Here is a 72,089-nt window from a genome sequence, read left to right as displayed (position 1 = left end):
GATGTGATCTTCTATTTTGCAAAGCATTTGAAGCATTTTGTTTCACATGAATAAAATGCAGATTTTTGTCAATAAAAAACAAGCATTTTCCCCCCTTGGAAAACACAGAAAATGAGTCCAATGCATGTGATGCAAGAAAAAACATGGGGGAAAAAATGTAATTGATGCCAATGCATTTGGCAAAATTTGGTGAAATGTCAGTATTTTGCACATTTTGTGGTAAAGTAAATAGGGGCAGTTAGGTCATCAGTATTTTCTGTTTTTTCTGATGATACTAAATTGTACCAAAATATAAGTTACATAGTAAGTTAGGTTGAAAAAAAGACACCTTTTTTTCAACCTTTTTACTTTTTTTATCCTGCCTATCTGCCAGTTGATCCAGAGGAAGGCAAAAAAACACCATCTGAAGCCTCCACATGGAATATTGCATGAGTCTATGTTGATAAGTGCAAGGCTATGCATTTCAGTAGAAATAACATAAATACTAGTTATAAACGGGGCCGGGCCAAGCCGACAGGGCGCCCTAGGAACCCAGTTGGCTACCCCGTCCTTCACCCATGCACAACTTAGCATGTGCCATAAGAAAACAAGGGTAGAGAGGGAGGGGAGGGTAATGAAGGAGAAGGGCAGGGAAGGGAGGGAGTGACAGAGGGAGGGGAGAGTGATATAGGGGAGGAGATAGGAGGGAGGAGAGCAAACCATCTGGACTAGGGGTAGGTAGAAAACTTTAGAACAGGTACCCAGTGCCCCCACATCTTTGCGCCCTAGGCAGGTGCCTCTTCTGCCTACCCCTAGTTCTGGCCCTGGTTATACACATTGACATAATTATTCTTAGTTCTAAGAATTCCCCTTTATCCAGTTGCACTCTTACCAACTGTGGGTAAGGAGCCAGAAGGCATCGGTCACAATCACTAAGGCAGAAGGGCCGGGCAGGGGCTGCTGTGCACCCAGGACCCTCCAAAGATTTTTTTGCCAGTTGTACGCCACTTGTTATACACTAAATTAGAGGTCCCCAACCTTTTTTTCCGCGAGCTACATTCAAATGTAAAGAGAGTTGGAGAGCAACACAAGCATGAAAGTAGTTCCAGGGAGTGCCAAAAAGGGATGTCATTGGCTATTTGGTAGTGGTAGTTCATCAGTTCATCAGTGGTAATTTGTCAGGTTTTGTGCAACCAAAACTTGCTTCCAAGCCAGGAATTCAAAAATTAGCACCAGTTTTCAAGCCTCTGGGTGCAATATCCAAGGAGTTGGTGAGCAACATGTTGCTCATGAGCGACTGGTTGGGAAACACTACACTTAATGGTAGTATGTTGGGGACTACTTTACAAAGAAGGATTTTTGTGGATACATGTGCCGTCCATTTCTTTACTGCTACACGGATTTCAGCAGTGGGGATGCTGCTGACAGAGCACCCTACAGGAACAGCAATAGGGAGGGTGAACTTTGAGCGGTCCTTTGTCATTGAGCGAAGTTTTTGTGGATACAAACTGTTTAATTCTAGGCAGTCAGCAGTTACTAAAGCGAATAAAATACTGTCTCAAAGGATGAAAACCTAATTTTTCCTCTTTGTATGTTGCTTGACTATACAATGCAGTTTTTGGCCACAGTCCTTAAGAGGGATTTTAATGTGCTAGAAAGAGTGCAGCAGTATGAAACTAAATTGGTAAAAGGGATGGAACAAGTAAACTATGAAGGTAGACTGTAAAGTGTGGATTTGTTTTCTCTGAAGAAAAGCTGCTTAAGGTTCTAAGTTTATTTTTCTGTGACTTACTTTAATGAGACACACTTAATGCCTTTTAGTACCATGAAACCTAGACTCTGTGGGTCCAAATTAAAAGTGCCTGCACTGTAGATTATACACATCCAGACATTACTTTGATCTGTGCTATGCATTTGTTTATGTGGGTACTGCATAGAGGAACAGTGACACCAAAAAGAGTTAGTAATGAGATTTTATGATTATATATGGATTTTAAATGAGGACAACTTTGATATATGGTATCTGTTGGATATATCACCGATCAATTTAATTTTCAACATTCAAACTGTTTATTAAGAGAGGCTATGAGAATATATTGTGTACGTAAACTGGCATTATTGGATGCTCAATTACAATCACTCCCCTAGAGTAATGATAATCCATGTCCAAATCAAGTAGAACTGATACGCAGAGATCCTAGAGAGATTTCAAGCCTTTGTCAATAATAAAAAGTATAGAAAGTAATTGTAACATATGCACATCATATGTCCTCCAGTTCATAGCATTTTATTCTTTTGCTGCTATAAGCATACTGTACTTCTAGTCTCTGGGGCAGTAAAATGTCCTACAAAGCAAAACTGACAAATCTGTCTCTATCTGCATTTTCTGAACTGCAACTTCCAACAGCCACAAAGAAACAGATTGGACAACTCTGCACTAAGAAATAATTCCAAATCCTATGTTATGATGTTAGTCAAGCTAATTAAACTTCAATTATTTTAATCTTGTTTCTTTGAGTATTATAATTCACAAAAACATCAAGCAGGCAGCAGCCATTTTTCAAACACTGTTATTAAGGAGAGCTTTGCATTATCCCAAAATCATATTTATGTGCCAGAATGGCGGTCCTGATGCCCATGCCCATGCACTGGCTACAAAATTAGTTGGTATAAAAGGAGGGGGAATGTGGAGAGTTAAGTGACATCTAGGGAGTGCAGAACGGAAAGTGAAAGTAATTCCCAGCCCTGCTTCTATGCCTAAAGCAGAGAGGAGGGGCAAGCAATATATGATTGACAGCTGAGATTTTTAAATGGGTTTATAACAGGTAAGGATGTTTAATGAAAAAAAATAATTTGGGTTTCATGTTCAATTTGAAAATGACTTTTATTATACAGCTTTTTATATCTGGATGACCGGTCCACTTTAAATCATGGGTTACTTATGTCTATGTTTGTAAATCTGTATTTACATTTCTATTGATTTTTCACTCTTCCTTAGCAACCCTGCCACACTATTAAACTGGGCTAGAAGCCAGGAAGTGTGTAGCGGTAACTGCCAACCTCCAAAGTACATCAGATATTCATGCTGATTAGTTACATGATATGAGGAGAGAAGCAAGAAGGAATTTTTTAAAAATGTTAAAATCAACCAAAAACAAGGAACATTTGGTATTATTACACATACACAGTAATGTATACGCTATCTTGCTAGTCGACCACAATTTGCGGTAAGCCTTCTCCCTCTGCCCTGTACAAAGCCAAAAGTTTGGACAGTGCCCCATTACAATTTGTTTGTGGAACATTAATTTATAATTTCCTATTTGTCTAAATCCTAACAAGATTGCAGCACTAAGCAAGTGCAATAGTTGTATATCTTCTCTTAGTATTAGCTGATAAATTCTGTTCATTGAGATGTGTTTGTGGGCACTGATGATGATGATGGATATAATTATAATAATCTTGGGGTTTACATTTAAAAATTACATTCATCTTCAATTTAAATGTAATGCAATGTCATTTTAGAAATAGTTTACAATTAATGTAATTTAATATATATAATTACTTTTAATTAGTTAAAACACATTTAATAATTACATTTCAATGTAATTATTCCACAAATTCACTATTATATCATCCTCATCCTTTTCGCCTTTTGTGCTCTGGAGATGTAATGTTAAGTACAAAATGTTGTGAATATCATTAAATAAACAAAGCAAAACTTTTTACAGTTTTAGGAAAAGTGTATGCTTCCTTAACTGCTTTTGGATGGCATATATTTTATTGCCTACTGCAGCCTCCCTGTACAGTAGCTTATACAGATTAAATACAATTGGTTTGGGACTTCAGTGTCCCTCTAATGTCAGCTGCATACCAAAAAAGCACAAGACACATAAAAACAGACTACTACATATTAAAACACAGAGCTTTAGTAAACATCTTAAAATGGTATAGCAGTGATGAACCAACCATCAAATGCACAGTTTAATTAACTTAATTCCAAATACAGTAATATGCACACATTTAACTCATCTTATTTTATCTAAAAACCATTCTTTCAGATGAATCAAAGCATTGCACAAAGACAACATTATATGCAGGGTTTGAAAATCTTTTATTTTTTAAATGTAATTACTCAAAATTAAGTTTAGGATAAACTATGTGAAGACTAACATTAGTTTCAGCTTTAATTAGCCACTTCGGGGCAGATTTGTCAAAGTGTGAGATTAGAGCTCACCACAGTAAAAGTAAATAAAAGCTTTCTAGAGGCATATTAATCAACTGGTGAACTCTTCTTTCACTTGTGATAAACACACCTCTAAAATGAATTGAAGATGGTGAATATTACTGGGGTGAGTGCTCATCACACTCTATAAACTTTCCCTTAGATAATAAGTATTTAAATATTTCTTTAAATGCTGATTTAGCACAGCTGAAAAGTAGCATAAATCATCTACCTTGAGTTTTTTACTCTTTAGTGATTTAAGTTTTAATTCCAGAATGAATAATTTTAATTGCTGTTGCGGTATTGCTTTGCAGGAACATAATATTCTCATAATTAAACATCTAAAGCTAAAAACATATACTTTACTGCAGTACAAAAAACTAGTATTATACCCATCAAATCTAAATGTATGAGTTGTCTTCATGTGTAATAAATGCTTGTTTTTGCAAATAAAAAGCATCATTATAGCGTCAGAAAACATTATATTCATTCATATTGGAGAAATGGTGTGTTTAACACTTGAAAACGATAAATATAGATACCACTCCATTAAGTCAAAGGACTTGCAGAATTCACCTACAGCAATGTACTATACATTTGCTAAGCTACTGTAAGCTAGATCAATGGCAGGTAGTTTGAAGTAGGTTGAGTCAACATGTTGTAGATCAGCTTGCAAAAATTTCAAAAAGAAAGAAAAACTTTCCAGATATGAAAATGTAGAGCTCATGTAACGTACCGTACTAGTTAAACAGGAACCTGGCAGCTGGCATTGATCTAACTCTTTCTGTACTGCAGGAGAGTCCAGCTAGTCCTGGTTTTGGTGTGCTGCTGTGGTTCTAACTGGGAACCTACCAAATTCAGAGTTCAGAGGTTCTAGGCGGGACCCGGAGTGCAATTGCCTGTCAGCACGAACAGAGGTAGGAGAGCACACCTGACCGACAATATGCTTTACAGCTCATTTATAATCACTGGGCATGTTTGCACCTGGATTGTTACACATAGCAACCAATCAGTGCGGTACAGCAATAAAAACAAACATCTTATTGGTTGCGATAGGTTACTTCCCAGGCGCAATTTGCACAGTATTTATAAATAACTCCCAGCTTATACATACAAAGCACAAAGCCTGTGTTTTATATGTTGTAAAAACCCCTAACAATATGAAGAGCCCAGAAAAATAAAAAAGTAGTTTTTGTGGTTACGTGATATCATTTATTTGGCTAACTGATATATTTAAGGATTCTAGCTTTTGAGGAAAAATATACATCTCTTCATCAGGTATAATGTTACCACTTCTGAAACAGTAACTCTTGTCGAGTGTTAGAGTTTTTCTACCTTGAATGAACTCAAAACCACAACCCAAAAACTTGAATTGATTGAGTTTTTCGGCAAAAACAACCTTGAATAACTTAAATCATTCGAGTTTTCAGGCAAAAACCCCTGGAAAAAAACTTGAACACCAAGCAGGCAGTTAACCTCTTCCAATGGTTGAAGGGACCTCTGCCATTGACTTCTGCATGACCTCGATTGATATTCCTCAGATGTTTCCCTAACCTAAGCCATAGGTGCCTGACCTACATACAAGGCACCACATTAAAACTGTATGGCATACATTACAGCTTTTGTGAAATAGGTTATTTCTTTTCTTATCTCGAACTCCTGACTTTTAGCTTTGATCCAAAACATAACTACCTTTTTACTATTATTATTTTTCTACACTACACAGCACATACATGGGAAAAATCCTCTTAAGGTTCCCAGCCAAGTAATTCTTTTTTGTTCCTTATGTAATCTATTTGGGGCAATTTTACTTGCTATTGATTTATTTAGCTTTCATACTGGTCACCATTTGAGTTAGCTTTAAAGCTCGTATAGCTGGGTCTACATTTAGTATGCTGCATTTTTTTTTTAAAAATACTTTCTTAACTGCTCCATATTGCATACCTTATTCTAAAATGCATCTCACTTCTTCACCTCCCTTTCTGCAATTTTTCTTTTTTACCATATCATCTTTTCTATAATAATTTTTACCTTTTCAGTTCTCTACTTTTTCCATTGCTTTTACTAGATGACATATTTTGTAGCCCCTAGAACTTAATCTTTCACACTCTTCTTGGGCCTGTTAATAGAAAACTTTCTTATGATATATTCTCACTAACTGGGCAAAGGGGATTGGACTGTATGGCAGGATGAAAAGAGTCCTTCCTTAAAATGGTGTTGCCAGCTTTTTCTTTCCTATATAATTTAGACATCATCATATTATCCTGTATATAAAAAGTCAGATCAAGAAAATCAATATGTTCAACATGGTACTGCATAGAAAATTTGATGTCATAAGCATTGTCATTGACATCATTAAGAAAACCTGTTAGATCGTCCTTAGAGCCATACCATACCATCATGACATTGTCAATGTAGCGAAACCACTTGATATCATCACAGTAGGAATTAGCTGCCACATAGATGTATTCTTCTTACCACATTGCCATATACAGGCCGGCATATGAGGGCACAGATTTCGTCCCCATAGCTGTGCCTGTAATCTGATGGTAAATTTGGCCATTGAAAGACATAATATTATGGGATAATATAAACAATTGATTCTAGAAAATAATCAATTTGTATTTTAGATGGTAAGAACCTTTGTAAATATTTTTTCACCGCTTTTAAACCATCTACATTATTAGCAATATATCGTTCTCATTTATGATTCTCATTTATCAAGGTCATAATATACAGTATCTAGTTGAATTCAATCAAAGGTAACTGAAGTTTCGTACTTAAGGCAGAAACTTAACTGGCAGGCAGGATTTTATGGGTAGCCTAGCATTACTCACCACCTGATACGGGGTTTGGGTTGCCACATCATAACCTCATTTGTCTCCTGCCCCTCTATCCTCACTGTGCTGCTGGCTCCATACTGTTCACCTCTCTAGCTTGCGGTAAATCTGGTACTCCAAATGCGGCACAATAGGGTTAAAAGGTGTTCAGATAAAGTTAATTGGATCCACCCGAGGTGCACACACAAATCAATCTTTCTTTGTTTCAGAGCTTTTCCAGAGTTTTTGACACTGGCTTTTGTGCGACAACATAAAAAAGTCACAGTCATTGTGAGACAACTTGAAAAATCATGGTTTTCGTGAATTTTCTGCCACTTTCATTTGTACTTTTTGTATTCAGATTTTTTAAAATAATTTTCATGACATTCATGGTTTTAGAGATAGCGAGTTTAGTCTTGGTTTCAAAAATCTCTAAAACCACTCAAATAATAACATTGATAAACAGGCCTCTATACGTCGCCAGCCAAATTCAAGACGTTGTTGGCCAGCTTAACTATATTGCAATATATGGACAAACAATCCCTGCTTTGCTAAAAGGGTAAGGCATTTTTCAGTAGCAGTATGCACAAAATGTCTCTGTCTTAAATATATTTATAATAGGTTGAGTGCTGAGGACTCTTGTATTTGTCTATATGTATTTTGTGGTCACAGCCTCATTGCACCCCCGCCTAATGGTTTTATATATTTATATATATATATATATATATATATATATATATATATATATATATATATATATATATATATATATATATATATATATATCATACAGTAAACAGACTGCATGCGGAAGTAATGGGACACCTTTAACTGTCCATGAACAAAATAAAATATCAGTCTTTTAAAACGTTGTGGAATATGAATTTATAGCTAAAGTTTATCTTTGCTTTATGTCATTGACAAAGAACGGAATAACAAGGGATTGTTTGCCCCTCAGGGAATAAAGGGGTTAATATATGTCATGGCTTATGTTTTAAGAGCTTGTCAGCGTCCATCGGCTCTATATCGTTTTCTGTCTCTTTTGATTTAATATTTTTCAGTAAAACTCATGCAGAATACAGTCATTTCTCCCTACATCTCAGAGTATAAATGAATATTTAATATCTCTGCTCAAGAGCATATCAATTTCAAGACACCCAAAAAAACATATTTATGCCTGAAAGGTAAAATATTTGCATTGATGTTCATCAAAATCAGTTATTAATTCCTCACCAGGCACACTTCTCCTTGGAAACCTGTGAAGTAAGATTCCTCTGTGACATTATGCTAAACCTTTTTTGAATTTGGTAAAAAATGAAGTCTATATGCTAAATCAGCTATGAACTGGAAATTGCAAAGTGTATGAAATCATAACAAATGGAAGTGTGATAGGTTTATGACAAGGGCTGCATATGACTGCTTCTTTTTTTCCCAGAAGAGTCTGCAAAGAGATCAAAGCCTTTAAATCAAGGCAAGTGTTCCTAGTGTGAAGCCACCACATCATCTCCAAGAGAGTAAGAAACCGTAATTCCCACCGGTTTATCCATCTCATCAGCACTGCTCTGAAATCTAACGTCCTGGATTAAGACTTTGAAAGTTTCTATTACCAAGGGAGTCTGATCTTTCTTGCGTAGCGTTTGTGTTTGTCAGAAGCATCAGTTTCTGTGGAAAGGTGACAACTGCTTGTCATGAATGGTGTGTGTCACAGGTTTTGTTATACATCTGGGAATACATTTTTGACTTGGCTAACCTGTAGGCATCTTCCTCATAGTCATTAGTTTGTCTCAAACACTTTCAATGAGGTATCTTTACTTGTAGCTTTTAACTCTGCTTCTGTGCCAATTGCTGAAACCAGTCATGATACAAAAAAGATTTGTGCAGGACCAATAACAGAAAATGGTCTCAGATGTAACAGACAATAACAATGCCATTTTGAGTATATTGTCATTGAATCACTGTATTTTCAGGAAGTATGGCTTTTACTTTCTTTCATGGATGCATTTCGACCAATTAGAATTTAGAATTGCCATTAAAACCCCCAGTATTCTTTCACAGAATAGAGCATACATATTTGGCATTTAAACAAACCCATCCCACTTTCCTGTCTCTCACCATTTAGATTCAATATGTAATCACAAATCTTATCCTTACTAGAGTAGAGTGATATCTATGATATTGTACTGCTACTCTTCCACAGTTAACTTTACATTACTAAGGCAAATTGCATTTTATAATTTTACCTTTTTTATGCTTTGATGCATTCCATGAGGTGCCTAGGAAAACAACTGCTACTTTTTGGATTGTAAGGCAGAATCCACCACACCAAGATGCATTGATAAACATCACCAGCCTATTTCATACAGTTTCATTGCTCTGCAAAGAATGTAAATGTGACAGTCACACAGATTACCCAGGTTGCAAAGGTCACTTATTTTCCTATTCTCTGTACAGTTTGTTATCACTGCCAGGGCTGGAAACAGGAGTAGGCTGAAGCGCCTAGGCGCAATAGGCACGCATCTCTTCTGTCTGCCTACCCTTAGTCCAGACCCATTGTCCTCCCCCTCTTATCTTCCCCCCCATTTCACACTTCCCCATGCCAGTCATTGTGCACACTGGGGGTCGGGGCGGGCAGGGAATGGGTGGATATAGAATGCATTGGCCAGCCGGTTTGCCTAGGGTCCTGTCCACCTTGGCCTGGCACTGATGGCTATATGTAATATTGAAATATTGTTGCATTAGTCATCCCCCCATCAGCCTACACAATGGACAAATATTTGTAAACAACTTTAGATTCATTAAAAATTACTTATAATTATATGTTGCATTGTAAAGTTGTTTTATTAATTAATTTATGCTTTATTTGAGCTACAATTATATACTGTAACTCCTGTTAACTGTGGATTAAATTAATAACACATTTTTAAAATTAAACAAATATGAATTCTCACAATAATTGCACATTTTAACAAGTAAAGGTATGGGATATATTATCCGGAAACCCATTATCCAGAAAGCTCTGAATTATGGAAAGGCTGTCTCCCATAGACTCCATTATAATAAAATAATCCAAGATTTTATAAATGATTTCCTTTTTCACTGTAATAATAAAACAATGCGTTGTACTTGATTCAAACTAAGATATGATTAGAATTTGTATTGCTGGTAAAACAATCCTATCGGGTTTTATCAATGTTTAAATTATGTTGTTAGGGATGCACCGAATCCACTACTTTGGATTCGGCCGAACCCCCGAATCCTTCACGAAAGATTCGGCCAAATACTGAACCGAATCCGGATCCTAATTTGCATATGTAAATTAGGGGTGGGAAGGGGAAAACATTTTTTACTTCCTTGTTTTGCGACAAAAAGTCACGTGATTTTCCTCCTCGCCCCTCATTTGCATGCATGCAAATTAGGATTCGGCTTCGGTTCGGCCGGGCAGAAGGATTCGGCTGAATCCGAATCCTGCTGAAAAAGGCCGAATCCTGGCCTGGATATGGTGCATCCCTAGATGTTGTAGTAGATTTCAAGTATGGAGAGCTAAATTAAAGAATGATCCATTATCTGGAAAACCCCAAGCTTTCTGGATAAAAGGCCCCATACCTGTAGTTGTATATAATAAACTTAAGAGTCTACATAAATTATAAAATAAAGGGGAAAAAACTGTTTAAGTTACCAGCTAATACCAGTGCACACCTGCAATCATTAGGACACGCCTTTGTGTTTTCACCCCCTAAATATTATGTCCACCAAATTTGGCAGGTTAGAGAATGTTTGAACACATTTCTGGGGGTTTTAGGGCAATGTTTCATGTGTTATTAGTGTGGTAATGAAGGTGTTGAGTATTCTGGGCTGTCTGCCAAAAGCCTCCTTATCTGATTAAATTGGAGAACATTGTATCTTTTTTCTGGCTTTCAGTGCCATTTTAAGAAGAATCTGGAACAGAGGGCTGAGCTGTCAAAATCTGGACAGTTGGGAGGTATTTCATTTTCATATTCATATAATTTGCAAACATGCTGAGTATGATATACCATCGTATCACAATTTTGTTTCTGCAGGCCATCAAATCGAGGACTGCATGTTGCTGTGTGGTCCCTTGACATTGGGTTTTCTGGTTGGCCACATCATGAGCAAAGTCATTTTATGTGAGATCAGTAATTATTTAACATCCGTAGTACTGTATAAAACAACAGGGTACATATTGTATTTGTATGTTTCAGGCCATTGTAACCAAGACGTTCATGGGTCAATATAATTATATTATATTATAATATATGTGTAATATAATTTCTCACATCTTTTAGATATCTGAAAACATTGTTTTGAATGAAGCCTATAAATATATGCTTGCAAACACAAAATATGGCATCTGATTTGGATTTTTTACACATATAATAAAAATTTAATTTTTCTTCACTGTTGAAGCTTTAAAACTTTGTTCTTTTCAGCTTGGCTACAGACTTGGGGTTGGTGCGGACAAGCCTGTTCTTCAGACTGGTGACTTTAAGGTTCCCTTTATACTGATTAAGCCAATTGCTGCTTCTCATACACTAGTCTTTGGAATTTTGGACTGTCAGTATTTACATTTGTTTGCACTAGCTCCATGACAGTGGGGAGGCAGTCGCTTGTGAGCTAACATTTAAATAAAACACAAGACTCAGTTTTCCCTTTTCGTGGGTGGAGGTCAGCTACAGCTTTTATTAAAACCATATTTGCCAAAAACCGATAACCCAGCCATACCCAAATGGCAAGGGCCAAAAACAATTACCCGCCAACAGCTGTGACAATAATAATATTAGATATATAACACATTCTTAACAATATGGAAACCAATTAATTGAAACTTAATTAACAAATAAATGTAACAATGCAACAGGTGGGGGGTGGGATAATCGGCCACCTTTAGGGGAGACCAGACACGTTGCCAGCTTGCACATCGCTCCAGGTGCCTGTGACATCACAAGAGGAAGCAGCTTTCCCTTTTTTTTCCCCTTAGTGCCATCAACCAATCCTTCCACTCAATGTAGCAAGTTCCAGGGTTCCCTCTGCTCCCAGTACATTGCCACAGTCCCAGGCACCCTTAGTTACCCACTTTTGTGCCTTGCAGCCTGGGATCTTTACATACTTTTTTTTAGGGGAACACTGAGTTTCAATGTGTTTGTTCAATGTGCTTCACTGAAGAATATATGTAAGTTCCAAATATAGAACACAACCATGATTGAAACATCAACCTATAATAAAACTGCTAAAATATTGTTGTCAAATCCTATGTGTGCAGTTTGTTTGTGCTCAAGACCCTATTCTTTTTAGCATGCACCTGGGCAATAACTAAGAAATTGAAGTGTTTATATTCACAAGATATTAACGGCTGGTTAAAACAATTGTACGGCACAAATCTTTTCATTTCAGTGAGATGTTGTTTTGTGAGAAACGTTTCAAATTTCAGAATCACGATATAGGAGTAAAATCTTTTATGCATGTAGTTTACAAACACCAAAACCTCATGGCACACTGCTGGGTGCATAAACACTAGGCTCGGAGATGTAAATCAGCTTATGAAGCCTTCAAGTAGATTTCCTCCCATGCTTCCAAGATTTATGCTTTGATGAAAATCAAGTTCAGAAATTCACAGTATGAATATTTTAATATCACGTTGAGAATAGAACCATTCCATAATACTTTTTTTATTCGTATTTAGAATGTTGAAATGCATTTTGTTGTGAATAGAAAATATAGTATCTTAAAAATACCCAAAAAGATATTCTCCTGTGGCTGAGGATAAATCGATTCCGTTTTTTTGTTTGTATTAATTAATCTGTATCCAAGAGTATGACTCTGTATTCAAAAGAAAAGGAGTCAGGATAAAGGATTTTTCATCTTTCCAAATTCTATTAAATTTTGTGTTTTGCCACCAACTGAGGAAATGTTCCTTGTAATTTGCAATAGGTGCAGCAAAATCATTTTCAGCTGCTCAAAGCTGGAGACCACTTTCTGGAGAAACAAAATCTATTGTGGAAATAGGGAAATGCCTTCATAAATGAAGCAGACTGATATTTTTTTTTTTTTTAGTAAAACATCCCTTCTGGGAAATTCCTACGGTTTAATAAAATATTTTAAAAATTTTGTTGATCAGGGAAAATTACATATTTCCTGCCAATTTTGTTTTTTAACTGGTGATAAAATTTGATGATTTCCTAACCTAAATATATTTTTAAACAATTACATTTAGGCCTCCTAAATGTAAACTTTACGTTAAATATATGGTGGGTGTCACCACAGCAATCAGATAAATGTTTAATCTACTTTGTTCTATTGTGGCCTGCACCTGCACAACCTAATTTGCAAATCTGAACGATGTGCTAGTTAGGGAATGGTTAGGTGGTGGTGGGGCCACTGCCAACACACCACCGCCTTTCTTCCCCTGATGAATACAAAGCTGCTGTATGGGGGCAGCACAGTGTTCGCTTGGTGAATACAGATCTCTGCATACCATGTTTGAGTACAAAGACCAGTGCCAATGTGTCATTGTGCAGGGCAGGGCATAAAGCACAAAAAACAAGGTGGATTGTTCCTGTTTTTGGACTTTGCATTCACTAAGGTCATGTGTCCTTGATCTACACAATGTTCTATAAGTCTTCAGAAAACTTGAATAGCATTACAAAATCTTATGATCTTCTGGTACTATTTTGTGATGCTTTTTTGACACCGCTCATATAAACTCTAATGTTTGCAGATAACCAACATCTGTACTATGAATTAACAAAATAGCTCAAGGTTTGCAAAGTCAGAGCTAGGAGCAGGCAGAAGAGACACGTGCCTTTGGTGCACCAGTGGCTCTAAGCACATAGCTCATCCACACACCTTTTATCATTTCAGCCACTTTGCCAGCTGAGGGAGTAGTCCCTACTAGGTTGGGAGAGGATTGAGGGCAGGGCTTGCTTTTGGTGTCCCTGATAGGAGGCCCGGCACTGACCTTATAAATAAACAGTTTGTGTACATGATTTGTATGGATATACTAATATCATGCTCGCGGTATGGTCTCTGGCACTGTCTAGCCACACTGGCAGCCTTAACTGCAGAATTTCTCACCTTTTGCTTAATTGCTTTCTACTCTCTAATGCCAAAATGAGGATTTTAGGGACTAGTAATGTAGATATTAGGTAGGGACAATAGTAAGTGCTAACTAGGGATGGTAGTAAGTGCTCACTTTTTAGAAAATTGAAGGTAAAGCAATGATTTTTGTTTAACAGTTGTTTAATTTTTTTTTGCAATAGGTAGAAAACAAGTTTGAAAAATGTGTCCTTCCCCTTTAAGTGAACATATCTAGTGGTGGTTTATTTAGGCATTATGGTCATTCAGAGCATTTGGGGAAACTCTTATCTTAGGTGCATTGAGTAAGTGACATTGTTTATGATAAATACAGTATTCCTCCACACTGTGCACATTTCACTAGCAATATCAATTGCAAAATCAATTATTTCTGTGAACATATCATAATAAAGATCACATTGCATCCTTGCCACACACACGTGCTCAAACATTTCCAAGTTTTGCACAGTGCATTTCTGTGTTTGTGGATGTGTCAAGGTAGAAAGTAAACTATATCACTCACTATACGTAAACACTCTTACAGTATGTGGTTTAACAGAGAAGGTAAAAGAGTAGGGGTGAGTGAATTAATTCACCTGAAACAGATTGACTGCAAAATTTGCAACTTAAGAAAATGTTTATGAATATGCATTAGTACTTCACCATGCATTTTTTTTACATGTTTGTTGAAAAAAAAATAGCTGTTACTGTACCAAATCAAAGCTACAATGTTTTCTCAGTTCCCCATTTTTCTGGTCTGCTTAGTCAGAATTCTAGTGTAGGGTTGCCACCTAGGATGAACAAACTTGTTTACCTTATACAGTTTCCAGTAGATTTCATTAATCCACCCCTAGAAAGACACCTGCATTTACTACTGTGCATAATTAATAGAAGACTGTAAAACAAGTTAAAACATGTTTCTAATATAGTTAATTAGGCAAAAATGTAATGTATAAAGGCTGGAGTGACTGGATGTCTAACAGAACAGAACACTACTTCCTGCTTTTCAGCTCTCTAACTCTGAGTTAGTCATTAGCGAATTGAAGGGGGACCACATGGGACACAACTGTTCAGTGAGTTTCAATTGATCCTTAGCATGCAGCTCAGATTCAAAAGCAAGCAGTTATGACTCATGTGCCCCCCCTCAAGCCACTAATTGGTTACTCCCTGGTATCCAATCAGTGGAAACCATGAGAGCTGAAAAGCAGGAAGTAGTGTTCTGGCTAGTGTGTTACATTTTTGGCTAACTAACTATATTAGAAACATTTTTTTGCTTTGCATAGTCTATTTATTTAACCAGTTTTTATTTTTACACTGAACAATTCCTTTAATAACATTTATATCAGTGCCAACGGCTTTTATTAAGTCAGCTTTACCAGGATTGTAAGTGTCATTATATACATTCACCCATTCACTGTAGTAAAAGGGTTTCCTCATCTAGATTTTACATTCTTCATAACCATAAGCATACCAACCTGAAAATTATCATGTGGCCAACAAAATAATCAGAAACATTACCCAGACCCTGTATGTCAGGAGAATAATTTAATCGTCTTGCTGTGTACTCCCGTTTCCTCCCTGTATTCACATGCATGCATTAGCGCTAGAAAATAAGAGGAAAATGGATCCAGAGAAACAGAAGTAAACACAATTATGTTCTTTGATTACCGGTATGGAAGAAAGTACATGTCTAATATAATGAAAATTGAAATAGCTTTGAATACACATTGTTTTTACTGCATATTTATCCTATTGAACTTTGTATTAAAGTCAAATAAACCAGTGTTTCAAAGATAAGCCAAGCTGTTTCCATTATGGCCCAAGGGCAGGGTTTCATTTTAAAATAACATTTTCCTAAAGCACTGTAAGCAACCATAGGTTATAATATTTTGCATCATGTGCAAGTTACTGGCATATCAGATTTACAAGTATAATAAATATAGGAAGGTGAACTGTGTGTATAGAGAAAAATATTTCATTTATTCTCTTGGTAGAACACAACAGTGAAATGATAATACACATTTACAGATAAATTATAATTGAATTGTTTTAAGTTATGCTTATGAGCCAGTAGTTCCCATCTTTACCTGCGCTTATATTCTTAATGAATTCCAGAATTGCTAGGCAAAGGTCCTGTGCTGTCATTAAGCCATGACATCCTTTGAAGTGAAAAAAGAGAAGAAGCAAATACTGGCTAAAAAGCCCAAGAGTCCTGTCTGGTTGGCCAAAATTTTATTTGATTGCAAGAAACCCACTGGAGAGTCGTTCTTGTATATAATTAAGCAACTTTAGCTAGAAATGTGCTGTACTGCATGTTTTCTTTCATCAAGATCTTTCCTCAAGTGCACATAAGGATCATGATGATGTGAAATGTGGTGCAGTATGTCTATGAATATATATATCAGTTTAATAATACACCAGAATGACTCTCTGGTGAATACTTTTTGTATTAAATAAGATAAGAGAACAGAACTGATGGATCCCAGACATGGTTAGTGGGGCTTACACTAGTTGCTTTTAGCTGGCTCCTAAGGATATATATTTTATGCAGTATTCTTTCTGGACCTTCTGACAGGAAGAACACGATGTACAATGTAAAATTGCATAAATGTATGTTTCTGTGGGATTATCCTACAGTATCTCACTCCTTCAGCAGTAGGTAAAGTGCATAAAAGAATTTAAGGGAGAACTAAAGTTTACCAAATAATTAGGCTAGAAAAAGCTGTAAATTATGTTTTGAGACTCTGTACCAGCCAAATGTGATCCCAGCCCTTTAGTAGGAAAGATATGTGTCTAGGAAGATGCCACCAGTAGCTCCCTATCTTCTTTTTTGCTGATTCACAGCACATGGTCTATACTTCTTAGTTACTGACACTCATAAAAAAATTCAAGATAGTAACTTCCCCCATGCTCAACTTTATCGACCTGAGTCATAACTGTTATAGAGATTCTGTAAACTGATTCTGAAGCCCAGTGCAGTAAGTTCAGTATATAAAATGACATTTCTACCCATACAGTATTTGTTTTTAGGGTTTATTTATCCTTTAAAGATGCAATATACCTTTTGTTTATGTGCTCAATGAATGAGGCTTACTCATACTTTTTGCTATTTGTTTTAAATAGGAAAAATCTATTCTTGTTTTCCTATAGTGCTAAACAGGACAAACAGGAAAATTAAAACTACTTCATGTTTGGTCCTTGCGAGACAGATATTTAGATAACCAATGCATAGATAATCCCAATTGCATCATGGGCTCCTGCTTACACAACACTCACAACAAAGGGTGAAGGGTAAGGCTTGAATTCTGGTAATATATTTAATAATATAATTATCTACCCAGTTTCCCTGGTTGCCCTATATAGCTCAAGAAATGACAAAAAACTTTATTAGCAATATTATTATTATAATTATTAATAAAACAGTAAGCAAACAGTACTGTATGTTCAACAAAAACTCTATTCATTGAAGTCAAATCGAACAAAAGTTTATACAACTCTTTTAAACCAATGAAGCAAAAACTCATTTAAATCCATTTATTTCATGTGTGTACAAGTATACAGTTTGGACTCTTAAGCATTCTAGGAAAATGTTGCCTAGAAGTTTGGGAACTAGCTAAAATGGTTGGGTTTTGGATAAGTGAGGGATGTGTCATGGTATAACTGGGTATGGGTAGAGCAAATCAGGGACATGGGCTAAATGTTTTTTTTTTTTCTTACTGAAAGGTTTGGTGGAATGAAGAACAGTATGGTATTGTAAAGAAAAAGAAAATACTGTACACTGGATATATTAAATAGTTTTCCTCTTCATTAATTTAATCGAGTCAATACATGTAATTATAAAATATGTTATTTAACTTTAGTATTCAGACCAAAATATTCTACAACAACAACTGTAGTAAACAGATATGATGAACAAACATCACACAACTGATGGAAAATATTCAGGATTCTCAGAAATTATTCAATGAGACCAGAACATTATTAATCACATTGTTCAGGCATATTGATTAAACTACTTTTCTTGTTGCAATTTACCAAATAAAATATGCATCCTGTGATTAATATGGCCATTTATCCTACTAATTTATTCTGGAAAATTCACAATATGAAGACTAGACCCTTTAGTAAAATCAATATCATGCTCTCCATTAATAATTATATGCAGTTAATAATCTAAAATATCCTGGGAGAGAAGGAGGTGGAATCATTACTTCATTCATTTTATTTATTGTATTTATCTTTAATGCAAACCTTCTATAAATATGACTTCTACATGTTCATATTCTATCCAATAGGACATACTGTTATGTACTGCATTTAAGCAAATTAAAGTGATACAGTGTAAAGCATATAGTGTTCTCCAATGTTCCACTCCTGATATTTATAGTATTTCACTGAAGTATTTTCTGAGGTTTAAATACCTCAGATAATCTTCCTAAGGTCTAACACTGGCAGTAGTAGGGTGACTGCATGTAGGTGGATTGGATAGAATCTGCAGAATATAAACAATCCAGATGGAAAACATGATAAGTTTGTTGATAGAGTGTAGACAACTACTGTATATTATAACCCTTCATTCTCTCATTTATTTAGTAGAAAATATGAATAAGACTACATAAAGAATTAACTGTGCCTGTTTATCCCTTATTTTTAAATAATTATTTGCCTTGATATAGTTGATCGATTTGGTGCTGTAAGGCATCCTCGGCGCATCCAAGATGGCGGCGCCCAGAAGAAGCCATGCGGCCGTCAGACGCCAGCGTGATGCTGGCGTTTTCGCGCAGCGTATTTACGCTTGTGCATACTTTAGACGCTGGCGTCCAAAAACGTGCAGACGCTGGCGCATATTCTGGCGCACGTCCTGTGACGTCATCTAGCGCGTTTTGGCGCGAAAATCCACCTATTTAAAGTCGCTAGAAGGTTCTCTCTGTGCCCGAGTATAGGTTCTTCTATCCTGAAGACTGGACCGACCTCTGCCTGGAATATCGACCACGTTATCTTGCTGCCTGGACCGACCTCTGCCTGAACTGACGATTCTTCTGCCTAAACCCTTTGTACCGCGAACTGTGTTTGCCTAGTTGCTTCCTCCTTGGTCCGCACTCCAAACTGCGCCTTCGGGCTTAACAAAATGTGCAAGCACTGGATCTATCATAAGCAAGGTGATCCCCCTTAAGGGGGTTATTTATCAACTTTCATATTTTTTCATATTTTTTATCCCACTGTTTTGAGCTAAAAATCATGAATAATTCTTAAAAAAAAAAAGCAAAAACTCTTATGTAAAACTTCAGCATCTGAAAGCTTGCGTGGTCATGTAGAAGTCAGTCGGACCTTCCTCAACAACTATTCAATTACCGTTCTTTTTCAATTGTTTTAGATTGTTGACTCATTAAAAACAATGAAGAATAAAATACAAATTTGAGGTATTCATATTTTATACCGGTTTTATTCAATGGTGTTTTTTGTATTCACATTTTTTTATAAACATTTGAATTTAGTTTATTCAAAGTAGAGAAAACCTTAAATTTTGATAAAAAGGCCTCCCTCAAGTTTTAACATTTTTTTAACTTTAAATTAACCGAAAATGATTGTCTTGCCACTGGTCACTTCTAATATGCACCATGTTTGTACCAGTTTCAAAACCCCATTGGAAAGCCACAGCTCTTGAACTCCATTGCCCAAGATGGCACTGATTTTCCATGGAGACCTACTGAAGCCTTTACTTTTGTTTCTGCATTTTCTGCAGGTTTCTGTCTTGACCTGAATAAAATTAAACTTTGCCCCTTTATTGATCATCTGCTTCTATTGTCCCAGTTAAATGCAAATACTGTATATGCTGCAATAGCATTACATAAAAAATCCTTTGGATATGATTACCCAAGCTCTTATATGTGTCATATGCTACAATCAACCTTCATTGGTATGTATCTGCATTCAATACAGTTTGTTAGTATTTCGTTAGACAAAACTTATTGCGTTGAAGTCAGTTAAAATAAATGTGATCTAAAATTGGAAAGTTGTTTTTTAAAAATTTAAAATTAATTTGTGCACAAAATACATAATTTATTACGCACACTGCCAGTACCTATACCCAGGCCTGGATATGTGGTGAGGCCCCAAAGGCCCGGGCTGCAAAATATTAGGGGCGCATGCCGCTCAGTCACTTTCTGGGGAGCATGCGTGCTCGGGGAGGGGGTAGTGCCAGGAAATCCGTCCCTGCCTACACCTTTCCACAGATCTCTCTGTCTAATGCTTGTATTGTAACTTCTTTGTTAAAATGCTTGGAGCACATGTAAGTGACCCATTTTTAAGTTACATAGTTACATAGTTACATAGTTAAATTGGGTTGAAAAAAGACAAAGTCCATCAAGTTCAACCCCTCCAAATGAAAACCCAGCATCCATACACACACCCCTAACTACTTTTAATTAAAATTCTATGTACCCATACCTATACTAACTATAGAGTTTAGTATCACAATAGCCTTTGATATTATGTCTGTCCAAAAAATCATCCAAGCCATTCTTAAAGGCATTAATTGAATCAGCCATCACAACATCACCCGGCAGTGCATTCCACAACCTCACTGTCCTGACTGTGAAGAAACCTCTACGTTGCTTCAAATGAAAGTTCTTTTCTTCTAGTCTAAAGGGGTGGCCTCTGGTACGGTGATCCACTTTATGGGTAAAAAGGTCCCCTGCCATTTGTCTATAATGTCCTCTAATGTACTTGTAAAGTGTAATCATGTCCCCTCGCAAGCGCCTTTTTTCCAGAGAAAACAACCCCAACCTTGACAGTCTACCCTCATAATTTAAGTCTTCCGTCCCTCTAACCAATTTAGTTGCACGTCTCTGCACTCTCTCCAGCTCATTTATATCCCTCTTAAGGACTGGAGTCCAAAACTGAACTGCATACTCCAGATGAGGCCTTACCAGGGACCTATAAAGAGGCATAATTATGTTTTCATCCCTTGAGTTAATGCCCTTTTTTATGCAAGACAGAACTTTATTTGCTTTAGTAGTCACAGAATGACACTGTGTAACGTAATAAACAGTGTTAAGTAGGGATGGGCGAATTTGACCCATTTCATTCGCCAAAAATGTTGCAGATGCCCATTAAAGTCTTTGGGCATCAAAAAAAATTTTTGACACACACCACCATACATGTCTATGGGCATCATTTTTTTGGCGAAACAAGGCGAAAAAATGTGCCCATCCCTAGTGCTAAGATTGCTTCTTACCTAGTAGTAGCAACCAATCAGGAGGTAGCATTTACTGGCTAGCTGTTTGTTGAACACAAATATCTGGTTATCTTTTATTGGTTTCTAGATATGGGCAAAATTAAAGGAACAGTTCAGTGTACAAATAAAAACTGGGTAAGTAGATAGGCTGTGCAAAATAAAAAGTGTTTCTAATATAGTTAGTTAGCCAAAATTGTAATGTATAAAGGCTGGAGTGACTGGATGTCTAACAAAATAGCCAGAACACTACTTCCTGCTTTTCAGCTCTCTTGGTTTCCATTGATTGGTTACCAGGCAGTAAACAATCAGTGACTTGAGGGGGGGGGGCATATGGGTCATAACTGTTGCTTTTGAATCTGAGCTGAATGTTGAGGATCAATTGCAAACTCACTGAACAGATACAGTAAGTCCCACGTGACCTCCCTTAAAGTCGATGACTAACTCAGACTTAGAGAGCTGAAAAGCAGGAAGTAGTGTTCTGGCTATTATGTTAGCCATCCAGTCACTCCAGCCTTTATACAATACTAACTATATTAGAAAAATATTTTATTTTGCACAGCCTATTTATGTACCCAGTTTTTATTTTTACACTGAACTGTACTACACTGAATTTTACTACATTTTAGACAGAAGCAGAATTCCATTAGCAATACATTTGGCTGCATCTGTATAAACATATAAGAAGTGAACTACTGACTCTCACTGAGCATTTTGTGCATTTTTGCATTGAGCATTTTTGCAGATTGTGTTAATTAGTGAGCACAATAAGCCATGTCACTTTTTCAGATGCAAATGCCTATGTTTTGTGTCTGTATTAAAATTAAGATCTAATTTCCCTTAACATGACTGTTTATTAATATTCACACCTTTTCTACTCATCATTGGCTCTCCAAAACTTGACTTCCTTACTCTGAAATGAATGTCTTGCATAAATAATAAGGCGGCTTTATCTTTACTCTGCAGCACCTGCACAGTAATTTGATGATATAATGCTGATGTTGCCTGTCTGCTTGTGTTACTTGACATACTCAAAGGAAGACATTTGGATGCAGAACACATGGACAAACCTTCAAGTTTTGAAATTAATTACAGGCAGGAAAGTGTTTTAAGCTTTCTGAACATGACAGGCTTTTTTTTCTCAAGCAACTTGAAGCAAAAAAGACTGGACTGCTGAATGTTTCTGAAGCTGGAAGGCAAATAATGTGATTCATGCTTCTTCTTCTTCTTCAGTAACCACTTGGTTGTAACAATCTACACTGGGGATGGGGCAACAGCAATCCAAGCATGAACATTACTAAATATTACTGTACATAGTTAATATGGGTTGCAAAAGACAAAAAAGTCCAACAAGTTCAACCGCACCAGATACAGCACATACAGTAGATATAGGTATGGTATTTATTATCCAGAACGTTCTGAATTACAGGAAGGTCATCTCTAGTGATGAGATTGAAATGTTTGCCTAATTTTTCCAAAAAAATACGCCCATAGACTCCAATGGGTGAAAAAAATATTTGCGCAAAAAAAACATTTGTCGACCATATACTTCAATGCATTTTGCCGAATTTTCGCTGTTTCGCAAATTTTCAGTGAAACAGGTCAGATTCACCCATTACTAGCTCCCATATATTCCATTTGAATCAAATATTTACATTTTTAAAAAATGTATTATTTTTCTTTGTAATATTAAAACAGTACTTGATCCAAACTAAGATATAATTAATCCTTATTTGAGGCAAAACAAGCCTAGTGTGTTTAATTAATGTTATGATGATCCATGGACTACTTATCCAGAAAACTCTGTATATATATACAAATAGACTCCCGTATTATTATTATGGATTCATAAAGCACCACCATGTTCTGCAACACATAACGATAAATGGGTTTGTACATTGAACATACAGAATAACATACAAAGCAACCAGACAAAAAGCTTACATTCTAAAAAAATATATTTATACATATACTTATAGTTAATTATAGTAAATTAACTTTAGGAGGCCTGTTTATTAAACCTTGATTTTTTTTTTCTGGTAAAGCTTTTAAAAAAATCGATTTTTTGGAGATTTATTGTGCTCCAAAGCTGCTAAAAATCAGAATCTCAATTTACTCCCGTTATAATCTGTCTAAATAATGTAAAAGTCAATGGTGAGGTGCCTTTTACTATTTGGTTTCTGGAAAATCTGGTGACAATTCAAAAATCACATGATTTCATTTAATGAGAATCTGAATTAACTACTAATTCACTTTGTATTGTAACTTGTATATTATGTACAGTATACAGTTTGTTGTATGGCAGTCCCTAAATTCAGATAATTGACAGCAGCACAGAGCATGTGTAGTGAATTAACAGAAAGGGAGATGGGGAACCACTGGGGACATCTTTGCAGGGTACATATCTTCACTGCTAAATTGCTTTGGTTGCTGTTACAAAACCCTGAAACAGAATGTGTAGCTCTTCTACTCTACTTTTAGTTAATCCTTAGTTCCTTTCTAAGAACTACCAAAAAACAGCATTCAAATATATAACCAGCACTTTGTATTTAATTTAGTCACAGACTGAATTGTACAGTCAGTGACAATTAAAGGCAAAGTGGCAAGTTATAAATGAGTGCTGTTCCTATTGTCTTTCCATCCTGCAAATACTGCATTATATATAAATAATACAACAATAATACACAGTGAGACCTGAATCTCTTTATTGTTCAGAACAGTAATAATGTGCATTAAATCAATGAGGTACAAAAAAAATTAGGAGTGCTATCCATTAAGCATGTCCACAGAAATAAGTCAAAATAAGCAATATGATTCAGATTTTTACATATTTTCCACATAGTTCCCTAATACTGTACATACTAATACATACTACAGGTACTAATATATATATTGAAACTTTGGGGGTTATTTACTAAAACTCACATTTTTCTCATAATTTCAATAAAACAAACTCGACCAAACTCCTATCCACAATTTTACCTTATTTATTAATAAAATAACTAAAAAATTTGGTTTGGGAACAGTCTCGATAAAATCGGGAAAAAACTCGATTCGTATAAATTTTTCGGATTTGACTCCTGAATCACTTCATTTTTTCGAGTAATCGGCCAAAACCTCAAAAATTTTTAAGATTATCATACAAAACATAGAGCAGACGACAAAATCTTCAAATTGGAAAAGGGATATCTGCCATTCACTTTTAAAGGACCACAACAGGTTTGAGGAGTATTTTTGTATACTGACATTTAGCAGCTTCAGGGTATAAGAATTCTTAAAAATTTGAGTTTTTTCCTCGAAAAATTGTAGTTTTCCCCTTTAAAAGCCTGAACAGAAAATTGGAACTTTGATAAATAGCCCTCTTTATGTTACAATGAAGATGTTTGGAGTCAGCAAGGCTTGCAGAGTTGTCATGTTTAGTCATAGAATGGTATGGGCATAATTGTCAAAGTGTTTTGAAAAAAATGCCTTGTTCATGATCCAAACTAAGTGTAACGTAGGGTATCCCAAACCCAGAACTGACTCCAAGTTTCTGATCGCAGCTCACTTTTATGCCTATAGCAGCCACCTTACGCTTTGGGTGGAGCCCTCCACTACCCAGATGCCAGCAGGTCTTATTGTGGAATAACAAGGAAGCAAGTTCTTGGCGAGCACGGGAACCAAATGTGTATGGAAGGGACGGGGGTGCAGGCTGCGTAGACAAGAACAAGCTGGGACAGACCAATGGACAAGCAGTAACAGGCAGTATACAGGAGCGTCAAGGCCAAGGTCAAGCTGACAGACAATGCAGTACCAAACAGAATGCAGAAGCATAGTTGAGGTCACAGGCCAGGGTCAAACACCAAACGGTAGCGCAGCACAAAATCAGGATCTGAAGAATAGTTAGTAACAGGCAGTGGTCAGTACAGGCAGCAGATAACAAGGTCAGGGACAGGCAAGGGTCAAGAATCAAGATGTCAAGACCCAGCAGGTCAGGTTCGGGTTAAGCCGAAGTCTTCTCGCACTCTGGCCGACGTCCCCACGACAGCGCCTGTTGTTAGCACGGGCGCACGTTCTGCGCAGGCGCGCATCCTGACGCAAACGTGCATTCTGGGGTTAAAAGGTCGCTCAGGCCTAGGCTCAATGCGAGGTGATCGTCTCTACTGACACTAAGCGTATTTAACTACTGATGATTATTCTGATTATGACTATGGCTTGTTCCTGACTATTCTTCTTATTATCCTTGGATTCCTGTGATTGTTACTCCTGATCTCGACCTTGGCTTCCCTGACTACTCTGCTGGATTTTCCCCAATTGGCACCTGCTTCCTGATCGTTCTCTGTGTATGACCTGGCCTGTCCCTGACTTCGTCTCTTCGATTGCAGATAAGTGCTGAGTCCTTAATTACGAACTGTTATTCTGCGGGCTCACTTAGCACTCCTGCTATTCCTTATCTGGGACCGTCCTGTACCAACTTTCAGGACACAGCTCAGTGGGAAGCATGGGGGAGGCTCATACCTTCAGACTCGCATTGATACCTGACACAAGATCACACTACTAGAACCCACCCAGAAACTACGGAAGGAACCTTTACGTTGGGCAATGTGAAACAGGAAGATGTACCTTTAAATATTTGCATTTTGGTGCCAACCGCGATGATGTCACATGGTACATCGAAAAAACAGAGAAGACCCGAACGCCTGCTAAAACTCGGAAGCTGCACATCAAAGAAGATGGCTGGAGTCATCACCGGCCCACAGGTACCCTTACACTAAGGTATAATTAATCCTCATTGGAAACAGAACCAGTTTATTGGTTTTATTTAATGTTTAAACAATTTTCTAGCAGACTTAAGATACAGTATGAAGATCCAAATTATGGAATTATCCATTATACGGAGAACCCCAGGTCCTTTACATTCTAGATGACAGGTACCATACCTGTAGCAGAATTTATGCATGAGTCAGGTTTATTGCCCTAGAGCAAAAATGGAATGCTGATCTCTATAAATCTGAAAAAAAAATAAGGGAACGTGTGAGACAATCATAGTTAAAAGGGACAGACACAATGTTTACACAGCATAAATCACATCCATAACAGAGTTATAAGCAGGTAACGTTTAATGTTTTCAGATGTCTCATTATTTCCAAATTAGATTTTAAGAAAAGTTTTTCTGTTGACTATATTTCTTTTTTTCACCTTCAAAGCCCATAGCTTTGTCTGTCTGTTACCATAGTCATTAGCAATGACAACTTGTGTTAATGTGTTATGAATTAGATAGTGTGCCAGCCCTGAATTTCAATCAGCCAACAGCTTTGTGTCAAGGTAAAACACTTCAGCAGAACAGCAAGGGACAAGGAACAGAGGTGACACATTTCATCATTTAAGGTCACACCTCCCAACCTGACTAGAAATAATTTCCCCCTGAGGCCAAATATTTCTGGTTTCAAATGTGACCTTAGTCTGTGTCAAACAAAAGGCTGCTGAAAAGTATTCGGAAACACAGTTGTGATTTGTTGCCGGCTTGTGATCTGGCAGAGGTACAAGGTATAATACATAATTTCAGGTGATTCATGTCAAGGTTTCCTATTTGTAATCGAAGTAGGTTCAATATTTTCTTTTCAAATGTGCTAGTAAATGATTCACTCTTTAAAAGCTAATAACAGTACAGATAATTACCAGAAGAAAGGAAGCACGGAACTGAAGTGCCTTTAATGCACTCAAATCTGACTATCATTCACAAAACTGTATTCAATAGACTACAATTAAAACCACTACCTGCTCTTGACTTACTGTAGATTGACATTTGCAGTAATGTGAACCAGAGTTGCTTATTTGTATTACTTCAAAAAGCAATGAACAGAAAGAATGATTGAAGATTATGCACCAGTTGCTTTGCTTCAATATGCTATGGTATTGGAGATAGCTAGTGATGGGCGAATTTATTCGCCAGGCGCGAATTTGCGGCAATTTGTGCGAATTCGAGAAACGCCCGCGAAAATTAGTCCGAAAAAATTAGCACGAAAAAATTTGTCAGCGTCAAAAAAAAATTTCGCCGGCGCCGTTTCGCGTATTTTTCGCCATTTCGCAAATTTCGCAGGAAATTCACAAATTTTCCGATAAAACGGCGCAAATTCGAACATCACTAGAGATAGCCAACATGATTTTATCATTTTTTTATGAAATATGTAGTTACTTCAAGGTTTCTTCCTCTTAGCTAGGGTGACAATATATCTGCAATCTAGTTCTGTTACAGATTTCTATACCTAACTTAGATACAAGTTAATGCAAAAGTACATACTGTAATAACTTAGGAATTGCAATTGTGAGCAAATATTTTCTTGGTGTCCTTCGTAATATGTTTCTTTATGCTTTGTATTGCGGTTAGAGATACATAAATGGTAAACATGTCAAAAATGTAACCCCCAGTATACAGTATGTTTTCTTATTCCACAATGAATATACTTGATGACAAGTGCCTATGGACAATATTAGCTTGTCTGAATGAGTGTTATAATTTAAAACCACTGCAGAGGTGAGGCACTAACATATGCCCCCCCCCGATGTCCCTTTGTATCCTAGTTGTGCTCAGAGTCCTATAAATTTGCTGCTACCGTAGGGCACAAGTAAACCATTTGGATGACACTCGCACATCCTGCAGTTTAAATAAGAAGCTCTAGAATCTCTTCAATAGGAACATTTAACTGCCTTTCTGAACAATGTTAGCCTTTTAAGGACCTCTTGCTATATCGATCACTCAATGAATCACACAAAGGAAAGTAAGTCACTTATGGCAAGAAAAAGCACATTTCTGTCATATCACTCATACCTTTAGGCTATCGTGTGTTTTATTGGTCTCATGAGGCTATGCAAATCTTATCTTTTAATAGAACGAGGTGCAAAGACCAGTATTTGAGAATAGTCACAGAGCATGCATGAATACGTATAGAAAATTAACTACTTTTTGGAGATAAGCACATTAAGCCTATCGGCCAAAAATTATTTTTTTAATATAATCTTACCAATAAGCAATATAATGAATAAATGTAATAAAGAAGGAGAAACAAAGATAAAGGTTTTAATTATCTAGACAATACAAAATTTGATTCTATTTAGGAACAATATATAAAAGTACTAATTCAGGATAAACTATTCCTGTTGCATACTTGCATAGTAATTTAGGTTGGAAAGTAAAGCCTCAAATTCACCACTTTCAACCTACTTAATTACTAGCTAATCCAGACTAAGTCATAAAACATGCCATCTGAGGCCTCTCCATTTTACTTTTGAGGGGAACAAATTCCTATCTGACTTCCAAAGTGCAATCACACTAGTCCCTCAATCAAAGTCTACTAAAAATTAATTTCTGTATCCCTGGACTTTCTAATATATATACAGTGGGTTGCACACCTACATATATCCTTATAGTTGAACGCTATTCCCAGTTATCACCTGGTGGCGGTGCCAATGGGTAGGACTAATTAAAGCACAGCAAAAAAGGAAAGGCAGAAAAAAGACCCATTTAAAGGCACACCACCAACTATTTTTATTTATACACACCCTTGTCCCTTAGAACCTTTAAAACCTTATGTAGAGTTATTTAACACAAAACATTTATTTTAACACAAATAATTTAAAACATACAAAATTGCTCTAAAAACACAATATAGCTGGGCTAAACATGCAGTGATCACATATCTATAGGGGCATGCAAATGATGTCAAAATTATGTTTTACATTAATTACGCAGCTCACAAGTCCTCCATCCCTTGTGCTTTATCAGTTGTTTATATTCGGGGACCCACCCATAAAGTTTATTGATGAGTCTTTGAGCATATAAATATCAATCCCAGTTCTGCACTTCTCCAGTAAATAGATAATAAGGAACTGTAGGACAAAAGCAGGATTACTGCCAAAAATGCAACTTTATAGCAAGCCACACAACATGTTCTGGGCATCACAGGCACTTTTTCAAGAGTATTTTGGTGTCAAAGATGGAGTAACAGTGGGCTGTTTTCTGGACACACCATTCCTTATCTTTAGTGAATACCTTTATTGTGAAGGAAAAAGTTCTGTACTGTAATGTGAAACCTTATGCAGTTTTGCCCACAACATAAATTCCACTCACTCGGCATAAAGTAACGGTGTATTCATGGAAACAGTGTTAAAGTTATTGTTCATCGGGCAGTGCGACCCAAAGGAATAGAGGTATTTTTATAGCAATTACCACAGGATTCGTTTTCCTGTCCTGTTATTACATGAACACACCATCCTATTGTCACATGGTTTCTTCTCCTCTGCCAGCGTGATATAATTTCAGCACTTCGCCGATTTACTAATGGTAGCTGGCGTAAATTCGCTGGCGTAATAGATAGACTCTGGCGAAACTTCGCACTCTAACGGCAGGCAAATTTTCAGTCTGGCGAAAGTGCATTACTATGCAAATTCACTACGTTTTTTATTTTACTGACTGTTACCTCTATCGCCAGACTTGCCTTCGCCACCAGGCAAAGTGCAATAGATAAAATGTCCAAGGAATCAAAATAAATACAAAAGAGATCCTCTATTATCCTAGACATGAGCCCACCCTAAAACAAATGTCGAATGAGCTTCAAATGGTTAGAAAAATTGCTAAAAAATATATTCAACCATTACAACTTTTAAACATAATCCCACATAAAAATAAGACAAAACATCATCTTTTTGTCTTTTTTTATGACTTTTCGGCATACAGGATATGATGTCACTGATTGTTGAGGATGTAGCTTCATCCTCCTATTAATTGTATAATATTATAAGCTGGAGAAAAGGGTAACGTATGGAAAAGTTCACACTTTGATGAATTTACGGAGTAACGGTCACTCTCCTGATTGAAAATATACCTTGTTAAAGGGCATGAAACTCCGCTAGCACTGAGCTCTTTCAATACCCAATTGTCCTCTATGCCTTTTAGTAAATTGGTGATGCCCCTTTAAATTGTCGTTTTGGCAAATTTTAGCTCAAAAACAGCCACTTCCTCCTTTAGTAAATATGCCCCTCTGAGTGGTTAAAAACCTGTCCGTTGCTGGCACATGTGGATTATAGCCTGCCGTTCCGCCTCTATACAGACGCCAGCCTGCAAGGGCTAGGAGCTGTGTCAGCCCAAGTCCAAGAAGGGTTGGAGCATGTGATAGTTTACACCAGTCGAAGCCTACAATCCAGTGGGAGCTGAGAAATAGAGAAAGAGAACCAAAAGAGGGAAAAGGTAGTGCCAGCCTGGCCAGATGAGGGTCTGGATGGCTCCGGTGGCTAGGGTGCTGCTGCAGCATTGGGACAGGCTGCAAGAGCACCATGGCCTGCTATACCACCACAGTGAATGGGAGAAGGTGCAGCAGAAGGCCTGGTGGTCCCAGCTGTCCAGCTATGAGAGGTTTGACACATTATGCATGAGACTGGGGGCCAGTTCATGGTGGAAGAGACTGAGCAGCTAGTCTGCCAGTACTTATTTGCTCTGGGGTTGGGTGCAGTTAGTGCCTACTGCCCACAATGTGCTTTCTATAAGGTGCAGCCTATTAATTCCACCCCTCTACAGATCCATACCAGGGAGCCTTTTGAGCTAGTGGCCATGGGGTTTGTTACGATAGCGGGGGCACTGGGAGGGTTACTCCCTTGTGTTTATTGACCATTTCTCCAAGTTTGCTGTGGTAGTGCCAACAAAGGACCAAAACAATCCCAGACAACAGCTAGGTTTTTGTGGACTCATGTTATAAAGCCATACTGTTGCCCCAGATGCAGAATTTCACAGCAAATCCATGGCTGGTGCAAAAAAATCATCACTATTTGTGAGTGTTTTAATCAGGCATTGCTGAATCAGTTGCTAACTCTGGAGAAGGAGTACTGTAGTATGACAGGTGACCAGAGTTGCTGCAGTTGGGTATAAACAGCGTGCACGCCACAACTGTATATACCCTCTTTTTCTTACTGTTTGTTAGACAGGCTATGCTGCCACTAGACTTAATTTAATAATGTGTTGGTTATATTGCAAATGTTTAAGGTAACAAGGTTGCGCTAGAGGTGCTTGGAGTATGTTTAGTTAGAATGAGTATGGATGATGGTATAACTGAAAGGTACCAGGTACAAAGTATTGCAGAAAAATGAAAAATGTTTGTTTATAGCTAGTGCAAGGTTATAGTGTTAGGATGTTATAACAAGATGTTCTTTTGCAGCAGCCATTGTGCCATGGCAAGTCTCGGGAGAGATTGCTGAAGATTTTGTGAACCATGCTGATATGTAAGTGATAGTGATTGGCGGACACAAGGATGTATCTAATTTAAATTAAACCCAGTACAGAACCCTATGGCACCACAGTAAGAATTCTAAGAGTAGAGAATAGTTGGTTTTCTAAATCAGCATCACAAGACCAACAGAAAATTGGAAAGCCTTTCAAACTCAGTCACTACCTGTACCTTACACACTTTTTTTTCTTCCCAGCCTTTTTATTTATTTAAATCAGTTGATAACTAAGTTGTATAAAAGAGCATGGGAGGCAAGACTATTGTGCAGGAATTTTTTATTTAGTGCCTTGATATTTAAAGCCCAATTAAAGAACAATTCTAAAATCGGAATTCAGAATCCTGAATTACCCATAATAGGGTCTTTAGCAGGAACATGAAACAGTCCAATTTAACATTAACTGGAACTCTTCAAATACTTTACTTTTTAAAATGTACCTTGTCAGTTTATGGAAAATGAACACTATGACATGCACACGATATTATGAAATTTAGCAAAATTAAGGATAAAGGCATTATTTTGCTAATTAAAAATAAATGTACTTTAATTTTCTATTGAGCCATGGCCCATGTTGTAATTCTTTTGCATCTGATATTTAGATAATTTTAAATTAATTAAATTTATACACAAGATAAGAGATTTGTTTTGTTGTATGGTTACTAGAAAATATTACTGGCATGTGGGATCAAAAAGCATTTTTTTATGTTATAGGACCTTTAAGTTTGGATACCCATTGTAGTTTATTTTGATGCAGAAGCTACCTCAAGCCTTTTCTGGAGAAGATCACAAATCATGCATTCATAGTAACATAGTAACATAGTAAGTAAGGTTGAAAAAAAGACACATGTCCATCGAGTTCAACCTTTTTTTTATTTTTTTTATTTTTTTTTATTAACTACCTATCTGCCAGTTGATCCAGAGGAAGGCAAAAAACCCATCTGAAGCCTCTCCAATTTGCCTTAGAGGGGGAAAAAAATTCCTTCCTGACTCCAAAATGGCAATCGGACTAGTCCCTGGATCAACTTGGACTATGAGCTATTTCCCATAACCCTGTATTCCCTCACTTGCTAAAAAGCCATCCAACACCTTCTTAAAGCTATCTAATGTATCAGCCTGTACAACTGATTCAGGGAGAGAATTCGACATCTTCACAGCTCTCACTGTAAAAAACCCCTTCCGAATATTTAGGCGGAACCTCTTTTCTTCTAATCGGAATGGGTGACCTCGTGTCAGCTGGAAAGAACTACTGGTAAATAAAGCATTAGAGAGATTATTATATGATCCCCTTATATATTTATACATAGTCATCATATCACCCCTTAAGCGCCTCTTCTCCAGCGTGAACATCTCCAATTTGGCCAGTCTTTCCTCATAGCTAAAATTTTCAATACCTTTTACCAGCTTAGTTGCCCTTCTCTGGACCCTCTCTAATACAATAATGTCCTGTTTGAGTGATGGAGACCAAAACTGTACGGCATATTCTAGATGGGGCCTTACAAGTGCTCTATACAATGGAAGAATGACCCCCTCCTCCCTTGACTCTATGCCCCTTTTAATACAACTCAAGACCTTATTTGCCCTTGATGCTGCTGACTGGCATTGCTTGCTACAGCCAAGTTTATCATCTACAAGGACTCCAAGGTCCTTTTCCATAATGGATTTGCCTAGTGCAGTCCCATTAAGGGTATAAGTGGCTTGGATATTTTTACATCCCAGGTGCATGACTTTACATTTATTCAAAAAAAAAAAAAGCAATGAATTATTGGAAGGAAGACAGTATCTGTTCAAAGAGATCGTAAATAGTGATGGGCGAATTTTGCGCCGTTTCACTTTGCGCGAAATTCGCGAAATGGCGAAAAATTCACGAAACGGCGCCGGCATCTCGTTTTTGACGCTGGCGCCCGTTTTTTTGACGGCGAATTTTTGCTGTGAATTTTCGTGGGTGTTTCGCGAATTTATTCGCTGGCGGCGAATCGCGGAAATTCGCCGCGAATTCGCCCCTGGCGAATAAGTTCGCCCATCACTAATCGTAAAAATTCATTTGTGTGACTCTACATTCTTCTGTTAAAAAATAGGAAACTTGTAGGTATAAAGGAATTATCTCAAAGTTATTCAAGTTTACAACTTTACAAAATGTTTTATTATTGATCATTTCATGATTATTTTAGAGTAACAATGTGTATTGACCTCCTCACCATGAAGTTTTGCATTCATGTGCCGGTTCCTGTGCCTTGAGCCTTTCTTTTTTGTTTTTTGAGACCATACCTATGTTTGAAGAGTATGAATAATTCTGATAATTGTGCTTAAAATTATAGCACAAAAGCAAATATATGAATAATGCACACCGATAAATAATAATAACATAAAATAGATATTGCAAGTGGCTATTAGCCATATTTAGTAAAACTATAATGGTATTTGATGATTGAAAATATCTCATAACCTGTTAAATTGTAGAATAAGTAGTAATTAATATTCTTTGCAAGACACGTCTCTCATTTCTTTAAAGATTAACAGCAGTGTTGAGCAATGAAAGATCTAATGAGATCATTATGAAGGTCTGTAATTAAAATGCAAACCTTAAATAAAAAATAAAATAAAATTCAGCTTTTCAGCTTATTCAGTTTTCTTTAGAAAAGCTTCACATTGACCTTTTAGCTTAAACATTCAGAGGTGAAATATTAGGCAAAATTAAAATTGTTACATAGACAGACATGCTCCATGAACTTTAATGACATTCATCAGAAGTTATAGCACTGGTTATTGTTAGGGCAGAAATATTAATAGCAAGAGGCCGGAGATACTATATTTTATTATTGCTAAGTGCCATCATGGATGATTGAAAAGTTATGGGTCCTTCAAAAGAGCCTGGGGTACCTGCTCAGCTAAGTTAAGCACAAAATATAGTTATTTAATGTGGATAACTGGTTGCAGCAGTCTCGCAGAATTCTCCCATCATTCTCTGTACTACCTGTAAATAAATCTATTTAAGTGCATTGGCTCAAAAAAAGACTTGAGAAAAAAAACACCCATTGACTCCAATGCATTAGGCGGAAAGAAAAAGCTCATTGACTTCAGTGAATAAGGCACAAGAAAACAACATAGCTAAAAAGACACCATTTAACTTAAATGCATTTGGCAAAATGCATGTGAAATGTCACAAATTTTTCTGTAGACAGTTTCATGACCTGGAGGTAGCCATTGAAAGTAGTGTTTCTATTTTTGCAGATGATACTAAATTGTGCAGAACTATAGGTTCCATGCAGGATGCTGCCACTTTGCAGAGTAATTTGTCTAAGTTGGGAAGCTGGGCAGAAAACTGGAAAAGGAGGTTCAATGTTGAAAAAAAGGTTATGCACTTTGGCAAAAATAATATAAATGCAAGTTATACACTAAATGGCAGTGTGTTGGGAGTTTCCTTAAATGAGAAGGATCTAGGGGTTGAAAAGGGATGAAAACAAAATTATGCCTCTTCTATATGTCCCTGGTAAGGCCTCACCTGGAGTATGCAGTGCATTTTTGGATTCCAGTCCTTAAGAGGGATATAAATGAGCTGGAGAAAGTGCAGAGACATGCAACTAAACTGGTTAGGGGGATGGAAGACTAAATTATGAGGGTAGATATCAAGGTTGGGGTTGTTTTCTCTGGACAAAAAAGGCACTTGCGAGGGGACATGATTACACTTTACAAGTACATTAGAGGACATTACAGACAAATAACAGGGGACCTTTTTACCCATTAAGAGGATCACCGTACCAGAGGCCACCTCTTCAGACTAGAAGAAAAGAACTTTAATTTGAAGCAACATAGGGGGTTCTTCACAGTCAGGACAGTGAGATTGTGGAATGCACTGCCAGGTGATGATGTGATGGCTGATTCAGTTAATGCCTTTAAGAATGGCTTCGATGATTTCTTGGACAGACATAATATCAAAGGCTATTGTGATACTAAACTCTATAGTTAGTATAGATATGGGTATATAGAATTTATGTGAAAGTATGGATGGGTGCTGGATTTTCATTTGGAGGGGTTGAACTTGATGGACTTTGTCTTTTTTCAACCTGATTTAACTATGTAACTATGAAAGAGACTGTCGCTGGCGTTCGTTTGCACTCTATCGTAAGGCGACTTTTTCACTCAGACGAGTGCAAATTCACTAAAGTGCGGATTTTACTAAACATTACCTCTTTCGCCAGAGTTGACTTCACCACCTCAGACCAGGTGATCTGATAAAATAAAGCTAGATCTTCCTCGATCTTACATCAGTTACATCATATCCTGTCTGTCGAAAATGCATTAAAGTTGAAAAAAATGCTGGCAACTTTTTATTTTTTAAGTCTGCAAAAGTCCTAACACTTTTTTGGGTTAACATTTTTCCCCAGACATTTGAGTGCTCTGGAACATTCATTTTACAGTGGGCTCATGTCTAGAGCATTATAGACATGAGCCCACTTCAAGCATTTGTACCAACATCTCTAATAAGAACATCTATACAACTTTAATGTACCTGCCCTATTCAAATTGACCTAAGCGTAACATTACAAGAGACTTTTTGCTAGGCATAAACGAACGCTAGCGAATGTTCGCTATGAAATGCTTGTACTGAAAAAGTATCGCTAGGGAAAAGTGCCCAGCGTTCCGCGCCCAGGACACAACTTCACATTTTAGTGAATTAGCATAGTGGTAATGAATTGCTGCCCGGCAAAGTGGTGTGAAGTGTGTGAAGCGGTCATTTGAGTGGCCTAGAGCTCCAACTATATATACTCGTTTACCATTTTTTACTCCAAAGGCAAATGTTTTCAGGGCACAGTGTAATGTTTGTGCTGTTGCAGTTTCTATTTAACATGGTTTTATGAGTTACTTCTAGGAAGAAGGAATATGTTTTCTCATTAGGGTTATAATATCTAAAGATTATTTATTTTGCTATAAATGCCTTGAGTGCTCCCCTACCAACATCTGTGTCCCTCATTTTCAACTCAAGGTATCGTAATACATGCCCTACAATCTGAGATGGCAAGGTTCCTCAATCAAGCTATTATTATCTCTGTAGTTTTGACCCTTTGACAGATGTTTGCATGTTAGTATGTATGTGTGCTCTTGGCAGTTATTCTATTTGGGTTTATCCAATGACACATACTTCTAGAAAAGTACATTTGTAAAAAAAAAAATGATTTTTTTTTAGACAAAGCAGTGTTTTCTCAGCTTGATCTAATATATATTTATAGATACTGGCAGTGTTCAGGGTTATAGGTCCCCTTTAATACATCATTTTATATGTTGCCATATCATGTCACTTCTTTTCATATATTTGTGCCGTCTGATCATTCTCGAAGCAGTCCAGTCACATATATTATATAGATTTGTACTTTTTATGCTGTTGTAACTTCTCTCCATTTCAAGATGACACATCAATGCATACACGACATTTAATATTCATCCCTAGGGAAACACAAAGACAGAGAATAACATTTTTAGTTGTGGTTGTAATAAAATTGTATAGCAATCTGTCTACAGAGTAAATTGGTACAAAAGCTAGGCAGTGAGAAAAACATAAGGGAAACTGAGCTCTTATTTATATTTGCTCAGTGACATACCATCCAGCCTATTCTGTCCACTAGTATCAGTCAAATCTTGTTACATTTCATAATGGAATGTGACAGATGTAGCTGTGATGACACATTACTGCAATAAAACACCCAACCAGAAATATCAAGGTTTAATACAGCTGCACTGAAAACAATTTAACTGCTTCTCTGCTGACCTTCCACCGTGAGAGTTTTAGTATGACTTTATGAGGAGCCCAGAATCCTAGAATGTGATGAAAATGACTTGGCTTTACACCTTGACCTCAAATGATTGTTAGAATAAGTCAATGTCACCGCTATAATTTTAACCATCCTAGGCTATTGGCCTTTAAACTCTATTTTAGAAGGATTTTCCTGAATCAGACCCAATCAACACAAATAATAGCCAATGATGAGTAAGAACATTAAAAAACAACATGGATTTACCTATAGTAAATTGTTCTTCATACTGTAGTATAAATCTGATTTTTTAGACTATATAATGAAAATTTATATAAGGAATACTTGGAACAAATAAGATCACAGATCTTTCTTTTTTAAACAAAAAAAAATGATTTGTTTGGGTATGCTAAAAAAAAAAAACACACCATAGTTTATCCTTCAATTTAAAGAATCCCCTGATATGTATGAACATTTAGCTCTATCTTTTCTATTTGTTGGTGTAGCAATATGCCTGAAATAACTTTTAGCATTAAGAGGCCAAATTATCTATTTAAAATACATACCACCGTAACATACAGAGTAGTTTGCCACAAAATGTGCAACTACAAGTCTAGAGGTCCACACTGTCTTGCAGATTAAGACAGGAACATTTGTATTAGTACTCATCAGTATAGCTTCTAACTTATTCACTTATTTGTATTTACTTCCATTTGCAACAGTCTTAATTAAACCAAGAAAAATAAGTCCCCATAGCAAATGTTTAAGGCACAAATGCTAGTGCACTAAGGAGCACATAGATATGTCGGCTGGGGTCATGCTATTGGTGTTATGAACACTCTAGGGGCCACTTATAAAGTTCACGCAGCGCATATGTTTTCGCAAATGGTTGTATTGCCAATGTTTTTTTTCCTGAACGCTAATATAGTATTGCACTGCATTGCCTGCCTGTTTTTTCTCACTGTGAATACATTTTCGCAAATGGCTCGCAAATGAGACGGGTGTTTGCGTGAGGGCGCCCACTGTGCGATGTTGATGTGCAAGAAAATAGAGTTGACAGGAACTTAAATTCGCAATTTGCAAAACTGCTATGTGAATATTTTCTCCGCCACCAAAGTTGTAGCGTAATTCAAATGCAGAGTGTGCAAATAATATTTGCAATTTGTCATTTTTGTCATATTTTAAAAGCTTTTATAGGCATTCACAGTGTGGGAAAAAAATTGTAATCCTGATCCTCTCGTTTTTATTAGTCTTATTCAGCTTTATAAATGTAACCGTGTGCATGGCAAATATATTCACTGTGCAAACCAATCTGCCCTGCGTGAAGTTTATAAATAAGCCCCTCTTTGAATGGTGTGTGTATGGTGTAGTACATATCTTTGCTGTGCAGCAGTTGTCTCGTGGTCCAGCCCAAGGGGTAAGAGGGTCTGGTTAGGTGATGAGTTAAAATGGCAGTGCTGTGTTAGCTATTTCCTTCCATATGTGAGAAGTTGACAAGTTTTATGGTGTTAAATACCTTCTTTCAGAGAGACACACCAATCAGAAGTCACTAGGTTACTCTGACCATATGGTCTTAAAATGCTCAGTTTCAACAAATTGGGTCACAAAGAATCATTTATTTATAAACTTTGTAGGTTATTTTTGTAAATTAGATTCAAGTTCCTCACAATTCAGGACTTCCTTGATTTTGGCAAGCCAGTCCCTGATACTTTGGGTATTCACTGATTTCCGTTGAAGTGGTATATGTGCCGTTGCTGTATCTAACATAATTGATATTAGGGATTTCTTATAAGTTCCTATTGAACAAAGGTTGTCATGCAGCAGTATGGCTAGCAGAGTGTTGGGGGTGTCTTTGTTACGGACTGTTTTGATTGTGTCACAGACTGTAATCCAGTAAGGGCAAGTGGTGTCTTGTTTTTTTTTCATTTTATTCCTTCATCTAAAAACTGTTCTTTCTCTTCTCCTCTCTTGTATATTTCGTTCCTCCTTTCAACTACTTTCTTTATTAACTTTCAACTTCTATTTATTCTACTCTCTATTTCCTCTTTTCTACTGTCTGCACTCTTATTTCTCATCTGATCCTCTTTCATTCTCCTCTTCTCCACAGTTCATGGAATAGCAAGAGAGGCTCATAATAAATGAAATATAAAAAAAAACTGAAGACATTGCAAAACCATCCAAATTAAACCAGTGAAAGATGAATAAGTTTTGCCCTTGCCATATGAGCTGGAAATTTCATCTGACATTTCAGTTTCACAATTAAAGGAGAAGGAAAGGTTAAAACTAAGTAAGCCTTATCAGAAAGGTCCATCTAAATATACCAGTAAACCATCAAAGTAATGTTGCTCTGAGTCCCCTGTCAAAAGAAACACCACATTTCTTTCCTTCTATTGTGTACTCATGGGCTTCTGTATCAGACTTCCTGCCTTCAGCTTAAACCTCATTGCCCTGGGCAAGAGCATGCTCAGTTTGCTCCTCTCCCCCCACCCCTCCCTTCTCTACTGTAATCTGAGCCCAGAGCAGGGAGAGACTAAGGCAGGAAGTGATGTCACACCACATTAATACTGCAGCTCCTATTCTAAACAAACAGAGAGCTTCTAGAGCGTTTTACTCAGGTATGGTAAAATATTCTACAGAATAACTATAGCATTCTAACTTGGACTATTGCAGCTAATCTATTGGCAATAAAATGCCTCCGTAGCTTTCCTTCTCCTTTAAGCCCCTTTGCACTAAAGCTTTGTACTTGATACTGCTCCTCAGATCTCTCTCTCTCTCTCTCTCTCTCTCTCTCTCTCTCTCTCTCTCTCTCTCTCTCTCTCTCTCTCTCTCTCTTTCTCTCTCTCTCTCTCTCTCTCTCTCTCTCTCTCTCTCTCTCTCTCTATCTATATATATCTATATATATATATATATTCTTCCAGAAAGATCAAAGCAATTTTGCATGTTCATGATAGATTCTACAATACCTGTGCTTCATTGCATGGTCCCTCCTGAACAGCATTCAAGTTGAATTACGAAGTGCCTTTATATTGCTTCCTTAAGAATACTGTATTTTAACTTTTAGAATATATATTGGCACGCCATAAACAAACATTTCTTCGCACTGCCAATTGCCATGTCTTGGTTTATTATAAACAGATCTGACACACAGTTCACTTTTAAATTGATTAAACTTTACCTTGTTACATGGAACACAGCAGGAGCCTGTGAGTCTCAAACAGTGAACATCTGTTACTTGACTGCATATGGAAAATGAGAGACTGCTAATTGGTCTAAGAGACTTGGTAAACAGGTTTTGGCTTCACTTCAATGAACAGATATTAACAGGTGTCTTCAGAAATCATTAAATATACCACTGTTATGATAACTTGGTGAAAAACTAATAACAATAATAATAATAAACGTGTTTCTCCTTGGACTATTCTAGATATTCTGATTGCAGCTAAACACTATAACAGATAGATGAGAGTCCTGAGAGTCAACTGATATCTGTGATACTTTGTACCAGGCAGTGTTGTAGCAAAAAGGTTAAAAAAAAAAACCTAATATGGCAATGCATTGAGTTAACACTGCTCATTTACGCACTGTAAATGAGCAGTGGCAACTCAATGCATTGCCCTATTGTGCAACATTGTGGCCAAAACTGCATGCATCCATTAATTTGGGGGCAGATTTATCAAAATGTGAGTTTAGAACTTAATAAATAAAAACTCACGCTCATTCCATTAATTCCTGTGGGGGGTTTATAAGTGTATTTTGCAATGGGTGAATGTTAGAACTCACCATTTGATAAATACGATTCTAAAAAATCCAATAGGAATGAATAGAACGTGGGTGAGTTTTGATTTATTAAGAGCTAAACTTGCATTTTCATAAATCAGCCCCTTAGTGTCAAACAGGTCACAAATCTTTATTGCTCCACACTACAGCCAAACATAGTATAGGTTAAGATAACTGTATGTGTAGAAAAGTGCATATGTGCAAAAAGTGCATATTTAAACCATAAATGTGTGAACCATAATTCATACCCACAAAAAAATTATATATATACACACACACTCACACACAGACACAGTTATATACACACACGTATGTGAATTTACTGTATATATATACATATATGTACACTATGGGGCCGATTCATGAAGCTCGAGTGAAGGATTCGAATTAAAAAAACTTCGAATTTCGAAGTATTTTTTGGGTACTTCGACCATCGAATTGGTTAAATTCGATCGAATTCGATCGAATTCGAACGATTCGAACGATTCGAAGTAAAAATCGTTCGACTATTCGACCATTCGATAATCGAAGTACTGTCTCTTTAAAAAATACTTCGACCACCTACTTCGGTAGATAAAACCTACCGAAGTCAATGTTAGCCTATGGGGAAGGTCCCCATAGGCTTGCCTGTGATTTTTTGATCGAAGGATTTTCCTTCGATCGTTGGATTAAAATCCTTCGAATCGTTCGATTCGAAGGATTTAATCGTTCGATCGAACGAAAAATCCTTCGATCGATCGATCGCAGGATTTGCGCAAAATCGTTCGACTTCGATATTCGAAGTCGAACGATTTTAGTTCCCAGTCGAATATCGAGGGTTAATTAACCCTCGATATTCGACTCTTGATGAATCGGCCCCTATGTATGTGTATATATGCAATCTTCAGAAGGTCATAGAAGCAACCACATTACTATAACTCTATGATGTTTATTATGCTCACTTAAATAAAATATCTTTTTGGGATGTTATTTTGGATAATAATGCCATACATATGCAAAGCTCCAATATACAAACACATAAATATAGACACATAAAATATATATTTTAGATATATCTATAGCTAAAGAAGTTTATACGATTTTCTTTTTTGGAAGCAAGCATTTTATTTTCCAATTTGAGTTTCAGCAAGCGGAGTTCATTAGTGAAATAAATTATTCTCAAGGCTAGTATATTGTATAAACATTGGAGCAGAAAAAAATACTTTTTTTTGTGGTTCAAACTTGATTCAATTAGTCATGGAATGCAATCATGGATTAAAGGGATCAAGAAAATCAATTCCTTGTTCACCTATTCAGAATAATTGTTTTCTTTGATTCTACGCCCTCAAATGAAGATATGTCTGGCATTCTGCTTAGAATTCACACAGCAGACGCTCTCAATATCAGAAGACTTAATGGTATTACCCTACATTAGAGAGAGACTCATGTGATGAAACTCATGCCAGAGAAATTCTTTAAACTAATGAACCCAATTATGCATCTTCCACAAACACTTAGATGTGTCTATCTCCTTTGCACTGACCTTAACCCCATTGATTATTAGATGTTAGATGTTCTAAGGCTATACTGAGAAGTCCTAGATGTTAAGTAAGAAGGAAAAAAACACATATTTCACTAAAAAGCTCTAAGTATATAGAGATTTAAGTTGAAGTTATTTTTTTCATGCTCTTCCTAAATTAACCCTGACACCATCACACTAAAAAAACTGGGGTTTTTATAAATAAGGGACCATTACCTAATGTGGAGCACCAAGCCAAAATACTGTCTTATTATTACAGCAAAAAACCAAATAAGTCCAAGAGGAAATGTTTGTTCAACAAAGCATTTTGGGAAATAGCACTGAAGTATTTCAGCAGATTGTGGATAATGATTTTCCAGCTAATAGATGTCATACACTAGAGACTGCTAGTAGAACAAGAACTGCTGACATAGTAAACTGACGTCTAAAGTGCGTCCTTAAACACATAAGAATTGCGGGATTATACTTCACCTTGCCTAATAGTGAAATGCTTTAATTTCTAAACAGTTGAACGGTGCTTACTAAAGAATCCTTACTAAAAGACGCACAACATAGTAACATAGTAAGTGTTTATCAGGGTGGGGGGTGTTGGGGGGAAGAGACTGCCCTTATTTGGGAAATGATCATACAAAATGAAAATAAATGGGTAAGAGGCAATTTGACAATTTGGTGCCCATCCTATTTTCTCAAACTCTGAATGGTTTAGCATCATTGCAATACATATTACATAGGTCTTTAAAGGTAGCAAAGACTTCCTCAGACTTCCAGCATTACTGTGTATAGTGGTAAGTCAGTGGCTTGTATGTCAAGGTCACAAGGCCACCAGGACCATAAAATAGAGATGACAGACAGGCCACCTCCCAATATCTATCTTGCTGCTTCTCAAGATCCTCCACAAACAGTCCAAGGTGAATTTGTTGCACCGTGAAGGTCTGCACACCCTGGGGCAGATTTAGTAAAGAACGAAGTGGCTAAAGACAAAAACTTTTCACCAGCGTTGCCACCCACAGGGACATTGGCAATTCGCTAACAGGCGCAGGTGCCTATTCGCTAGTGAACGGGACCACCGATACCAGCCATTCCCACTTTTCGCTCTGGCGAAAGGAATTTACTTCGCAAATTCACTAAAATGTGAATTTTACTGAACGTTAGCTCTTTCGCCAGGGGAAGTGTTATAAAGCAGCTAGATCTTCCTCAATTTTCTGTCACTTACATCATATTCTGTGTGCTGAAAATTCATTAAAGTTCAAAAACTTCAAAAAACGCTAACAACTTTTCCTTTTTTTAAGCGGGATTGGCTGCAAAAGTCCTAAATTACTTTTTTAGGTAAGCAGTTTTTTCCATACATTTTATTACATATGGAACATTAATTTTACAGTGGGCTCATGTGTAGGACATTATATTAACTCTCTTGTTTTTATTAAGGTTCCCTGGACATGTGTTATATAACAAATAAAGACGTCCATACAACTTGAAATTTCCTGCCCTATGCAAATGGCCCTAAGCACAAGATCACTAGGGAAGTTTCACTAGGCATAAATGAATGCTAGTGCATCTTAACTATATAAATGCTGGCACAGCCGAAATAAAGCTAGAGAAAAATGTCGCCAGTGTTCGACGCCTGAGACAAAACTTCTCATCCTAGTGAATTAGCGCCTGGTGAAGTGAAGCTGATGCTGGTGAAAATTTGCCCGTTAGTGAATCTGCCCCTTATGTTTGGCATATTCTCCCCAATTCTGCATTAAGCTTTGTTTCACTTTGCATGGCAATGGTGTTTATTGACTCGAGAACTGCCACCATGTCCAGCCTGATTGAAATTCCAGGGTTTGCTAACTTCACTTTGAAATACTTTGTCTGCTACAAGGAATACAATCTGTACCACATAAGTGATATTGCACAAAGCAGGGGAATGGTGGTTAGCAATTTTCTGCTATTAAATAAATAGGCCCTTTATCATGTGTTAATTATTTGCTTTTTGTCTTGCCCTGCAGAATAGACTTATTTAAAAGGAAGAAGAAAAATGTGTATCACTTTTATTGTTGCATTTGAAAGAAAACACGTCTAAATGCAAGTTTTCACAAAAGTGTATTTTATGGAGAAAATGCTTTCATTTTCCACATTAAACTCCTGTAATTTGAAGCAAGAAGCAGATTGAAAAAGCTTTTACTTCCAGCCATAACCTACACTGCGCAATACTTGATATAGATTAAGCAACTGTGAAAAACAATATAATTTTCTGTATATTTAATAGTGCCAAATTCATCAGCTGCCACACTACCTGTCACTACCTATCACAACATGTGGCTATTTTTATGAGCATCACAGTTTTACAGTAGGAATCTACTACTTCATCAAATCAAATGCAAAACAGTGGCAGTTCATGTTTATAGTCTTCAGAAATACAGCCTAAAACAATGTTATCCCTCTTGTATTGGAAAAGAACTGTAATTCTGAATAGACTTTTACAACTGAAATAACACTTCTTAAACTGAGAAAGGCAAAATATAAATATTCTGCCTCCTTCAGATTTGGTTCCTATGAAGGGAGAAATTTGATTGCAATAATTTTTAAAGAGGCTGCTTGTTGCTCTCGTCACCCACTAGATCAGCATCGATATAGACCAATACTTTTTTGCTGAAATTATTTTAATGTCTAATATGAATTATTATTCAGTGATTCAGTTTTCCTAAAAATGTACTTTGGAAGCTCAGATTACAAGTTTGGAATCTGTTATCCAGAAACCCATTATCCAGGAAGCTCAAAATTACTAGATATCTACCGATATCAGATAATGCTAGAAGTCAAACATATATAAGTTTTGAGGGCCCGTTAGGTGCGCATTTGTATGTGGAAATAAGGGAAAAAAAATTGGAAAAATGAGTATGTGGACATTTTTACACTACTGCCGCTGGAGAGATTTAACTTAGACAAATGGTCAAAAGGAAAAGAGGCAAGAAAACTGGAGGATGAGGATAGAAGGCGGTTTAGGCTAATACCGAGTACCTTAAGCAACTGGCTACAGGCGTTTGCCATTTTAGCAAGCACAACAGGATAGCGGAAACCAGAAAAATGCTCAGCATTATTTTGCTATATGGACATGATATTTCAGAAGCTTTCAGAGTTCATGGCAGTACAGCATGGCTTAGATACGACGAGCAATTCAGGCAAAGGCTAGTTGTTCGGCCATCACTTGAATGGGATCAGAAAGACATTAGTCTTTGGATAAAATTAATGAACGCAGTGGTTTTTCAGCTGACCCCTTTCGGTCTGGGACCGGCGTGTCAGGAACCGGGAACTCGTCGCTCAATAACAAAGCAAGCTATTGTTGGTCTTTCAACAAAGGAAATTGTAAATGGGGAACAGCGTATGAGTGCTCATACTGCATTTTGGAAATTTGGTGACTCCAATTCAAAAGGGAAAGATGCCGGTGAACATAGGAGAGATGGGGCCATGGTTAAGGGTTTATCCTAGAAAACAGGATGCCATTACGCTGGAAGAAGGTTTTAGGTTTGGTTTTGTTATCTCGGCAAATATGATAAATAAGGTGTCAAATAATTTAAAATTGGAGTATGAATTCATGGAAGTGATGGAGGAGAAGTTGGTAAAAGAGTTAAAACTTGGGAGAATGGCTAGTCCATTTACAGAGCCTCCTTTCGAGAATTTATGTATATCTCCTTTAGGAGTTGTCCCTAAAAAGGAAAAAGGGAAATATAGATTAATACATCACTTATCCTATTCAAGGGGAGCCTCTATGAATAAGAGCATCAATGACAATTTGTGTAAGGATACCTATTCATCATTCAATAAAGTCATTCAGATAGTAAGAGAGGTTGAAATTGGAGCACTTTTGGGAAAGACAGATATCGAGTCAGCATTTCGACTATTACTGGTTCATCCGGAAAGTATACATCTACTGGGTTGCCAGTTTAAGGGTAAATACTACGTGGACAGGTGCCTCCCCATGGGGTGTTCGATTTTGTGTGCCTACATTGAGTGTTTTAGTTCTTTTCTGGAGTGGGTGATAAAACAAGAGTCAGGAATTACCTCTTTGCTCCATTATTTAGATGATTTTTTATTTATTGGGCCTAGAGGCTCAAACATATGTGCAGCATTGCTTTTACAAATGGAGGAAATAGCAATTAAGTTTGGAGTACCATTGGCCAAGGATAAAACAGAAGGGCCTACAACATGCTTGAAATTTTTGGGGATAGAGATAGATTCCATAAAGATGCAAAGCCGCTTGCCTGAAGATAAGCTGGCAGAGTTATGTGAAGCAGTTAATGCTGCCATCAGCGCAAAGAAAATCACTTTAAGAAACTTGCAATCATTATTGGGTAGACTAAATTTTGCTTGCAAGATAATACCAGCAGGAAGAATTTTTTCCAGACGATTATCTTTAGCAACTGCCGGCATTAAAAAAAACACACCATTTTGTAAGGCGTAACAAAGAACACAAAAAATATTTATGTGTATGGCAAACTTTTTTACAGGAATACAATGGTATTCAGTTTGGCAAGACAAGGAATTGTCTAACATTGAAATGGAACTGTTCACAGACGCAGCTGGCGCAAGGGGCATGGGGGGCTATTTCAGTGGTAAGTGGTTCTCGGGAACCTTGGCCATGCAGCTGGTCTCATACGGATTTTGTTAAGAACTTGGTCTTCCTTGAACTTTTTCTAATACTAACAGCACTTATAATATGGGCAAAGTCTTAAGAAATAAGAGAGTAACTTTCTTTTGCGACAATTTGGGAGTGTTGCAGGTCTTAAACAAGATGAGTGCATCTTCACTGCCAGTGGTAAGAATTATGAGGGAACTAGTGCTGATAAGAATGCAGAAAAATGTTTGATTAAAGGCAAAACATGCACCAGGAAATGACAATAACATTGCAGATGCTCTCTCTTGATTCCAGTTGGATCGTTTTTGGATGTTGGCACCATTGGCGGATTGGGTGCAAACCAGAATACCACAACAGCTGTGGAAAATTGGGTTTGAGGATTAAGGGACGCAATTAGGAATTCTTTGGCGCCTTCAACATGGAAGGTTTACAGAGACATTTGGATAGAGTGGATTAGGAATGGAGGAAAAAATGGAGGCAGGGTGGATGAACAAGAAAATCTGGATAGATTATTATTGTATTTGGCACAGCAAAAGAAGAAAGGAAGTTCCTATAACATGATTGATTAAAGAATGTCTGCGCTTAGTTTTTTATTCAAGTTGTTAAATTTAAAGGATGTTACCAAGACGTTCATTGTGAGGCAAATTTTAAGAAGTTATAGAAAGGCGCAAGCTAGAAGGCATAGGAGGAGGCCTATTTCATTGCCATTACTAAACAAATTATTTGACCAGTTAATAGGGGTTTGTTTTTCAGAATATGAGGAAAATCTTTTTAAATTAGCGTTTTCCTTGGCATTCCATGGGGCATATAGAATTAGTGAATTTATTTCTAAGGATAGAAAAGGAATAGCGGGTTTTTTGTTTGAGGATATTCAGTGTTCAGATAACCATTTATCGATTTATCTTAGATTATCTAAGACAGATGTTTTTGGAAAAAGGCAAGATGATCACTTTAAACAGGATAAAAGAAAGCCTAACTTGCTCTGTGAGTTGTTTAGAGAATTTTCTAAGAACAAGACCAAGAAAGGGTTTAACTCTTTTAATTCATGAGGATGGTCGGGCTCTTTCAGCATATCAATTTTTAGCAGTTTTAAGGAAATGCCTAAAGAATTTAGGTTTGAATGAGAAAGAATATGCATCACACTCATTTAGCGAAAATGTGGGGCCTTGATCCGTGAGCCATAAAAAAGGTTGGGCGGTGGGACTCAGAGAGATACAAATTGTATGTCAGACCACAATTGTTACAGGAATAGTATATATTTAAATAAAAAAAAATCGCTATTGTATGAAAATAACATTGTCTGTTTATCCATTTTAGGAACATCATGCTGCAGAGCATGGATTATTGGACATTCTTTTATAGTCTGGGCGGCCAGGAGAGTGGATGTCAGAAAAGATGGGCGACAACTAGGTTTTTCAAGAAAATAGTTGAAATAAGCTGGCTTGAAAAAAAGTGGAATGTGTTGGGATGAAGTGTTACCTAACATATGGGATATGATCAATGTGGGGCATTTCCCACAAATCCTACTGATTCATGCAGAGGGCAATGATTTGGGAGCGTATCCAATGAAGAACCTCATAAAGGACATGAAAATAGACAATTGGGAGTTATTATCGTTCAAACAAGGGCTTATTTTGCTATGGTCGGATATAATTCCTAGGAAAGTTTGGAGATATGCTAGATCTCATGAGGCTCTGGATAGGATGAGAATTACTATTAACAGGGAGATGTCTTGTTATGTGAGGGGAAAAGGAGGAATAGTGGTGAGACATAAAAACTTAGAATTCCAGGATGACTTGTTAAGAGAGAATGGGGTACATTTAAACAAGATTGGCCTGGAGCTCTTTAATCTTGGAATTCAAGAAGGTTTAGAAAAGGCCCTGTAAGTATGGAAGAAGATGTCTAAGGTGTCATGCATTCACCTTGTGGCGGAAAAAACATACAATGTTGCGAGTTAAATTAAATACAAGGGCATAATTAGAAGATATAAAAAGGGCTTACAGGCACTTGGAATTACCGTAAATGTAAATGTGCTGAAAAAGTCTACCTCGGCTTATATGCGAGTCTCAGTACCGAGTCTCTCCCCTGCTGCTGCGTGCTCGTTCCCAGTGCCTAGTATCAGACAAGCCGCTGCCTACTCCAGCCTCTCCTTCTGGTGACGTCACGAGCGCCATTATTGCGCGGCGGCTTCTGGGATCTCAGTTTGCTTAGGTGTTTCCGTCGTTGCTCAGCATGGTCACCGGAGGCAGGGGACTGGACCTCGTTCCCTCCTGTGGGTTTCCCTCACTGTGACGGAGGAAGCGATTACGGATGGGGCTGAGAGCGAGGAGCAACAGGAGGCAGCCGGCGTGTGTGTGACACCCTCCTCTTCCGGCAATGGACGTCGACCAGCTCCAGGAGGCTCTGAAAGGTCAGACAGTTTCATGGCTATTGGGGCGAATGTGACGCAAACTAGGCATCTAGTCTAGTGGGGCTTTTAACCTCTGGCTGATTAGGGATCATGGGAGATGTAGTTCAGTGTAGGCTTAATTCCTTTCTATGCGCTGAGCACTGACACATGCGCAAATGTCACATAAGCAGCCTAATTCACCTGAAACAGCACCTTCTATACTCGCGTGTGTCAGTGCTCAGTGCATAGAAGAGAATGTTCGGCAAGGAGCAAATACACGGTCAGTCTCCCTTTATTTCCCGTGCCTGTCTGTGTGGGAGGCGGTGTTACAGAGGGAAAGGAATGTATGAAGAAACGTGCACGGGAGACCTGAAACTACAGAGGCTGCTTGCAGGGGGGGAGCTTTCTTCAGAGCTTTATTTCCACTTGCTTGTCTGGGAGGGAGGGGGGAGCAGCTTTTAGTAAAATGTAGCTGTGCCGGGAAAGGAAAATGTGACCATGCAGGCAAAAGTGTAGTATAGGCTTATACACGAGTCAATACAGGTTCCCAGTTTTCCTAGGTAAAATTAGGTACCTCTGCTTATACGCGGGTCGGCTTATACACGAGTATATACGGTAAATGGAGAAGACGTGATTATTACTTATCTGATGTTTACCTGATGGAATTCCTGGTTTGGAGGGCTGTAGTCCCTATGGTGATTTATGGTTACAGATTTGCTTTTAATTTATGAAGAAGTTATGGCGTGCCCACCGAGTCGGTTTGGTTTGTGGCTGGTGCAGTGTACTGGTCCTGGGAAAACAATGAGTTGGAATTGGTTCAAGATGTTATTCAAATGCAAAGAGATTGTATTCATTATAAAATATATGTGTTAACAAGTTAAGATAAAAAGAAAAGATTATATTAATAAACATGCTGTGGCCAGCTTTAATGCCATGCCTTGTGTCTAGTGTTTTTATTTACATATCTGCAATGAGTCAGGCATTCATTAGTCATGTATCATAATGTAATGCAATCTATAGCTTGGATATCGCAAGTTTACCATTATAGCGTTTTCCATCCATGCCCCACATTTGATAAATTGTGACTTAGTCACTGAATTTGCAAATGTTACATTTTGAAAGCATTAACCTGTTTAACAAAAGAACCCAATGCAACCAAGTCAACTATTAATAATATAATGAGTTAAACGGACTCCTGAAATAAATTTAACACCGATTTGTCATGGATTAAAGTCTTCAAAAGACAGTTTTGTGATTAATTGGCTGTTGAACAGCCCACAGCACAGCAAGAACCTGACTTGTTCCTAATCACAAGTGTGGGTCTGCTGGCAAGATAGGGGGAAAAAAGTTGTTATTCTGTGTAATTTTCTACACATCATTAGCGTTTGCACCGCTTCATTGGGAAGTAATGAATCACACAGCTGTACTTGTTAAAATTTACCTTACCTAATAAGTGAAGTGGAATTTTCCCTATTTTTCATTGACTGTGATCCACAGAGTCATGCAGAATTCTTAATTATGTTGCTGACGTTTTCCAGTGGAGATTATGTGAATGTTTTGCAGTCATGTCGCAGAGCAGATGAGCTCTGCTCAGTTTGCCGCATTATTGCCATCATATTTGCTGCTTGCGGATTGGACATTTATTCTAGTTACTTACTGACTACTTACAATGGGATATACCATATTAAGCATTAAATTAACCTGTGTTCTACTCTGTATAAAAAAGTAAAATACCATTAAAGATAAATGGAGCTTTACAACAAGAATTAGTGCTGTTTAATTCAAAGCTATTTACAATAATTACACCTCTGCTAGGATTATTTTATTATTTCCTGTTATTTTTATAGCACTGACACATTTCTGCAGAACTTTACAGAGATTATACATCATTGCCTGCCCCCTGTCATATTCATGCACACTATGGTCAATTTATTCAGAAGCAATTTATTCAGAAGCCAATTAACCTGTCTGAATATGGGAAGTAACTGGGGAAATCCTACCCAACAATGTAAGCATGTTAACTCCTGTCCCCACCATCTCAATTCTCTTACTGTACTTAATAAAGCTAAAGAGGCTAATGAAAGAAAACTTTTATGCAATGTAGGTGTAACAGATGTAGGGGCAGATTTATCAAACTGTGAGTTTAGAGCTTAATAAATAAAAACTCACCCACGTTCTATTCATTCCTTTGGGATTTTTAGAAATGCATCTGTCAATGGGTGACAGTTAGAACTCACGATTTCATAAATATGGTGCTAAAAATCCCATAAGACTGAATAGAACGTAGGTGTGTTTGTATTTATTAACCTCTAAACTCACATTTTGATAAATCTGCCCCTACGTAGTGTAGGCCACCGTACTATGCACATTTTCTGATCGGTTTCTAATCGTTGTCCATTCTTTAAACTTTGAGTCAGACTTTATAGATGGAGCTATAACAATATAATAGATGGTGGTGTACACTTTAATACAAAAGTAATAGTGTTGGTGCTCACTGCAGGGGTCACTTGTAAGATCCCCCAGTAATACATCAAGAGTGAAGCATGGCACTCAAAATATGATAAAATAGGAAATATTTATTTACATAATTTATGTAGCCCTTTTCTGCTAATATCTAGCATTCATTTTCTTGGGTGTGGCGCTCCAGGAGTCCTGTGCCTCCGCTATATGGGAGCAGGTACACTATAAAATGGTGTGCCTGCACCCAGGGTCATGACAGACTAAACTGTAATACCGTCCCTGGGAAACTTCTCTCTGATCCACAATCACACACAGGGATATGGTTGAAAGGTTTATTTGCAATATAGGGTAGCTTTAAGTCACATGCAGATATATGGATCCCTTTACAGTCTCTCTTTCATGGTGCAGTTTGTAGTCAGACAAATGATCTGTACAGTGTCGGACTGGGCCGGCGGGACACCGGGAAAAACCCCGGTGGGCCCCGGGCTCTTGTGGGCCCCGCCGGCCCAGATCCGCTACTTAGTGGGACGGCGCGACCCCACTTTGTTTGGGGTCGCGGTAGAATAGAAGGGCTGCGCATGCGCACTAGCCGCCTGCAACACTCCGGAGCGGCAGTGGCGGCTGGAGGGGGCCCTGGGGCAGTAGCCCCGGTGGGCCCCATGCCTCCCAGTCCGACCCTGGATCTGTAAGTGCTGCTCACAAATAATTATCCAGTATATAGTCACAACCCGGCCCTAACCCGGCGGTCTTTTCAGCGCAGGGTATTAATCCTCCTAGTCTCCTCATTGGAGCTGGCTGCTCACTAAATAACTCCTGATCCTGTCTTTCACTCCTAGAGTAACTATAAATGAACTGCCCTTGCATTTACTCCACCTACTCTGGAACCTTTCTTTGTTGTAGGCCCCATGGAGCATCACTATGCTTTCTCCAGAAAGTATGCAACCCAAAGAGACTGAGCACATGGGATCTTCCCCTTTTATAAAATATAATAGTGACATCAACTGGCCAGTCACTGAACTGCCAGCATAATACTTCCACACAGGAAAAAAGAAACTGCTTCCCTTCTAGAACTAAAGACTCAATCAAGTGAACTAAGTTATGCACAGGGGACCAAAGACCTAGGGGCAAATTTACTTACCTGCGAAAATTCGCCAGTGCTGGCTTCACGCACATCGTAACACTTCGCAAGGTGTAAATTCGCCTGGACAATGCTAATTCACGGAGGTCTGAAGTTGCGCACAGGGTACCGAATGCTTGCGAAGTTGCGCAAGCGAAAATACGATCAGCAGTTTGAAGTTACGCTAACGTTGGCTAATTTGCATAGGCCGTGCAGTTAAAGTACAATGGCCGTATATGTTGCAGCAAATACATTACACTACACAAGGCCAGGGAACCTTAATAAAATTATATAGAAGTGTTATATTGCCCTACACATGTGCCCACAGTATAGTTTAGGTGCCATATGTTAGCAAATGTAGGGGGGAAGGAGGGTACCCCAAAAAAATTGCTCTTTTTCAGCCTATCATCCTGTAAAAAGGAAAAGACGCCAGAGTTTTTTTTTGGGACTTAGAAAAAAATTTAACTTTTTTTTGACAAACTCTTATCTACTCCATTGCACTTTGCCAGGTCTAGCGATAGAGGCAACGGTCAGTAAAATCAAAAACTTAGTGAGTTTGCGTTAGAGTGCGAAGTTGCACCAGAGTCTCCTTCGCTAGCGCAATTACGAGATCGCCCGTTAGTATATCGACGAAGTGTCAAGATGATGCCATTTCGCCCTTTAGTAAATTTGCCCCCTAAAGGTTGACAAAACCTTTACCCTCCTACATTTATGTAAATAAATATTTGATATTTTTTCATATTGCTTCTTTCTATTTATTAGAGGATGCTATGAAGTGCCTAAATGAGGTCAGCAGATTTTGAACTAGCCAATGGATGATAAGGAAACTTCAGACGACTTCGAAAAAATTAAGCTTTGCATATGGTTTACCACCAGTGTTTTATCGCAGGTTGGGAAGCATTTGGAGGAGATTAGACAACCCCAGAAGAGAAGATTTATCTCCTCGTGTACCTTTGCCCATACAGTTTCACTGTACAATCAGGACCTATACATTGTTAGTACCCTAAGTTCAGCCATATATGGTATATAGTATTTTTAATATATTTCTTTTTTTGTGTTTGTAGTCTAATACATATGAAAAGTAATAATGTAAAAGTAGTGACATGATATCACTGATATCAAACCACATTCAGCAATCTATAGGAAATATACAGAGACTGCAAACTCCAGAATATAAATTCTGAGTCATAAATCAAAGTAGACATACATACTGCATTTCATTTACTGTGAGAGCTAATCAAATATAACTTGACACAATATATTATTCTACAAATATAAGCAATGAAAGTGCTATAATTCAGGGCATGGAAAGATGCGCTTACTTTTGTGACATGTTACATCTGTTAAATCTATTATTAAAAAGTCACTGAATTGTAAAGGGATTGGGTTTGCATTTGAGATAAAACATTATGCTTTTTCAGAAGGAGGATATATATAAGATACTGTTGTCTTTCACTGAAGATAGTGTTGAAATAATTGCATAATTAATAAATAAATGCTATGTTTATTTTGCATCACTGCAAAGTATCTTTGTGGAGCAACAATCACAGTAGACATATTAGATGTGGTCCAAAAAATCAGGACAGTTTTTGGAAAAAGAATTTGACTGGACAAATGCAAATTCATAGAGCTGAATAAGAAACCAGATTTAGACTTTGGACAGGATAATGGAGTCTCCAAATTGGATGCTATGGATTTACCTTTTTTAAGCTTTCATAAAATTTATGGATAGTTATATTTCTAAGTGTAGCGCTATAGTAAACTGACTTGTGCTAGGGCAGTTTTAGCTACTTTCCTTGGTGGGCTGAGACCACAGATGAGCTCTCTTTCTCAGGGGTAAGCCCTCGCAACGGTGTGGAGGCAAGGGTGTAGTGTAACTGTAACCTGGTGCGATAGCACAATGATGGGCGCCAGTAGTTCTTTAACAGTTGAACAAAGAACAGTATTTATTGAACAATAGCACATAGATCATTTAGCACATTGATCCACAATGGAGCATAGAACATACACAGCAGCATAAAGGAAGCATATACTCACAGCATGTATAGGCTGAATCCCCACAGGCTAGGGAATATACAACAGAGAGTGAGTTGACAGCATGTGATGGGTATTGCCCGGTTTTCAGGATATCTTCCAGTGGCAGACTAGGGGAATTCCTACCATCCCTATCTCAACACTTGGTTCCTTACTCTGGGTCAGTAATACCCTGGGATCTTAATCCCTTTAATCTCCTCGGTGAAGCCTTGAGCTGCTCAACTAAATAACCTCTATATCACTCCTAGAGCGATCTATAAATGAGTATAGCTGTCTAATTACTAGGGCCAAGGTGCCTAGGGTCAGCACTACCCATTCCCTTCCAGCCTGCTTGGTTGGGCTAAAGCAATGGACCCAAAGCACATGGTTCCTAAACCTTTTATACTCTGGCACAGTGCCATCTGGTGTACACTGTGTGAACTGCAGGGGTTACATAAGCACAAGGTCCCCATAAGGACCCATTAAGGTGTCCATATTACTAGGGATGTGCCTGTCTGTAAAGTGTAAGGGTTTCTAAGATTTTCACATCCCTACATAAGCTTATATATTGGAGACAAGTACATGTGTGGATAAGAATGAAATGTATATGCCTTCTACGTTTTACACTATAATTAAATAAATGATCTTTTAGGGGTCATTTACAAAATACCCTGCCAAAGCTACAGCAACAAGAGGTACAAATTTGTTCCCAGTAGTACTTAGTTACCAAGCATTTGCAGAAGGGCATTTGCCTTGTACTTTTAAAATTACATTGCACATAGTACTTTGCACTGCTGTCATCCAATAGCAGAGAGGCTACATACTGTATGTCTAAAAAACACTCGAAGTGTGTGACATTGAAAGCATCAGTACTAGCAGGGTGTTTTTCCCACACAAGTTTTGTCATGCTTTTTCTTTCCCCATCAGATGTGAAAAATAATAAATTGTCATTCTGTCTTTGAAAGCAAGGACAGGATCTGTGGCATCTTTAAAGCCGTTTTAATCATTTCAGCAACATATATGAACTACAGTATACTCAAAAGGAGATTGATCTAAACCGTGACGTAATTCAAGTTATATTTTTAACACATACTCCTGCTATAGTAATTTTCAAAGAGATTTGATTAGCCAGGGTTAAAGAAGAAGTCTGGATGTTTATAGCTAGGTGACCATAATAATAAGAAATTTGACAGTGACTGATGTTATCAACAACTCCTGCTGAGATTATGATTTATTTTCCCTCTTTGCCTTCTACATTTCTCTCCTTCTCTTTGTTCTTTTGCTCTCACTTTCTGATTTCTGCCTTACATGTCTGTGACCCAGTATAATGCATAGGATGGAAAATGGTTTCTTCTGTGAGTCCTGAATTGTTAAGAATTTGTCAGTACTGCATGGTATTATATACTATGTGCCACATTTGTACTTGATAAGATGTACGGTTGAATGAATTCCTATCTACTATATAATCACTTCCCCTTATAGCCTAGCATAAGACCTCTGTAGGAGGCTAATCACCCCATTCACAGGGGTAAATATTATTATTATATTAAGTTTGAGCTAGAAAATCTGGTAATTAACCAATTTGGTCAGCCAACAATATCACAAGCTTGTTTATATGTAGGGATGTCGCGGACTGTTCGCCCGCGAACTAATTCGCGCGAACATCGACTGTTCGCGTCCGCCGAATGTTCGCGAACGTCGCGCGACGTTCGCCAATTTGGGTTCGCCTTAGCTGGCGCTTATTTTTGACCTCTCACCCCAGACCAGCAGATACATGGAAGCCAATCAGGAAGCTCTCCCTCCTGGACCACCCCCACACCCCCTGGACCACTCCCCTTCCATATACAAACTGAAGCCCTGCAGCGTTTTTTCATTCTGCCTGTGTGTGCTTGGAAGAGCTAGTGTAGGGAGAGAGCTGTTGAGTGATTTGAGGGACAGTTGATAGTAACTTTGCTGGCTAGTAATCTACTTGATACTGCTCTGTATTGTAGGGACGGAACTCTGCAGGGATTTGAGGGACATTTTAGGTTAGGTAGCTTTGCAGGCTAGTAATCTACCTTCTACTGCAGTGCTCTGTATGTAGCTGCTGTGGGCAGATGTCCTGCTGCTGATCTCTCATCTGCTGACTGCTGCCTGTAACCCAATAGTCCTTGTAAGGACTGCTTTTATTTTCTTTTTTGTTTTTTTACTTTGCTACTATAAGAGCCCAGTGCTATTAGTCTAGCTGTGTTGGGGAGTGGGACTGGTGTGCTGCTCCTAGTAGTTCAGCACCAACCAGAGTAATTTTTTTTTTTTAATATATATATATTTTTTTTTATTTTACTTATCTTACTGTTCTTTAACGTGTCCAGTGCTGTTTGCTGTTCTTCATAGTAGTGCACCAATAGTCGTGCACTTGCAGGCATTGTTTGCCCAGTGTGTTCTTCAAACAACTGCCACCTAGCTGTGTGAGCTTGTTCACATTCTGTCTAAATATCAATAATAATACCGTCTCCAGAAACACCACCTGAGTGACGTTTTCCAAGCAGCAATAATATATTCCGTATCCACTGCTGTAGTGTATACGTTGACCTTGCAGGCATTGTTTGCCCAGTGTGTTCTTCAAACAACTGCCGCCTAGCTGTGTGAGCTTGTTCACATTCTGTCTAAATATCAATAATAATACCGTCTCCAGAAACACCACCTGAGTGACGTTTTCCAAGCAGCAATAATATATTTCGTATCCACTGCTGTAGTGTATACGTTGACCTTGCAGGCATTGTTTGCCCAGTGTGTTCTTCAAACAACTGCCGCCTAGCTGTGTGAGCTTTTTCACATTCTGTCTAAATATCAATAATAATACCGTCTCCAGAAACACCACCTGAGTGACGTTTTCCAAGCAGCAATAATATATTCCGTATCCACTGCTGTAGTGTATACGTTGACCTTGCAGGCATTGTTTGCCCAGTGTGTTCTTCAAACAACTGCCGCCTAGCTGTGTGAGCTTGTTCACATTCTGTCTAAATATCAATAATAATACCGTCTCCAGAAACACCACCTGAGTGACGTTTTCCAAGCAGCAATAATATATTCCGTATCCACTGCTGTAGTGTATACGTTGACCTTGCAGGCATTGTTTGCCCAGTGTGTTCTTCAAACAACTGCCGCCTAGCTGTGTGAGCTTGTTCACATTCTGTCTAAATATCAATAATAATACCGTCTCCAGAAACACCACCTGAGTGACGTTTTCCAAGCAGCAATAATATATTCCGTATCCACTGCTGTAGTGTATACGTTGACCTTGCAGGCATTGTTTGCCCAGTGTGTTCTTCAAACAACTGCCGCCTAGCTGTGTGAGCTTTTTCATATTCTGTCTAAATATCAATAATAATACCGTCTCCAGAAACACCACCTGAGTGACGTTTTTCAAGCAGCAATAATATATTCCGTATCCACTGCTGTAGTGTATACGTTGACTTTGCAGGCATTGTTTGCCCAGTGTGTTCTTCAAACAACTGCCGCCTAGCTGTGTGAGCTTTTTCACATTCTGTCTAAATATCAATAATAATACCGTCTCCAGAAACACCACCTGAGTGACGTTTTTCAAGCAGCAATAATATATTCCGTATCCACTGCTGTAGTGTATACGTTGACCTTGCAGGCATTGTTTGCCCAGTGTGTTCTTCAAACAACTGCCGCCTAGCTGTGTGAGCTTTTTCACATTCTGTCTAAATATCAATAATAATACCGTCTCCAGAAACACCACCTGAGTGACGTTTTTCAAGCAGCAATAATATATTCCGTATCCACTGCTGTAGTGTATACGTTGACCTTGCAGGCATTGTTTGCCCAGTGTGTTCTTCAAACAACTGCCGCCTAGCTGTGTGAGCTTTTTCACATTCTGTCTAAATATTAATAATAATACTGTCTCCAGAAACACCACCTGAGTTGTTGTTGTTGTTTTAAAAAAAATGCCAGGCAAAGGCAGGCCGCCACGCAGAGGCACTAGGGGCCGTGCTGCTATGCTATCCTGTGGCCCTAGGAAATTGCCCAGTTTTACAAAGGCAATTACCCTGAACTCCCAAAATGCTGAAGAGGTAGTTGACTGGCTTACACAGCACACCCCATCCTCTACCGTTTCTAACTTTGCCACAACATCCTCATCCTCCTCTGCTATGGGCACCCCACGTAACACTTCCTCCACCACCGGCGCCCCTTCTTCACTGGAGTCAGAGGAGTTATTTACACATGAGTTTCTTGAATTGAGTGATGCGCAACCATTATTGGCAGAAGAAGATGAAGGAGATGAGGACGTTACACCAGATATAATTCTGGCAGACAACACAACAGAGATGGACATAATGAGTGATGAGGAGGTCCCCGCTGCTGCTTCCTTCTGTGAGCTGTTAGAAGAAATTGATGCATCTGAGGAGAATGATGATGAGGAGATTGATGTTTTGTGGGTGCCCAGTAGAAGAGAGCAAGAGGAGGATAGTTCTGATGGAGAGACGGAGAGTCAGAGAGGCAGGAGGAGAATAAGACTTAGAAGAAGCAGGGAGGACAGCTCGCAGGGAACAGTAGGGCAACAACATGTATCGGCACCTGTGGTCAGCCGGCCAACGCACCCGCCATTGCCGCCAACTTCTACTGTTACCGCCAGATTGCCAGCTTCAAAAAGGTCAGCAGTGTGGGATTTTTTTCATGTGTGTGCCTCTGACAATTTGCAATGAGTGCAGTCAGAAACTGAGTCTTGGGAAGCCCAACACCCACATAGGTACAACTTCTATGCGAAGGCACATGAACGGCAAGCACAAAGCACTATGGGAGCAACACCTCAAAGGCAGCAGACAAACTAAAAGCCACCCTCCTTCTGGTCCAGCATCTTTCTGCTCTACCTCTGCTGTCCTTGACCCGTCTGAACCACCCTCCACTCCGCCTTTCACCTTGACCACCAGTTCCCAGTCATCTGCCCCCAGCCAAGTTTCTGTGAGGGCCATGTTTGAGCGTAAGAAGCTAATGTCTGCGAGTCACCCCCTTGCCCGGCGTCTGACAGCTGGCTTGTCTGCACTCTTAGCCCGCCAGCTTTTACCATACCAGCTGGTGGACTCTGAGGCCTTCCGCAAATTTGTAGCAATTGGGACACCGCAGTGGAAGGTACCCAGCCGCAATTATTTCTCCAAGAAGGGAATACCACACCTGTACCACCATGTGCAGAGCCAAGACACCGCATCTCTGTCACTTAGTGTTGGGGCAAAGGTCCATATGACTACTGACACATGGTCCTCCAAGCATGGTCAGGGCAGGTATGTCACCTACACTGCCCACTGGGTGAACTTGCTTATGGCTGGGAAGCAGGGAATGCGTGGCTCAACAACAACAGTGGAGTTGGTGTCACCGCCACGGATTGCACGCGGTTCTGCCACCACCTCTACTCCTCCTTCGCTCTCTACCTCGTCTTCTTCCTCTGCTTCCTCCTCCTCTGCTGCTGGGTCCTCCTCCTCCACACCTGTGCACCCCCAGCTCCCCCTAGGCTATTCGACGTGCCAGGTACGCCGTTGTCATGCTGTCTTGGGGATGACGTGCCTGGAAAGCAGAAACCATACCGGATCTGTACTCCTGTCATCTCTGTCTCTGCAGTCACAGGCCGATCGGTGGCTGACCCCACACCAACTGAAGATCGGAAAAGTGGTGTGTGACAACGGAAGCAATCTGTTGGCAGCACTGAGACTGGGCAATTTAACACATGTGCCCTGCATGGCACATGTTCTGAATTTAATAGTCCAACGTTTTGTCTCGAAGTACCCAGGATTCCAGGACATTCTCAGGCAGTCCAGGAAGGTGTCGGCCCATTTCAGACGTTCCTACACAGCCATGGCACGCCTTGCTGACATTCAGCAGCGGTACAACATGCCAGTCAGGCGTTTAATTTGCGACAGCCAGACTCGCTGGAATTCAACGCTCCTCATGTTGGAACGTCTGCTGCAACAACAAAGAGCCGTCAATGAATACCTGTTTGAACTGGGTGGTAGGACTGGATCTGCAGAGCTGGGGATTTTTTTCCCCCGTTACTGGGTGCTTATGCGCGATGCCTGCAGGCTCATGCGCCCTTTTGAAGAGGTTACAAACATGGTCAGTCGCACCGAAGGCACCATCAGCGACCTAATACCCTTTGCTTTCTTCCTGGAGCGTGCCGTGCGACGAGTGACAGATGAGGCTGTAGACCAGCGTGACGAGGAGCAGGAAGCGCACGATTTCTGGTCGGAATCACCAGAACGAGCCCAGGCACCTGCTGCAACGCAGGGAGAGGTGTCAGAAGTGGAGTCAGAGGAGGAAGGTGGCTTTGTGGAGGAGGAGGACCAACAGGAGCACGCTTCCCAGGGGGCTTGTGGTGACCTTTTGGGGACCCCTGGTCTTGTACGTGGCTGGGGGGAGGAGACCGTGGATGATGTAGTCCTTGATAACGAGGAAGCGGAGATGGATACCTCTGCATCCAACCTTGTGAGAATGGGGTCTTTCATGCTGTCATGCCTGTTGAAGGACCCCCGTATCAAGAGGCTTAAGGAGAAGGACCTGTACTGGGTCGCAACGCTACTAGACCCTCGGTACAAGCATAAAGTGGCAGAAATGTTACCAACGTACCACAAGTCCGAAAGGATGCTGCATTTACAAACCAGCCTGCAAAACATGTTGTACAATGCTTTTAAAGGTGATGTCACTTCAGGAACTCATCAACATTCCAGGGGCAGAGGTGCCAGTAATCCTGCCACGAGCGCACCTGCAAGGACAATGCACTTTGGCCACTCTGTAACGTCAGACATGCAAAGGTTTTTCAGTCCAAGGCAGCGCCAGAAGCCTTCGGGATCCACCCTCAAAGAACGCCTCGACCGGCAGGTAGCGGACTACCTGGCATTAACTGCATATATCGACACTCTGAGGAGCGATGAACCCCTGGACTACTGGGTGCGCAGGCTTGATCTGTGGCCAGAGCTGTCACAATTTGCCATGAACCTCTTGTCTTGCCCCGCCTCAAGTGTCCTCTCAGAAAGGACCTTCAGTGCAGCAGGAGGGATTGTAACTGAAAAGAGAGAACTCGCCTAGGTCACAAAAGTGTGGATTACCTGACCTTTATTAAAATGAACGAGGCATGGATCTTGGAGGGTTACTGCACGCCGGAAGACTTGTTCTGACTCCCCATGCAGCTGTCCTTCTCTGCACGCCGCATGACTCCACACACAGCTGTCCTTTAGCGTCCTCCTCCCTCCGCCACCGTTACAAACTAGGGTGCAAACCCTACTGGTTTCATTTCAATCAAAACTTTTTGGACAGGTAAATCCTGAGTTTTTCTGGCCTCTGTGCTTCAGTGGCTGCGACAAAAAAAATTCATATTTTCAGCATTTATATGGCATATTTTTTCTGGCCTCTGTGCTTCAGTGGCTGCGACAAAAAAAATTCATATTTTTAGCATTCATATGGCATATTTTTTCTGGCCTCTGTGCTTCAGTGGCTGCGACAAAAAAAATTCATATTTTTAGCATTCATATGGCATATTTTTTCTGGCCTCTGTGCTTCAGTGGCTGCGACAAAAAAAATTCATATTTTCAGCATTTATATGGCATATTTTTTCTGGCCTCTGTGCTTCAGTGGCTGCGACCAAAAAAAATTCATATTTTCAGCATTTATATGGCATATTTTTTCTGGCATCTGTGCTTCAGTGGCTGCGATAAAAAAAATTCATATTTTCAGCATTTATATGGCATATTTTTTCTGGCCTCTGTGCTTCAGTGGCTGCGACAAAAAAAATTCATATTTTCAGCATTTATATGGCATATTTTTTCTGGCCTCTGTGCTTCAGTGGCTGCGACAAAAAAAATTCATATTTTCAGCATTTATATGGCATATTTTTTCTGGCCTCTGTGCTTCAGTGGCTGCGACAAAAAAAATTCATATTTTCAGCATTTATATGGCATATTTTTTCTGGCCTCTGTGCTTCAGTGGCTGCGACAAATTTTTTTTATATTTTTAGCATTCATATGGCATATTTTTTCTGGCCTCTGTGCTTCAGTGGCTGCGACAAAAAAAACATAATTTTTCAGGAAAGTACACATGCCTAATTTTTCAGGGTTCTGCAACAGTGGCAAAATCGCATCTTTTATGGTCACCGCAGGTGATCAATAAAGTAGACCAAAACTGGGCCCACACTGCAGAATCAGTGTTTTTTGGTTCACTTCACTGTACATTGAATTACCTCTGCCTGACCGTGCACGTGCGCACAAGCACGGTGACTGCTAAACACACCACTACAGAAATATTGCCACCAACAGGACGAACATCCTGGAGGTGACAAGCAACTAGTATTTAAAAACTATTATTTGCTCACTTGACGGTATCATTCATGAAAGCTCTTTGCGTTTTTTTGCGTTGCAGTAAGCGCCGCGTTTTGTCTTTGCATGTGAACAGGCTGTAACCTTTACACGACTTGATTGGCATGTAGACGCCGGACGTTTTAAAGCAGTTTATTACACAAGTTTAGAAATGTAGTGTGATTTCTGCCCTTTACAGCACAAAACGCAGCGCTGTGTCAACAATGTATTTTTCAGATACATTTTTGCCCTTGATTCCCCTCTGGCATGCCACTGTCCAGGTCGTTGCTCCCTTTAAACAACTTTAAAATCATTTTTCTGTCCAGAAATATCTTTTCTAGCTTTTAAAATTCACCTTCCCATTGAAGTCTATGGGGTTCGCGACGTTCGCGAACCGTTCTCATTTTTGACGCAAGTTCGCGAATATGTTCGCGAACATTTTTTCCGACGTTCGCTACATCCCTATTTACATGTTGTGGCATCCACATTTCCCTTCGCTATACATTTTCAGGATATGTTATCTCCCTATTTTAGCCATATCTGAACATGTTTGAATTGTTACCCTAGTATTATATAAACCAATAGAACCAAAGTGTTTACTTGCAGGTGACTAAAGCTCTTTGCTCCATCTGACAACAGCAAATTAGTTTGTCCAATGTCTCTGCAATAGTGCCATGTACTTTCTGTTGTAGAAGCCTAAAGGCACTGGGCTCCTCACCTGTTTTCTTATCCCATTTTTGAACCATTGATCTCATATTGTTAATTGGCCACTTGAACCTATAGCATGGTGGATCGGTAGGCAGAGGTCTTGAGTTTGATTCCAGCTTGCCACTGTTCGCAGGAGTTTGTATATTCTCACTGTGTCTGTGTGGGTGTTCTCTGGTTCCATAACTCTTATCAGTCAGAAAAGAAAGTTCTCCTCCAGATCACACTATTAAAAAAGCTGAATAAACTTTACTGGGAGTCCTTTTTAAAAGAATGTGGTACACACACCATTAGGAACACAGTTATCATGACATGCAAGATCACCTGACACATTTCATGCCCAGTTTCCACCAGCTTTCTTTTCTGACTGATAAACGTTAAGGATGATTTGGTTTAATGTGGAGAACCCCTTTGAAAGTGCATACTCAGAACCCAAGTGTTTACTGGAGAGGAGAGCCTGGGTAGGAGGCACCTGTGAGAATGATTTCAAGTGTGTTCTCTGGTTATACCCACACATACTCCAAAATATATAGGCAGGTGATTTGGCTTCTGAGTGAATGTGATAAGTACATTACATCCACTATGGCAGGGACTAATAGCAATGCTGTAAATGTGGTGGTGCTATATCAATAAATAATAATAAAGAAATACCCTAGAGCAAGCAGTAAGTTCAGGACTCAAAAAACACAGGTAGAGCTATATTCATAGGGCAGACCCAGATCTTTGAGCTCCATTTTGAAGTGCAAATACCTACTGCTATTCAACTATGCATTCCCTGCTACTGCCATTCTCTAGCATTTTTCAGGCCTGGATTTGTGGCTAGGCCAAAAATTGAGGGGTGTCAAAAATATAGGGGAGGCATGCCGCCCAGCCCCATAATAAGGTGGTCCCCGGTGCTCCAGCGCATGCAAATGTGCGCTCACTGGGGGGCGGAAGTGTGAGCTCAAAAGCAGACCGGGGGCGCTAAATCAGAGCAGCCTTAGGGCACAGCTGAGGAACATGCAAAAAGCAGGGGGGTTTGCATTCTGTACCCTGTACCCAATGTTATGCTTTGTAAACTTGATATAAGTCCTTATGAATGGAAATCTACATCTGGGTGAAGAAGCAGCACTTTTTTAAAGGAACTGTTCAGTGTGAAAAAAAAACTGGGTAAATAGATGGGCTGTGTGCAAAATAAAAAATGTTTCTAACATAGTTAGGCAAAAATTTAATGTATAAAGGCTGGAGTGACTGGGTGTTTAAAATAATAGCCAGAACACTACTTCCTGCTTTTCAGCTCTATAACTCTGAGCTAGTCAGCGACTTTAAGGGGGCCCACATGGTACATATCTGTTCAGTGAGTTTGCAATTGATCCTCAGCATTCAGCTCAGATTCAAAAGCAACAGATATGACCCATGTGCCCCCCTCAAGTCTCTGATTGGTTACTGCCTGGTAACCAGGGTAACAGTCAGTGTAAACCAAGAGAGCTGAAAAGCAGGAAGTAGTGTGCTGGCTATTATGTTAGACATTCAGTCACTCCAGCCTTTATACATTACATTTTTGCCTAACTAACTATATGAGAAACATTTTTTATTTTGCACAGCCTATCTATTTATCCAGTTTTTATTTTTACACTGAGCAATTCCTTTAAACTTCTCAACTGATATTTCAAGTACAAATAAAAGAAAATGATTAAATAATTAGAAAAACAGTAGTTCTTATGTCACATGACTGCACATTATACATCATGAAATATTCATAAAAGTAAAAATTCCTACTAAAAATGTATTTTTTTTTCTTTGATGTTAAACACAGGGATCAAAAAGACCCCCACTAGGCATCTTACTGTCAAAACATAGCCCTTTTGATATTACCAAGACAGAGACAAATAATGGAAAAAACAGTATGTTGAGGTTTATGGACATGCCTGTGTTCTGTCAAGAAGAAATGATAAGCACAACGGCAAGCAAAGAGATCTTGTAGGAAGCAGCTGCTTACTGTGTAATGAGGTTCTTCAGAACAATTCCAATACCAGGTAACTTGTATTTAGCACATCAATTGTTCTGTGCTATTCAAGGACAGAATTCGTGACATGAGCTCCTTGTATTGCACAGTGAGCAAACCATTCTGACAAAAATGCTACTGACGATGCCATTAGAAAGCCAATTAGTATATTGAACATAGTTTGATAATGTCTCATTGTGAAAGCAGATCAACTCATCAGAAATCTTTACAGACAGCTTTATGTTCGTGACTATTTTTACCTTATAACCTAGGTTACGGGGCTGCATCTCTCTGTGCCTGAAATTGTGTTCACCAAATTCAATACAGTTGTTATCAGTCTACATTTCATATAGAATAATGATTTGTGTCGCGAAGGTAAAGCTAAAAATATATTCCCTATGTTTGCTACTGCTATATTCTGAACGTAGTTTTGGGGGCGAGAGCACAAAAAAACCCAAAAGCAAATTATTGCCAAGCTCACCCACGCAATAACTTGCATATACTTACAGTATAGATATACCTTAATCTGCGTTGCTGCTGAATAACTAAACAAATTTATATTATAAATAGGAACATAAGAATCTATTTAATAGAATTCTAAAATCAGTACATAGGTCGTCCAGAGCAGTGAGAACTAAAGAAGCAAATTACAAATTAATTATGAGGTGGCACTATACACCTCAAAAACTGAAAAAAACTGAAAAAAATATGTACCCTGCTAGTTCAGGATTGTGTTGGAGATGTAATTTATCAGAAGGAACTCATGCATATATAGTTGACCTGCCCTGTTCTACACGGCTTCTGGAGCAAAGTATTAGCAACAGTAAATCGGGTGACAGAGAGTAATACAAACATTGGTAATCCCGAAATGATACTGTTGAATTATTTCCAAAATACAAAAACCTTGATCGTAGATCCTCTCACTATACTACAACTACTACAGGCAGCTAAATCACTAATTCCAAAGAAATGTAAAAACCTTGAAGATCCCACGTTTAACGAATGGTTAGCAATAGTAGAAGAAGTAAGAATATTGGAGGAAATCACTTATATATCACACAAAGTGCAATTTACTGGAAGATTTGGTATCCATGGCTACACTTTCTGAAATCTTTAAAATAATTAATAATTTGTCCTTACACGCTTGCTTCCAAAACATGTTCATAGGATCTATACTAAACTGACTAATAAAAGGCAATATAATTCTCTTGTACTGCAATATATGTCTTGGCCTTAATATTTGGCTCATACTATGAGTTATGTGGATATTTTAACATTACTATGTTTTAAGATAAGACTTACTGTTTCTATGCTTGCCAACTGTATCATATTTATATCAGTGTGGTATTACGCTATCCCCCCCCTTCTATTCCTTCTTGCTTTCTGTACCCCCCTCCCCATAAAAATCTTTATAAATAAAGAATTTAAAAAAAAAAGAATCTATTTAAAAGAGGCATTATCTGAAAATTAAAGATACTTAAATTAATTAACAACAGTCAATATTTTATTTTAATCTAACAGAAAGCACCAATAGATCATTGATTTGTATTTGCACTTTCCAAAAAGACATATCACCTCATTCATTATCAAGTAAATCCCCAGATAAGGGAAAATGGTATCATACTTAACATGATCTTCCTTTCCTGGTCAACCCCATGGCATACTTACTGGGATAGCCCCGCCCCAGTGCTCCCATCAGAAGGACCCTCCCCAAAGCTTTAAAAACCCAACGCCACCCCCCAATCTGGTGTCTAGTAATAAGCTTAAAACTAGTGAAAAGGAATAGGTACTATGACATGGCATTGTCCAGGAAAGGAAAATCACGGTAAGTATGATACCTTTTCCCTGGCCAACTCCATGTCATACTTACTAGGACATAGCTCATATCCCCAATGGGACGGTAATTGTTCCACATAAGGAAACCTGGATCCCCGAATGTAACCTATTCCAGATAAAACTCAGAAGAATAAAACCTTCACAGTTGAACAGAGGAAACACCTTGTAGAAACATGTGAACTCTCTGCAGAGGAGACTGCCAAAGAAAGAAAAAAAAATAGGACTCTTTAGAGGCAAAACCCACAGAACACATAAGGAACCTGTATATGTCCTGGATCATAACCAATGCACCCTATCAATGAAAGGTCCATAAAGTGACTCAAGGAGATGGACTGCCACCACTGCGAGCATAGTTTACCTGCCCTGTGAGGTATCTAGGAGCAAACAAATCTTCCTGTGTGGGCTGAAATTGTTCTCATTATATGCTCATGATCCCCTGCCAAACTAGTTTGGATAGTATTAAGGATCTGCATACCCTATGGAGTGGGCATCCTCACAGAAAAATGCAGATATGCATAACCTTGCCAGGATCAGTCCTTCAGAGCCTTCAAAGATGTGACCTGAACAGAACTGAAGTTATCACACCCCATAGATTGGGCCTACAACTAAAATATGTTTGACGTGCTCCTACATTAGTCTACCCAATAGGAAGGAAATTGACTGATGCCAGGAAGTATAACTAACCAACGTATTACTGTTAGTATGAATTCTTCTAGAATTCTTCTATGACTGTGAATTACTTTATTATCCTAGGGCTCCAGCCTGAAACATAGATAGATCACCAAGACTATTCTTAAGTATCCCAGATGCATTAACGCACATATGCAGCATAGCCTTTTGCATTTAAACCAGAATTGACCACTACTCTCCAAACAGTGTATACACATGCCTATATTGACCTCTGTGTTACACAAGTGTATAAAACTATATACTGCATAGCGTTTGTATAAAAAAGTCAGAATTGTCCTCAAGATATATGTCTACAACAATTACCACATTTAATGCATCTATAATTCATATATCGGTTGGGTCATACTTACCAGGGCACAGGCCATTAAGCCATTATTGACTGCTGTATATATAAGAGTTTAATACTTGTAAAGTAAGCATGACATCTGTGGTGGGCAAATTATTTGAAGGCTTGTTAAGGGAAGGGATCACATTCAAAATTTTGTCCAAATTAATGGCATTATGAGCAGCAATCAGCATGGCTTTATGAAGGATAGGTCATGTCAGATAAATTTGATTGCTTTTTATGATGAGGTAGGTAATATGCTGGATAGTGGGGGGGCAGTAGATCTATTTGGATTTTGCCAAAGCGTTTGATACTGTGCCCCACAAACGACTGCTTTCTAAACTAAGGTCTGTTGGGCTTAATGAAGTTGTTTGCACATGGATAGGAAACTGGCTACAGGATCGGGTACAGAGGGTGGTTGTTAATGGTACATTCTCTACTTGGAGTAAGGATCTTAGTGGGGTCCCCCAGGGCTCAGTATTAGGTCCACTTTTATTTAACATGTTCAATAATGACTTAGGGGAGGGTGTTGTAAGTAATGTATCAGTATTTGCAGATGACACAAAACTATCCAGCCCAATTAATTCCATCCAGGATGTGGCATCCTTGCAACAGGATCTTGACAAACTGGAAATCTGGGCAGCTAAGTGGCAAATGAGATTCAATGTTGATAAATGTAAAGTCATGCACCTGGGATGTAAGAATATCCAAGCCACTTATACCCTTAATGGTACTGCACTAGGCAAATCCATTATGGAAAAGAACCTTGGAGTCCTTGTAGATGATAAACTTGGCTGTAGCAAGCAATGCCAGTCAACAGCATCAAGGTCAAATAAGGTCTTGAGCTGTATTAAAAGGGGCATAGAGTCACGGGAGGAGGGGGTCATTCTTCCACAGCATAGAGCATATAGCTATGAGGAAAGACTGACCAAATTGGGGATGTTCACGCTGGAGAAGAGGCGCTTAAGGGGTGATATGATAACTATGTATAAATATACAAGGGGGTCATATAATAATCTCTCTAATGCTTTATTTACCAATAGGTCTTTCCAGCTGACACAAGATCACCCATTCCGATTAGAAGAAAAGAGGTTCCGCCTAAATATTCGGATGGGGTTTTTTACAGTGAGAGCTGTGAAGATGTAGAATTCTCTCCCTGAATCAGTTGTACAGGCTGATACATTAGATAGCTTTAAGAAAGGGTTGGATGGCTTTTTAGCAACTGAGGGAATACAGGGTTATGGAAGATAGCTCATAGTACAAGTTGATCCAGGGACTAGTCCGATTGCCATTTTGGAGTCAGGAAGGAATTTTTTCCCCCTGTGAGGCAAATTGGTGAGGCTTCAGATGGGTTTTTTTGCCTTCCTCTGGATCAACTGGCAGTTAGGCAGATATATAAAAAAAAAAAAAAAAGGATGAACTTGATGGATGTGTGTCTTTTTTCAACCTTACTTACTATGTTACTATGTAACTATGTTGCTATGTTACTTACCCCCAGCATAGCTGCTGCATTTAAATAATACCTATACCTGACTTGGCTCTTGCATTTAAGCCAATCTTAGCTGCTACGTTAAAGTGGACCTGCCACCAGACACAATAAGCTGTGTAATAAATGTCCTTTTCAAATTAAACATGAAATCTCAAGGACCAATCCCACAGTCCTTTGATGAAAGTATGCTTTCCAGCCCTAATGCTTTCCCAAGGCTAAAAAGAAAACTTGCTTCTAACAGGAGCAAACAATAAACTGAAGAAAGAGGAACAAAAAAGACACCAGATTGGGGTTGGGCTTTTGAAGCTTTGGGGATGGTCCTTCTAATAGGAGAACTGGGGCGGGACTATCCGGGTTAGTATGAAATTGAGTTGGCCAGGGAAACAAGCTTTGCTCTGCACATGGCCACTGATTTTTTGCACTTCCACATGTACATCCTATGTACTGCACTCAACCACTGGAATTCCTCTCCCAGTCCTGTTAAAAACACTTAGAAAACCCAACTCTTCATCTTAGCTTACAACCAAACCCCTCAGCAATGTGTTACCTTTTGTAACCCCTTATCCTTCTGACACACACACACACTGGTTTATTGAATCTCATTACACACTTACTGCCAATAACTAGACTGAGAGGACCTCTTCTTCCACACATGCCACACCCCTTACATGTCACTCACCTTTCCTTTTAGATTGGAAAATCTTGAAAGCCCCTACAGTCATACCAGGCAGAATGTGCATCTGCTTCAGTGAGTTGTTGTTTGTTTGTATAATATGTTACACAGTAGAGCTCATTTAAATGTTCAAGTACAGTGAGAACATTTTAAGTGCAATTGCCTTGTTTATTTTTCACATAATGCAGTGTTTCCCCCCACATTCAAGGTACCTTGAAGGTACCTTTACTTTGTTATAATGTAGAATGGCCAATTGGTCTTCCTATTTGCTATTGTCTATGGTTTTTGCTTTATTTGCCTTCTTGTAATCACCATTGGTAAATCACCATTGAAGATAATTGTAATCACCATTGGTAAATGTACGCGTGAAGTCATCCAAAGTTTCCTCACGTAGCAACTTCAGTTGACTTTGGAAAAATTAATCGACCCATAAGTTTTGCCACAGGCGAATTCAATTATTGTTGGTGGAGAAACATTTTGCGGAGATATGTTACCTGCAGTAGTGCCAATTTATTGCGGGTGACTAAATCTCTCCTTCACCCATTATCCTTAAGGCCAAAATTGCACAGCTGGATCGCTCCTCATGCATTTTTATGCTGGCAGAGAAAATGCACTGTGTGACGTAAGCCTTATGTCTTGTGTTTGTATCCCCTTAGTCTACTGTGGAAGACAATGGTGCTATATGAATAAAAGCAATACTCCCCATTCGTCTCCTTGTAATCAGCTGAAAATTTAAATAGAAATAAATTGTTGTGCTTGTGTCAGTCTTACAGATAAGGAGGAGTTCATTATGCAAGGAGTTTATCAATATGCTGGT

Source organism: Xenopus laevis, chromosome 4L, assembly GCF_017654675.1.
Source record: "Xenopus laevis strain J_2021 chromosome 4L, Xenopus_laevis_v10.1, whole genome shotgun sequence".
In the NCBI taxonomy this organism is placed as follows: domain Eukaryota; kingdom Metazoa; phylum Chordata; class Amphibia; order Anura; family Pipidae; genus Xenopus; species Xenopus laevis.
The sequence above is the reverse complement of the archived record's forward strand: the minus strand, read 5'-3'. Positions refer to the sequence as shown.